General features: G+C 36.6%; 2 long non-coding RNA genes across 2 annotated transcripts in view; both read right to left on the reverse strand.

The window, feature by feature from the left end:
- The window catches only part of LOC132683280 (uncharacterized), an 11,686-nt gene extending 8,811 nt beyond the window's left edge, over positions 1-2,875 (reverse strand). Inside the window, exon 1 of the long non-coding RNA XR_009612146.2 lies at positions 2,551-2,875. This is a non-coding gene — a long non-coding RNA (uncharacterized LOC132683280). The remainder of the gene's footprint in view (positions 1-2,550) is intronic.
- A 20,932-nt stretch (positions 2,876-23,807) lies between these two features.
- On the reverse strand, positions 23,808-56,268 carry LOC132683277 (uncharacterized). Its single transcript, XR_009612143.3, has 4 exons — positions 56,172-56,268; positions 55,604-55,796; positions 44,577-44,645; positions 23,808-24,250 (listed from the first exon to the last, which is right to left on the reverse strand). It is a non-coding gene; the product is annotated as an uncharacterized LOC132683277 (long non-coding RNA).
- Positions 56,269-72,089: the final 15,821 nt, after the last annotated feature.

Below are 72,089 nucleotides of genomic sequence, written 5' to 3' on the forward strand. Positions count from 1 at the left end.
GAATAGAGAGGTTTGATACTAGGGGAGTACATCTGTGACCGGCAGACCTTGGCTGTAACTATTGCTACCAAAGGAGAATTAACAGCGTGAAAGGTATCTCATGATCAAATGAAAAATAGCATGAAAATGCCTTTTAATTTAGGAGTCATACTCCTGGGCTAATCACTGAGCATGAAGTTGTCTATAAAAGGGACACTTCCTATGAAAATGATTTGTTAACATTCATTTCATGATGGAGGTTTTACCACACGATACCTAGGTTTGCTCTGATAAGGATATCCAGTTGGAATTGCTACCTTATTTATATGTTATCTTAATAAGGGAAATGTGTCTAAATTAATTGGGAAAGATAAAGCACATGCAAAGCAGAGAATGAGAACACCAGTGATGGAAGGAAAAATCTGTAACCAGAGATAAAGAATTTCTTGATATTAAACCCAATAAAAAACACTTAAAAGGAAATGCACCATGTGCAAACCTCCGTCAGTTATCTTTCTGTCTCCTTTGCTGAATCCAGCCCCTTTTCCTCCTCTGTAATCGTCTCCCAAGGTTTCTACTCCTCCCACAGTGTGCTCTATTTATCCCATTATTCACTGAAGCCACGGCTGGAGTTTGAATGCAAGGCCATATTTGCAACTCTATGCAGATTTCTGTTTTAACATCCTATTTTCTTCTTCTTTTTTTTTTTTTTTTTAAAAAAAAAAATAAAAATAAAAAAAATAAAAAAAATAAAAAAAAAAAGAAATTATAAGCAACTAATTTGATAATAACATAGCTAAATGTCTTTCATATTAGAAATTTCCATTTTCATCATTGCCAGATTAGAATTTCTGGGTTTAAATGAATAATCATTTATTTATAATATAAATAATATAATGTAGTCTTACTGATTATGTAATTATTAATTATTAACAACTAATTACTAATATATACTGTTATATATTATAATACAATAAATTTTAATTCTCACTTACTACTTCTGCAAATATGAAAAAAAAAAAAAAGAAGAAGAAAAAAAAAAAAAACATCCTATTTTCATTTCAAATTTAAGAACAGAACATCTGAACCCACTCACTTTAAAATAACTCTTTTGCCTAACTTCCTTATTTTCTTCTTCATTTAGTCACCTATTAGGGAAACTTGATCTTCTTTTATTTGCTACAACCAAATTCCCTCTGAAGCATGTATTTTTTAAAACATGTATGGAGAATTTGTAAGAAAAGGGCACATTTACAAGGGTTTTACTCCCTCGTAGCAGTAAAGCTAACCAACAGAACTAAAAAAAGAGCAATAAAAATGATCTCTATTGACTTTTAGAAAGGTCTTAACCTCATACTACAAATCCAACAGTTATTATCAAGACACAAGTTCAATCTAATGTATACAAAACACTAGTTTCTCAACACAGTGCAGCAAGTGTCATTAAGGTGTTGCAGAAATTAAGTGAAATTCAGGTGTTGCAGAAATAAGCAAACAAACAAATATGAAAGCCACCAATAATATCCACCAGTTAGAGAGGCATGGGCTATACGCATGAATAAACTGTGGGAAAGAACCGAAATATTTTGTCTTGAGCCAATTCTTCAACTGCAGCTCAGCCACAATTGAGGAAAACCTCGAGGCTAAGCAGCTTCTTACTTGATGGGCAACAATTTGGAAGCAGGTCTACTGTGAAACAAACTGCAGACAACAAATGACCAAATACTCAAGGACCTAAAATCAGAAGCACAGAATGTCATTCTGGTTGACTTTTCATCCTGGGTGAACACACTGAAGCAAGAGAACACCTCTTCCCAGCAACACCGTATGTGCTGTTGTGGTACCAGCTGGGTCCTCAGCCAGGCTTACTGGATGTGGAGATTGAGCTCCAACAAATTTTGAGACAAACAGCAGAAAAAAATCTCTTCTGCCTAAGTCCCACCTCCCTTCCTTTGGTTCGCAGGAAAATGAATGAACATATGACAACAACACTCAAACCTCCATGTTGTTCGTGAAGAGGAAGGTCTGAGGGGGTTAGAGAGATGTCTCCCACACTAGTTTAAGGAAAATAGCAGAATAGCAGATCTGTCCCCCGCCAAAGGTAAGAAAATTATATGAGAGGAAGGATCATGTGGCTTTTGTCCATTAGTCTATGGTCAATACCTCTGGCAGTACCTGCTACAGAAGGGGCTCAATAAGGATTTGATTAAAAAAAATTATCATTGCAGAAGGTAGGAGTATGGATGTTGAAGTCAGAGATGGTTAGGAGACTTAGATTGGCAACTTTTTGGCTTTGTGTCTTTGGGTAAGTTATATAAATTCATGTAATAATAACACCTATCTCACTGTGGGAATTAAAAGACATAATATATTTAAAGTGTTTAGCACATGACTCTGCTGTTTATCCCAGCTTGGTCCTCAAGCTTGGCTTGCTAGTAACACTATTTTCTACTCTTACCATTTGAGGCCTGCAGAATGGTAAGGGTTCTCCACCATTGAGGATCTTTGGGCTCCTCAACATCCCTTACTGGTTTCTTTAATCCCAACCACAACACTGTAAGGTTTACTTACATGAAAGTTTCTTCAATCTTCTGAATTGGATTTTGCTTCCTGATAGTATTTTGAGTGATATAGGGCCTAGAAAAGAGTAATAATGAGAAAGGATGAACTTCTGGTGGTGGTGTTGGTAAGTGGCATTAGTAATGGTCTTAGCAGTAGTAATCAGAGTAGTAGAGCAATAAGAATAGTGGCAACTGTCATTGTTACTGTTGAAGGGCAGAAAGTCTCAAAGTATGACAGAAAAACTGCTACAGCAAACAAACACAAACAATCTAAAATCTATCTTGTATTCCCTAAGAAGAGAGACAACTTTAGACAATAACAATTTTGCATTATCAAGAAAATGAAAGAAAATGTGGAATTTTTTGATACAAGCTATTAAAAATATTGATATAGGGGCACCTGCGTGGCTCAGTTGGTTAAGCATCCAACTTTGGCTCAGGTTATGATCTGATGATTCGTGAATTCAAGCCCCACGTCAGGCTCTGTGCTAACAGTTAGAGCCTGGAGCCCACTTCAGATTCTGTATCTTCCTCTCTCTCTGCCCCTCCCCTGCTCATGTTCTGTCTTTCTCTCTCTCAAAAATAAATAAACATTCAAAAAATTTTTTTAAGCTTTTGATATAAAATGATTAACTGATGTATTAACTAAAAATAACAGTACTAATAAAGGAAATAATGTAGAAAATTAATGTTGTTACAAAATATTAGAATAAATTTTAAACTAGAACACGTATTAGCAATCTAAGAAATAGGATCAGTAACATACTTGAGAACTTAATTTAAAAAATTCCAAAGAAGCGGTGCCTGGGTGGCTCATTCAGCTGAGCGTCCAACTTCAGCTCAGGTCATGATCTCACAGTTCGTGGGTTTGAGCCCCCTGTTGGGCTCTGTGCTGACAGCTTGTTCAGAGCCTGGAGACTGCTTCAGATGCTGTGTCTCCTCTCTTTAACCGACCCCCCCCCCCCAACTTGTGCTCTGTCTCTTTCTGTCTCTCAAACATAAATAAAAGTTAAAATTTTTTTGTAATTCCAAGGAAAAATTTTTTAAATGAGGACTGTTAAATAGATATTAGAATCCAGTATATGGATAGTTGATTTTCTGAAAAAGAGAACAGAAAGAGTATTCAAAGAAGTATTAGAATAAAAATACTTTAATGAAATGGCATCATCCTATAATTCAGAAAGTTTCATGGCCCATGAAAAAGAGAAAGAGATGAGATAGAGACAGAGAGAAAAAGCAGATAGAAAAAGGGGGAAAGGTTATCCCGGTGAATTAGTGATCTTCGGTTATGTAAAAATATTATTCATTATGCAGGCAAATAAGTAAGTTTACTTATTGGGCTTCTCATTAGCAGTTTTGGATAAAAGAAAGCAGTAGAACAATATTATTAAAAAGTATTGAGTATAAAATTGTGAACCAAGAATTAAATATTTAATCAAGTTTTTCATATGTCAAAGCTTAGAAAAATAGACTCAATAATTTAAAAAGTCCATTTGAATATTACTCGACAATCAAAAAGAATGAAATGTTGCCATTTGCAACAATGTGGATGGAACTAGAGTGTATAGTGCTAAGTGAAATAAGTCAGTCAGAGAAAGATAAATATCATATGACTTCACTCATGTGGAACTGAAGAAACAAAACAGATGAACACAGGGGAAGGGAAGTAAAAATAAGATAAAAACAGAGAGGGAACCAAACCATAAGAGATTCATAAGTACAGAGAATAAACTGAAGTTTGTTTGAGGGGTGTTCGGTGGGGGGATGGACTAAATAGGTGATGGGCATTAAGGAGAGCACTTGTTGAGGATATCAATGACACAGTCATAGGGGTATAGAAAAACAAACATAGATTATATAGCAAATTACAGAAAACAAAAGAAATAAAAATAAGCTGGAGGATGTGAAACCAAATATGATTATTCAGGGGCACCTGGGTGGCTCAGTTGTTCAGGCATCTGACTCTTGATTTTGGCTCAGGTCATGATCTCACAGCTCGTGGGATAGAGCCCAGAGCCCCATGTTGGTTTCTGCACTGACAGTGTCGAGCCTGCTTGGAATTTTCTCTATCTCCCTCTCTTTCTATCCTTATCCTGCTTGTATGCGTATGTGCACGTGCTCTCCCGAAATAAATAAATAAAATTTTAAAAAATATGACTGTTCAGTAATAATTACAAATAAAATAGTGTTTTAGGAGGGGGCGCCTGGGTGACTCAGTTGGTGAAGCATCCGACTTCAGCTCTGAGGTCATTCATGGTCTCACAACTTGTGAGTTCGAGCCCTGCGCTGGGCTCTGTGCTGACAGTCAGAGCCTGGAGCCTGCTTCAGATTCTATGTCTCCCCCCTCTCCCTGGCCCTTCTCTGACTCATGCTCCGTCTCTATCTCTCTCAAAAATGAATAAACATTTAAAAATGTTTAAAAATAGACTTTTAGGATAAAATGATTCTTATTCAAAAAACTTAAAATGATGTGCAATCCACAAAAGAGATACTAAAAATACGTGTTTCAGAAAGTTTGAAAATAAATAATGATCCAAAGAAAAATCAACAGAAAACTAGTAGGAATAATGTCAAATTCAACAACTTACTTATGATGTGCCTTGACATAGTTTTCTTCATGTTTCTTCTTCCTGGGATTCATTGAGCTTTCTGAATCTTGGGTTTGCAGTTTTCATCAAATTTGGAATATTTTGACTATTATTTCATTAAATATTTTATTATGTTCCCCCTTTTTCCCAGGACTGAAAACATGCATCTTAGGCTGTATAATATAGACTCATACTTCATTGAGGCTCTAACTTTTGTTGTCTTTCTTTCCTCCATTTCATTTTGGTAGTTTCTATCACCTTGTCTGCAAGTTTCCCCACTTTTCTTCTGCAGTTTCTAATCTATATAATCACAGTACCATTTTTCATCTCTAGAATTTTGATTTGAATGTTTTTTATATCCCTCATTCTTCTCCTCATATGTTCATATGGGGAATTTAAAAAACATGTTTTAATGCTCTTATTGAATTGTATTACTTATGTCATTTTAGGGTCTGTTCTATTGACTTTCTCCCTCCTAATTATGGAGCATATTTTCTTGCCTCTTTGCATGCATGTTAAGTTTTGACTGTATGCTGGATATTGGTTCCTTTCTATCTCCTGTGCTGAATCTCTCCCTTTTTTGGTATGGGGGATTATTTTTCTGGGACTCACTAAGTTACTTGGAAACAATCGATCCTTTCATATTCTGCTTTTAAAGTTTGTTAGAGCAGGTCCTGGACAGCCTTTAGTCTAGAGCTAATTTGGCTGCTGAGGCAATGCTTTCCTGAGGACTGACAGATGCTCTGTGTAGAGGAGGCCTTTCCACTTGGCTGGTGGGAGCACAAATTATGTTTGGCCCTGTGTGAGCTCTGGGGATTGTTCTGCTCATTCCTTTCCAGTGGGTCTTTCCTAAGTCTTGGGCTGTTTTCTTATACACAGGTGCATACCAACACTGAGCCAAAAACTTGGGGGATCCTTCAGCAAATCTCCCAGACCATCTCTGCATCTTCCTCCTTCTGGTTCTCCACTGTGAATACTCTATTCATGTTGGCTTTCATGAACTGCATACTGTTTCTTCAACTCAGCAAGACTGCTGGGCTCTGGGTTTGTCTTCTTTCTGGTACCATCCAGAAACTTGCTATAAGCTGGAGCACTCATAGGTCTAAATTCATTTGTTTTCCTTCTCTTACAAATCACTATCCTGTGTTGTTTGTTGTTCAATGTCTGAAAACTATTGCTTCACATATTAGGTATGGTTTTATAATGGTACAATGTGGGAGATCAGTCCCCATTCCTGTTATTCTACCATGTACAGATGGATATGTCCTCATGCTAAAATCAGACAAATTTGAATTCAAGACAAAAAGCATTAAAATGGACAGTTATTTTTGTTACCATTATAATCCATATGAAAGTATAATTGCCTTATACCTTTTGCACAGAATTAATTCTTTCATCTATTCCACAAATTTTGACTATCTACCATGTGCCAACACTTTTCTGTTACTGGACAATTTAAAAGGGGAGTCAATATTCCTACTCTCAAAAAGCTTCTAATGGAACACAGAAAGATATTAATAAATAAACACCTCCAGATAAAATGATCAATAGTGAATGTTGTAGAGAGAAGTAAAGTTGGGTGATATAATAAGTATTTATCAGATCAGAGCTTCCTGAGACATTGGTAATTTCACCTAAGATCTGAGTAACAAGAAGGAAACCACAATGCACAAAACAGGAAGAGGAACATTCTGGAAAGTGGGAATAGTACACACACTCTATTTATGTGAGTGAGCTTGTCTTATCTGAGGAAGAGGGAGAAGGCCAGTGTGGCTAGAGGGTGCTGGGGAAAGGGAAGGATACGGTCACCGAGAGACAGGCTCAAGCCAAACCTATATACTTTGTGAGCATATCAAAGTGTGCATTTATTCTATGTGGAGTTTGGATGGAAAGCTGTTGGGAGATTTTAAGCAGAGGAGCAGGGGAGTTCATTATGACTTCCATGTGAGATTCAAGAATGGAATCAGAAGATTACTGGAGGGTTGATTTCAGTAATCTATGAAGGAGACAGCTGGCTTGGACTAGAGTAGTGTTAGTAGAGAGAGTGGGAAGTGGATGGATTTGCAATTTGTATGGAGGCAGATTTAACAAGTCTTACTATTGAATTGGATGAGGAAACCCTTTTAATTTTTGGTTTGAGTGACTGGGTTTGTGGTCTTACCATTTATTTATAGAGAGAAGAATGAAAGACAATCTAATTGGGGGATATAAAATAAAAACAACAACATAAAAAATGAGAAACATAGACACACACCAAAAGAAAAACTTTAAAACACTTCAATTTTCCATTGACCAAGAAGAGAAAAGTAAAAATATAAAAAAAGACCAGGTTCGGAGTAATAGAAATATGTATTTAACCTTATATCATTTTAAAAGAGAATATATCTTTTGTTCCAAGGCTCATGAGGCATTTACATAAATTATCTGTGTATTAGGCATGAAAGGAAATGTCAAAAAATTCTAACATATGGAAATAGTAGAGACCAATTTTACTATAGTACAATAAAATTAGAAATAAATTAGGAAATTCAAATAGAATTAAAATGAATACTCAAATACTTGGAAATTTAAAAGTATGATTTAGAAAATAATTCTTGGGGGGCGCCTGGGTGGCGCAGTCGGTTAAGCGTCCGACTTCAGCCAGGTCACGATCTCGCGGTCTGTGAGTTCGAGCCCCGCGTCAGGCTCTGGGCTGATGGCTCGGAGCCTGGAGCCTGTTTCTGATTCTGTGTCTCCCTCTCTCTCTGCCCCTCCCCCGTTCATGCTCTGTCTCTCTCTGTCCCAAAAATAAATAAAAAACGTTGAAAAATTTAAAAAAAAAAAAAAAAAAAGAAAATAATTCTTGGGTCAAAAAGGAGCCCAAACTACAATGTAAAAAGAAAAAAATATTGTTAAAAATCTACATAATACATATAATGAATCCAAAGATGTGCTCAGGAAAACTGATAGCTTTAAACTTTTTCATTACTAAATAAGAAAAATAAATAAATCAGTACTCAACCCCCAAAACAGAAAATGGCCAACCAAATAGATACATGAAAAACACTGTAGGGAAGTAACCATACCAGAAAGAAAGACCTAAAATGAATGAAATGATAAATCCAAGGGTAGTTTATTAGAAATGGCAAAAATACATGAATTATGAGCCAGAAGAAAAATAAGAAAACAAACTTATACCATATTAGAAAAGGTATTAACAAATGAAAACATACGCTATACACAACATTATAATGAGTGAGAAAATTTGGTCTAAACATACCCATTTCTAGGAAAATATAAAATATGAAACTTGAGCCAAGAAGAAAAATAAAAGGAGAAATTTATAGAATAACTTTCTTTTATGTCTCCAAGCCACAGATAAGTTCTAGGTGATTTATACTGTTCCAGAGCATAAGGAAAGAAAACAAACTTCATAATGTTTTAAATGAATTCAGAAAAACTCAAAAACATTATTTTTCAATGGAAACAAAAAAAGTACAATTTCAGTCTAGCCCCATTTGTAAATATTCACATGAGTATCCTAAATAAAATGTTAGCAATTAGAATCCAGGAAAACACAGAAAGTCTTATAAATTCATGATCATAAAGATTCCTTCCAAGAATGCTATAAATGATGATTATTTTAACGAGTAAAAGGGGAAATATTATCATCCCTAATGATTTCTCAAGAAGTATTTGGTAAAGTCACTATTTCTGATTTTTTTTAAAGTATTATGTGGGTTGTACCACAAACACACATACACACACACACACACACACACACACATACATACATACACACACTCATGGTATATATTTTATACATAACACTAAAAGTCTGTGTTGAACTTAACTGTGTATCAAACAGACTAATTCTGGGAAATATAGTCAAATAAACTTAGGAATTTCTCCATTAAAATGTCTTTATTACAGGTTTATAAAATGTAAAAAGCACAATAAAAGCCTTACGACACTGTGTAAAAGAAACTTGTTTAACTGTAATGGATAAACCAACAAAAAACCTTTTTTTTTCAGTGCACTATTAACATGTCCTGAAAGACTTTTCATCATGATCAGTTTTGAATTTATATACTAGAAAAGTTCCATTAAGATCAAGAGCGTCATTGTCATGTTAGCCATTGCCACTAGACAATAGAATGAAACACAATATTTTGATATTGGAAATAAATAGGTGAAATTATAATTTTTGTAGATAATATAATTATGTGGAATTTTCCAGAGAATACTAAAAAAATATGAAGTACATTAAGAGTTTATAAAAGTGGCCAATAACAAAATTAACATACAAAACTATACTTTTCTTTATAAACAGTAATTAATTAGAAAATAAAGGTCATAAGCTACAATATTAAAAACAAAATATTAAATTATCTAGATAATAATAAACTTAGAAATAAATATGTAGAACTTTACTTTGAGGAAAACTCTGAAACTACCAAGCACCATAAGGAAGACTTAAATAAAAAGACAGTTCTTAGTCCTATAGTTAACGCTAAATATTTTTAAAATGTAAATTCTCCTGGAAAGCATTTATAAATGTATATAATTCCATTTAAAACACCAACTGGATTTTTTGTAATTTAATAGAAAATGATTTTAAATTTTAACTGGCAGTATAAATTCTGGAAAATGTTTAAGAAATTCTGATGAAAGAGAGAGTAAGGAGATATATGCTTTCAAATAGAAAAAATATATTATAAAATAGCAGTCATAAAAATAACTGTATGCTGTAGGAACAAACTGACATTAATGGAAAGGACCAGAGAAACCATGAGTAAGCACATCAGTGTGAGAGTTTAGTGTGATAAATATGACATCTGATGTCAGGTGGAAGGGTGCAGGATTAGTTATGCAAAAAAGGTGGTGAAATAATTGAGGAGCCCATTGAAGAAATGAAACATCTCCAACAAATTGTAGGTTGATTAAATGTTTGTAGAAAATTAAATTATTAGATAACGCATAAATCAAAATTTTTATAATGTTGAGGAAGTTCCTTCTAAATTTTCTTTTTTTTTCTTTTTTTTAAATTTTTTTATTTTTTGCACTGTTGGTGGGAATCCTTCTAAATTTTCAAGCATATTGTACACATGCACAAGAGAAGAGAGAGACAGAGAGATAGAGAAACAGAGAGAGAGAGAGAGAGAGAGAGAGAGAAAGAAGAAAAACATAAAAGCAAGGATGAATAGATCTTGATAAAATAAGAGAGAACTTGTGACCTGCAGAAATATAGTAAATGAGTTTAAAAATAACCTCAGGAACCAGGAAAAATACTTGCAACATGTATAATAGATGAAGAGCTAATTTCTCTAATATTAATAAATACATTAAAAATAAATTTAGGGGTGCCTGGGTGGCTCAGTCGGTAAGCATCCGACTTCAGCTCAGGTCATAATCTCACGGATCATGGATTCCAGCCCCACATCAGGCTCTGTGCTGACAGCTCAGAGCCTGGAGTCTGCTTCCTACTCTCTGTCTCCCTCTCTCTCTGCTCCTCCCCTGCTCATGCTCTGTCTCTCTCTTCTCTCAAAAAAAAAAAAAAAAAAAAAAAAAAAACCAAAAAAACAATAAAACATTAAAAAAACTTTTTTAAAACAAATTTAAAAACATACATACCATGATAGGAAAACAGGCAAAGGAGATGAAAGGCATTTCAGAAAGGAAAAGCATAAATGACCAATGAATATTTGGAAGGATATTCCACTTTATCAGTAATCAAAGAAATGAAACTATCAATGAGTATTTTGAAGAGAAGCACATAACAAAACTCATTATTTTGGAAACATGGGGACATTCTTACTTGAAATACACATTTGAGCAACTTTTCTAACAGTGTTTAAAATGCTTATCAAATGTAAAACATATATTTTTTAGTCTAGCGATCCAACTGCTATATTAATTAAACCAAGAAAATAATCCTGCAAGTATGTCAACACTCATAAATGAGGACGATGATGTGTGGTTTTACTTTGGTGTGCTCTGTCAGCGTTCACATCGGTGTTCTGATATCTTCAACCAAAGAATTCCGATTTCCTTCTTTATGTTTAATATAAAAGTAGAAACAACTGCATGTTTGTCAAGGGAAGCAAAGAAGTAAGTATAGTACTGTAAATGAAACAGGGGAGGTCGATAAAGGGGATTAAGAGGACACGTGTGACGTGCCCTGAGTAATGTACAGAATTGTTGAATTACTATACTGTATACCCGAAACTAACATAACATTGTATATTAATTATAGTTCAGTTTAAAAAAGAGAGAGAAGTAAATGAAATCTATACTATCATTGAGATCAGTGAGACAAATCTTTTACTGACATTGTTTAATAAAAAAAAAAAGATTAGAAAAACAGTATGTACAGTGCATTTACTTAAAACTCTTGACTGTATATCCATGAAAAGAAAACTGTCCAGAAACAGGTTCAGCTAATCATTTAGAGGGTTTTTTTTTTTTTTTACCTGAACTGTGGAATTTGGAGTGATTTTTTCATTTCATCTCTGTATTATTTGATTTTTTTAAACAAATACTATCTATTACTTTTACAATTATTAACACTACAAAATATGTAAATTTAGAGAAAAAGGGATATGTCTAAGTAACATAATTTTAAAGTGGAACAGAAAGAAAGTAATTATGGAAAAGGCCTTCATATCGAGACCAAAGTCTACAATAGTTTTAGAATGGAGAGAAGCTAGATTGTAGGATTTTAAAAAAAGAAAAAGAAGAGCTATAAGAGATACATTTGGAACTTAGACTGGTTTTTCTTTTCCCCGTATTCCATTACCTCTTTTGTACTGCTCCAGCTTTCTCATCTCTTTTCTGCATTTTCTGCATTTCAATATTTAAAAAAAATTTTAATGTTTATTTTTCAGAGAGAGAGACAGACACAGAGTGTGAGCGGGGGAGGGGTAGTGAGAGGGGGAGACACAGAATCTGAAGCAGGCTGCAGGCTCTGAGCTGTCAGCACAGACCCTGATGTGGGGCTCCAACCCATGAGATCATGACCTGAGCCGAAGTCCAAGGCTTAACTGACTGAGCCACCCAGGCGCCCCTCTGCATTTCAATATTAATCTCCTCTCCTTCTTTACCTTAGAGATGACACCTGGTGGTATGCTATCTAGCTCCCCATTTCTTCTCTCACATTCCACTAAATGATCCATACCACCCCCTCACAAAGAGGTGTGCAAGCATAGGAAATGTTTTATGTAGGTTAAAAATGCACAAACAGGGTCTTGGATAGAAATACCATGCATTGGAGCAAGAAATATATTGATTTAAACGCTGCTTTGTTAGGGGTTTTTTCTTCAAAACCTATCCCTACCTTTTTAACACTTTATGTTATCCTTCTTCTTTGCTTCTGTCCAATTTCTTCTCTATTGCTTGCTATTTTCTCTATGGCCTGCAGACTTTCATCCATCTTTCACACTTACCCTCTGCCCCTGCTTTCATTCTTTCTTTCGATAGCTGTTTCCTTCCATTTTGAACCTATGTAACATGTTAAAACTGGAGGCCTAGAGTTGTTCTTCTGAGTGTAAAAGGTAGTAGGTAGAACACAGTAATTAGTTTTTGTTTATAGTAAAGACAGCACATCAAAAAGAATAACAATGGGTGAACTAAAGAAAAAAGACCACACAGAGTCAATACCACCTGATAAACTGCACACACTGGGAAGTTAACCTCGTAATGAAGGAGTTGTGTTTATGCTTTCATGTTTTCTAAAGATACTGCTGTAAGAATGACCGTTTTGCAGGGAAGAGAATGCGTCTTATTATATAGCAGTACAGTTAACCTTTAAATGCTGGGGTGGGGTTAGGAGGGTTGACCTCCCCCTCCCCCTGCACAGTGGAAAATCCATGAGTAACTTTTGACTTTCCCAAAACATAACGCTAATAGTCTACTGTTGACTAGAAGCCTTACTGATATCATAAACAGTTCATTAACACATATTTTGTATGCTACATGTATTATATACTATATTCTCACAATAAAGTAAGTTAGAAAAGAAAATGTTATTATGAAAATCATAAGAGGGAGAAAGTACATTTACATAACCATGCTGTACTTACTGGGGAAAAACCCCCAAGAAACAAAAACTGTGTGTAAGTGGACCTGTGCAGTTCAAACCGGTGGTGTTCAGGGATCAACTGTAATTAGTTCTTATTCATAGTAAGTCCTAGTACACTGCCTCCTCCCTCCCTTATTTCCTCCAAGCCCTGTGATTCTCTCCCTCCAGGTGATGCTTTGGATCATTTCACTTCTTTCCATCTCCCATCCCCACTCACAGCAGATGCCTCCCAACAGGCCTCCCCATCTTCTATCTGGACCCTCTAAAACCCATTCTACACATAGCAGCCAGGGTTATCTTTAAAAATATTTATATGATCATAGTAATCCTTACCTTAACACCCTTAAATGACTTCCAATGCTACTTAGAAGAGAATTTAAAGTTGTTAAAATTTAAAAATTTAAATTAACATGTTGTATGATGTCCTGCATGACCTTGCCTGGGCCAGCTTCCATGACTTCCTCCCAACACTGAGCCCCTCATTCACTGACCTCCAAACTCACTGGTCTTCTTTTAAGGTCTAGATGGGCCAACTACTTCCTACCTCAGGGCCCACATGCAAGCTGATCTCCCTCGGTGATTCTTTCCTTCCCACTCTTCACCTGGCCAACACTTTTCCCTCAAGCCTCACTTGCGGCAGATTTTGTGGTTCTCTTGCTCATTACCTCTTCCAATCTCTTCTGGTATAGCATCCTGACTGCATTACTCATACAGCTTTGCTGTCTGAGTTCTGAATGTGATTTATGTTTACCAAACAGAAGCTCTCATGGAAGGCTTGAATCCAGAACTGAGTTAACTGGAGAGAAAAGCAGGGTTTGAGGCGACCATTTTTATGAAGCAGAGCTTAGCCTAGGGGATGTGGTTCTGGGGTCAGCAGTAAGAATTATCAGCTCTCTGATTCTGGCAGAAGTAGTAGCTCCTTTCATGGTCCATCTGTGGTATGGCTTTGGGGACCATTTATGGCAGCTCATTCTAGGGACTATAGCTGAACCACTCCTTCTGAAAGCCATTTAATACCCTGCAATGAATACTTTTGCATTTAAGGCTACCTAACACAGATTCTGTTATCTATGGCTGAACCTTGACTGTCCCTCCTCAATCTTCAATCAGACTCCTCAGTTGTACTCTTTAATTATATTTGACATTTCTTTCAGAGCACTTGTTCTAATTTGTAATTACATATTTACTCATGTGTTGGTCTGTCTCAGTTGTTAGATTATCAGCTTCATGAGAACATAGTAAGTGCTTAACACACAACTGTTGAAGAAATTAATAAAGCAAAACTATGTTAAGATTCTTCTTTACTTACTGCTTGATTACCTGCTTTCCTTAGGTTCTAGAACGGTAGATATATTGGTTGTTTGGATATAACTGCTGTTAGTGATTGTCATTATTCATTCTGCATTCACCCAAAGTCATCTTGTATTGTTTTACCCTGGCAATACAGACTCCATTAGAAGTTCCTTCTTGAATCTGATCTCGCTACAATGACTAGGGTTAAACTAAGTTTCCCTAACATCCACTCTTGGATATGAAAGAATGTATATTTTGCAGAGAAAGTGTGTAAATAGTGGAGCACAATAAATCTGATATGAGATTTGGACAATTAGGCTAATGTGTTCCTGCTATACAAAGTCTTATTTGGGTTTTTTTTTTTTTTTTTTAGTTTATTCTGAGAGAAAGAGAAACAGAGAGAGAGAGAGTAGGGAGGGGCAGAGAGAGAGAGAGAGAGAGAGAGAGAATCCCAAGTGGGCTCCACACTGCAGCATGGACCCCGATGTGGGGGTCGAACTCACAAATGTGTGAGATCATAACCTAGGCTGAAATCAAGAGTTGGACGCTTAACCAACTGAGCCGTCCAGGTGCCCCTTTGGGTTTTTGATATCCAACTAGAAGAAGAAAAAAAAGGTTAGTGACAGGAAAGAGCAGAACATTATTGAAACTTGGTTTCCTCAGTTGTATCCTATGTCTTTCACATTAGACAAATTTTTACAGGTGTTTCATGTTAAAGGATGAAACATAGTTAGACCTAGAAAATCATCCATTATGCTATATTTCATATGAAGGAGGTCAGTGGGTAGATAGCACAAGATGAAACAGAAGGAAATAAGACAGCTAAATCATGCAAAGAATGAGCTAGCAGACTCAGAAAGCTTACCTTTTATGAATGGCATGTACAAGTGTTCATGTGCAGATCTAGGTCATCTTTTGGTGACCTTTGAAGAGAGCAAGCCTGCTCCTCTTCCTGGATTCCTTATATCAGTGAATGAAATTACCAACCTAGGAACCCAGACATTAACCTTGATTCTTCCTTCTTTCTTATGGATTCAACTGCTTCATCCAATTTGATCAATAACCACATTCTTTAAATTTCCCTTTTCTTAACCTTTTTTTTGGCTCTAATTTGACAGTATTATTAAAACAGCCTCCTAATTGGTTTTCCATCACTTCAATTTAGAATGATATGCCTAAAATCCAAATATTATCATATTACTCCCTGCTTAAAATCCTTTAGTGGCCTCCCTTTTTAGTCAGGCAAGACACTTTATGACCCCTTCTCATGCCTTACCACTCCCCCACCCATGCCCTCTTTCTACTATCTTTACTGAAATACTTTAAATTCCCAGAAGGCATTGGATCCTCTCCCCATCCCCCCAGGTTTTTGCACTCACTGCTCCATATCCCTGTTTCCCATACTCTTTGTTTGGCTGACTTCAACTCAGTTTACAGGATTCCGTTTAGATATCACTTCTCTAAGAAACCTTTCCCAAACCCCAGTGCTTGGGTTACACTTAAACTTCATGGTTCTCTAAAAAATTCTATCCCTATCATAATTCATCATCCTTCTGAATTTGCCTCTTGACTTGTCTTCTTGTCCATTAGGATTAGGTTTTGTTTAATATTAAAAAATAATAACAGTGACTTAAACAAGTTGGAGGCTTATTTTTATTTATACAAAGGAAATCAATAAATGGGCAGTCCTGTGCTGGTGTGTCAACTTCAAAGTCATCATGTTTCTAGGACCCTTCTATTTTTCTAAACTTCCACAACACATGGTTTCCATCCCTAGGTTGCCGCATGTCCAGGAGAACTCCAGCAATTATGTCTCCCTATCAGACAGTAGGAAGGAAGAGAAAGCAATGGATAAAAGATGGATTTACTGTTTAGTTTCCTTCTATAGCGCTTTCCTGGAAGTCTCACCCAATACCTTACCTTACTTTTTATTGTCTACCCCTAGCTACAGGGGTGACTGGGAAGTGTTACTTTTTCATTGGGCACATCGATGCTTGCCTTTACATGGTAAGGAAGAAGGGAAGGAGGGATTTTGAGTAGACAGCCAGCAATCACTGCTACGCTGGGCTATTTCTTCTTCAAGGGCAGGACTATTTGTTTTGTTTTGTTTTGTTTTTTGCATTGTCCTCAGACCTGAGCAGCACACCACACACTGAGTAGATGTTCAATAAGTATTTGCTGAGCCAAATGCATAAATGGTTTAAAAATAAATAGTATAATATTGGCATGCTAACAGACTAGATTGTGCTTCCTCATATATGAAATAGAGAGTCTCCAAAGTTTTTCTTTTTCAAGTTGTGTAATTATTTTTTATTTTCTAAATAAAATCTTATCTAGAATCCGATATGGAGCAATAAAAGTGGAATGCTGGGCTTGGAGCCAAGCAGCCTGCATCTTGATTTGCTCTCCCCTTCTAGATTCCCCAGGAAGAGCCCTGTAATATCTTTTTAGTACTCCAGGCCTTCACAAATCACAATTTGAAGACAACTGGACTCATGATCCCACCAGCGCAGGAATCTCTGAATTAAGGTACTATCGTATCATCAGGAAATAATCAACCCAGCTTGTTATCGACAAAAATTAAGCCAACTCTTTTGTCCCTGACAATGATGTCATCCATTCTTGGAATACTGAAATGCTATACCAAAATGCTGAAGTAAGAAAAGATGCAATTATAATGGCAAATGCAAAACATAACTTGGTGGTCTATATGGAATATCAGAAAGAAAACATACAGTCCTCTTCAGTTTCAATTTTGCCTGTCCTCAAGGTGTAACTCATATCCTAGTTCATCCATAAAGTCTTCACAGATATTCCCCGACTACCCACTTCTAAAGTAGATGTAGGGACTGGATGGAACTTGCCCATTAGATGCAGATCATGGAGTCAAGGGGAGATATAGTATAGAACACTGAGGAGTAAAGCTGGGATGAAAAAGTCAAGCAGACAGTGGGGCACAATTAATCTTCAGATGGTCAGAGAGGTAAAAATAAGTATGAGGCAAAAAGTTAAATACTAGCATAGAGTCAATGGATTTAAAAGAAAAGGTAGAAGAAAGTACGCAAAGTAGTTAGCATATAAGGCTTTTTATCGGTTAGCTCTGACCACCATTGTAATAGCTACGATTCACTTTAACTTTAATATATGCTAGCATTTTAAAATTTTTTTTTAATGTTTATTTATTTTTGAGACAGAGACAGAGTGTAAACAGGGAAGGGGCAGAGAGAGAGGGAGACACAGAATCTGAAACAGGCTCTAGGCTCTGAGCTGTCAGCACAGAGCCTGACGCGGGGCTCGAACCCACGAACTGTGAGATCATGACCTGAGCTGAAGTCCGACTCTTAACCGACTGAGCCACCCAGGCGCCCGAATGCTAGCATTTTGATGGGAATTTTACACATGTTCTTCTTAGTCTTCATACCAACCTTGAAAAACTGCTATTACTATCCCCATTTTTATCAACAAAGTAGCTGTGGCTTTAAAAAGATCAATTCTTCGTATCTTTGATGGGAAAGAAGGAACTATGAACTTGTGGTTCAGTATGTCTTAATCCAGTGCTGCTCTATGTTCTTTCCAACACCAAGATGTTGCTGTGATTGCTGAATTATAGTGCTCTCAGAAAGGATCTTCCTCTTTCATCAGTTTGGCTAATGGCTCTTCAGAGAGGTGTTTAAGACTGCTTCTGTAAATACAGCCTTTAGGGTGAGAACTGAAAAACTTGGTATTTAATGGTAATTATTTCTATTTACTCTTACCTTATGAACTCAGAAGTCTGCACAAACATTGACTCATAAATTGTGAGGTAATGGGTGCTAAACAACATTGACATTTATTATTTTCATAGTACAGTCTATCTCCGTCTTTGATCATCTCCAAAATATACCATCACATTCCTATTGGAAGAATCTCCTTTCATGGTTCAGAAAGGGTCCTGTTTCAGTGGGCAAGGACCTTCTACTGGGACCCCCTCCTGGGGGTTAAATTATGAATTTAAATAGTAGTTAATCAAGGAAACAAGATGCTACAGTTGTCCTGCCCCCACTGACCTATATAGTTACATCTTTCTCATCTTACATTTTCCTTTTTCCTCACTGCCTGGATCTCCACCCCCATCCATCACTGGAAACCAGGTTGAACCCAGCAGTGACTAAATCTCTGAACCATCTCACTCCAACTAGTTCATTGGTTGCTGATTGACTGAAAGGCCAACTTTTCCCTTTTAGACTATTTCTGTAAAGTTCACCAGTGAATCATGTGTCATCAAATGGCCATTGAGTCTCCTTAACAGAGAGACAAATGTTACCAAAGTAGAAGCAGTTGTACCTTTTCCTGGAGAAGTTGTTAGAAAGTGTACAAAGCTTTCCACAGCTGTACAGGACTGCACCTGGAGTGGTTCAAGGCTCTATTATATCCATTTTCTGAAATATTCTTCTGGTTTGGCCTCCTTTTCAGAGGAGGAATGTCTTGGGCTCCTTCCCACCAGCATCTCTTTCCTTCCTTCTGGCTGAGAACCATCCCCAGCCTTCTGGGCACTGATGCCTTCAAGAACAAGGTGGCATGTGAAATAAGAAATAATTAGATTAATTAATCATGTAATTTAAAGTGAATAATTTACTTTCATCTGAATTATTCAAATGTTTTAAATTTGATGGATTTTTTTGGTAACTTCAATTATATGAATCATTGGCTCGAGTTATTCTGGGTGAATAGAGATTGCCTACATTTTTAAATACAATAGGTCCAACATGTAAGAATTTGATTTTGAAATCCTATGCTACATGAATTTCAAGCTCCTCTCAGGAATATATGGAGCAAGGAGAAAAAAAGGACTTATTGTGATTTTGAATAGTTCAGCCAGTCTTCACTGGATTGTTAGTATTTTTCATTTTTTTGACATATGATTAGCTAATTTTCTTCCATGCCTGTAATGATTTATGTTTTTATATGCGATCATTTCTTTGGTTATCCTTACACTCTTAGCATAGTGTTGGGCACATCCATGGCACTAGTAAAAATGTACTTTGAAACTGATTTTTTTAAATAAAATATTCTAGGGGCACCTGGGTGGCTCAGTTGGTTAAGCATCTGACTTTGGCTCATGTTATGATCTCGCAGTTCATGGGTACAAGCCCCGCATTGGGCTCTGTGCTGACAGCTCAGAGCCTGGAGCCTGCTTCGGATTCTGTGTCTCCCTTTCTCTCTGCCCTCCCACCACTCATGCTCTGTCTCTCTCTGAAAAATAAATAAAAAACATAAAAAATATTTAAGGTTTAAAAATAAAATATTCTAGTGTGTGGATTATGATAAATACCAACTTCTCCTACTGGCCACTAGTGATAATAGTAGGATATATTCTCATGGAACACTTAGAGTAGGATTTTGTTTTGTGATGGACTTTCTTAAAGATAAGCAAATAATGGGCTATTTTAAAAGCTTCAAACACTTATGTTAAAATACATCTGTTTCTTAATTGCCCTGAAAATCTTTCCCAGTCTGGGTGTTGTAAGTGGGGCTTCCCTAAAAATAAGCAAGAGTTCAAAATTGGCCACAAATAAGCCCAAAGAGAATAAATTTAAAATGTGGCTCCCTGCCATCTTGCAATGTTCTTACAGTAAATGGGAAGTGCTATGCCCCCTCCCTTAACTATTCTTTGGCTGATGGCTTTTCTTGGGAATATATTTTCCTAGAGAAATCCTACGAATGGTTGTTTCCTTGAAAGGGCGTGTGCTTTTGCTGGTGAATGTTGATATAGGAAGAAGATGAAAGAAATGTGAAGGGCTAGAAAGGCCCCACAGTTGGTGTAGGGGAAGGGGCAGGGAGAGATTCGTGTTTGTTGAGTCCCTATTTTAGCTAAGTGCTAACATCTAACATAATTTTTACTCTGTTAGATGATATTATTGCCCATTTTATTGATGAATCACTGAAAATTAATGAAATTGCCTAAATTCACTTTTCTTTCAGAAAAAAGGGAAGAATTTGAAGTTAATAGATTGAAAACAGAATAGTAGGTCTGTTAAGAAGGAACACCTATGCTGCTTCTCTTCGTCAGCCTAGAAGCAGGTCACACAGGATTGGATCTCACTCGGGCAGACATGAGCCCTACACACCAGCTTCATCTCCTCCTGATGGGAGATGTCTGATGTCTAATTAACAAAGGACTATGCTTTTAGTACCATAATCAGAAAGGAAGGTTCAGATGTAAATACCCTGAAGAAAGGCAGCACATAGCTTTCAATTAACACTCAAGTGTTAATAACAATTATGCTACTATACTTACCAAGCATATGGTGAGCACTTGACATATAATTTCTATTTGATTCATAATCACCTTAAAAGTGTTATTTACATGGTAAATATGAAGCAATTATAACTTAGAGTAAATTATTATCACAAGGAATGAAAAGGCCAGTATTGGACACCAAATCTTTTTTTTTCCTTAACTCCCTATAATTTATTTTTTTATAATTTATATCCAAGTTAGCACATGGTACAACAATGATTTTAGGAGTAGATTCCTTAAGCCCCTTTCCCATCAAATCTCTACTCTTAAATGCAGTAGTAATCACGTTTCAGTGTCGCATGTGAAATTAAAAGTGATTATTATCTGGACATTTACTGGTTTTTTTGACCACCTGACCCCAAAGGGGTATTGTTTTTTTGGTAACCTTACCCTCATTTTCCTACTCTCAGTACAAGTGCTTTTTAGTGGTTGACTCCATTTTCAGAAACAGAAGTTGCCCCAGATGAGTCTAAAACTGGTCAGCTCGCACCATCTTCTTGGCCATAGTTATTGGTTCAAGATGGGCATGTATGGAAATGAGAACTGATAAAACACAGAACTAACATTTGGGCTTCTGAGAAAGAGAGACTTTATCTATTTCTTGCAGATTTGATAGTATGAGTGTGAAGTCGGGTGCTGCAGTTATTTTGTGATGATCAGGATGAGTCTAAAGCTGCCAATGCCTACCACCTGGAACATGGGAATGGAGAATGGCACAACTAGTCCTTATGAGTCAGAATAGAGAGATGAATCCTGATGGTCATTTGTCCCTGATTCAGACTCTACCAGAAGATATCATTATTGAAATACTCTACAATTATATGAGACAATGCTTTCCTTTTTTTGTTTATGGCAATTTGAGTTTCCTATTATTTGGGAGTGAACAAATCCTGATATTTTAATTTTACTCAAAAGCACTAACCATAAAAGCAATTATTACACTAGTTAACTAGACTACACTAAAATTAAGCCCTTATCCATGTGAAAAGTCATCATAATTTGGAAGACAAGATCCCACACAGTAAAAAATATATAACACATAAAATTGAAGGATTAGTATCCCAACTATGTAAAGAATCTTACAAATCACACCATAATGACAGAAAAAGTAACACATTCATTTTTATAATAAAACTGGCATATATGCACAAAAATTATTTTAAATGATTTAAATGAAACATGATTTCCTGTTAATACCACACCTCCATTCTCCCTGCCCAAAGATATACATTTTTGATCTTTTCTCTTTGCAATAGTCTCTTTGTTAAACCAAAATATATACTAACATGTATACTTTATATCAGTAAAACTGTATCATGGTATGGGTATGCATATGAGGAAGGACCCCTCAGCCTGGCTGTTCCACACACAGTACATACCCCCTAGCCAATCTCTCTCTAAAAATGTTGACTTAGAGGGGCACCTGGGTGGCTCAGTTGGTTAAACTTCTGACTCCTGGTTTTGGCTCAGGTCACAATTTCATGGTTGGTGAGCTTGAGCCCTGCATTGGGCTCTGCGCTGACACTGAAGCCTGCTTGGGATTCTCTCTTTCCCTCTCTCTCTGACCCTCTGGCAGGGCTCTCTCTCTTTCTCTCTTGCTTTCTCTCTCTCTCTCTCAAAATAAATTAATAAAATTAAAAAAATTTATTTAAACATGTTGACTTACAGATGATGGGCTTTCCCCTCAGCTGCAGGAATCCTGTGTGCTCTGAGAGTAGCCTGTTTTCTCAATTCAGTCTTCAGCCTTTCAATGTGATCTCCGGAACCTCGTCAAAATAATCAGTGCAATAATTTCACCCTTTTCAATTGTCAGTGTTGCTATCAATTCAATGTCAGTGGTACACCTCTATTTTTATTTCCATGGGATCTAAGGAAGAGAGGTAAACATATTTCCCCAGTCTTTAATTTGGAAGCTATGGTAAGCAGATTTCTCAGATGGCCCCCAAATTCTCATCTCCTGGTATACGTGCTCCTCCTGGTTATCAGGCAACACTAATCTAGGTGTTGTTGGAAGTGATTTTGCAGATGTAAAGTCCCAAATCAGCTCATGTCAGATTGTCTGGATGGGTCTCATCTAATCACACTAGCTCCTAAAATTTGAGTCAAGAGGTCAGAAATGGAGTAGGCCAGAGATCTGAAGCACAGGAAGGAGTCGATGCACCATCACTGGCTTGAAAATGGAGGGGGCCATGTAGCAAGGAGTGCAGGTGATCTCCAGGAGTGGAGAGTGGTCCCCAGCTGACAGTCCACAGGGATACAGTGCCCCCAGTCCTACAATCACAAATAATGAAATTCTGCAAACAACCTGAATGAACTTAGAAGCGGATTCTTCCTCAGAGCTTCCGGAGGGCAAATCAGCCCAACTGATCTTGATATCAATTTTTAAGCCATGAGCAGAAAGCCTAGCCACATCATGCCTGGACTTCAGAACTGTGAAACTAATAAATGGATGTTGTTCTAAGCCACTGAGTTTGTGGCAACTTTTACACAGCATAGAAAATGAATAAAAAGTCTAACTTCAAATACCAATCTCAGAAGTTCTGTCCTTTTAAAAAGTTCCACAGGTATTAACCTCTCAGGTTAAGTGCTGGAATTTTACTCTACTGTCTGAAAGCAAGTCTCCTGCGGTAGATTGATTAGTGAAGAAGCACCACGGTACTGGATCAGGGTCATGATCTTTTCTCACAAGAGGAAATTTCTCAGGAGTTTTAGAAGCCTTGAAGGTTGAGAAAAACTGAGAGTCCTGCCTGGATGGTGAACTTTTTGTCAGGTTGAATTCTAGACATTCATTCATTCAATAAGCATTTGTGAGCATTGACAACACTCCAGGTACAATAGTCTATTGGATAAAACTTGTGCAAACAACATGCAGTAAATACTGTAATAACCTTGCTAGTCAAAGTGTGAGGCACTTGGGAGTATCCTAAAAGTACTGAATCTCAGACCTCACAAGAGACCTACTGAATCAGAATCTGCATTTTAACAACACCCAGAAGATTTGTTGTTTTTCTTTTAATGTTTATTTATTTTTGAGAGAGAGAGAAACAGAGTAGGGAAGGGACAGAGAGAGAGAGGGAGACACAGAATCTGAAACAGGTTCCATGCTCCGAGCTGTCAGCACAGAGCCCGATGCAGGGCTTGAACTCACGAACCGTGAGATCATGACCTGAGCCAAAGTTGGAGGCTTAACCAACTGAGCCATCCAGGCACCCCAAGTCAGCTTCAGTCTTATAACGATAATATTAAACATAGTCTAAGGAAGAGATATTTTCTGTCTCTTAGAAATTAAGGTGATATAACTGATTACTAATAGCATAATAATCATTGCCTTTGGCCAGTAGGTTAACTCTGAACTTTATCCACAATTAAGAAAAAAAAAATGTTTTTCTTGACATTTCTATTGTCCCGTCCAGCTTGCATCACATTTCATCTATTACATTCTTCATATAGCTCAGCTTATCTTCAGACTAAGAAATTATTTTGATTTATCCTAAAGAAAAGAATAGAGAGGATTTTGTGGAGATGGAACGGAGAGAGAGGACATATGTGAACAATAATGGGATAGAGCATCAGAAAGTCAAATCAAGTAAGACTGAGGGCATTATTGCAATAGATAGATGGGTTGGTCTGAGTGATTTATACATCACTTCTACACCAAAATTACTTGGAAGTTATTAAGATGGTGGGATAAACACTTGTTGAATCTGAACTATCAAATTAAATGAACTTTCATTAATTGCTTCTACCTGTAGTACCTGACTCCGCCTTTCCAGAAACGCTTCTCAAATCAAACATAATTGTAGATACATGAAGATATAATTCATTTAGTATACCGCTAATCTGAAAGATTACTGTTCTATATCCAGGATGATCATAAATCTCTGGGGGAGAGATGTTTATATTTCTTTTGTATTCCAAATAACTATTTACCATATGAAAGGCATGCTTCCAATAAATGCTTATTGATTAATGAGTAAATAATTAAATACTATGGAAAAGATATATAGCTGATAATTTTAGCCTCTTAATAGGTGCTTTGGCCCTAGGTCTTTACATCCTGACTTGCCCTTGAGTCACACACATCTGCCAATCTATGAAATTAAGCCTTGAGTTTCCAATGGATTATGGTAATTATTTGAAGCTCTTTTTCCCCAGCTATTTCCACATTGATGAAGCACATTCTCAGAGGTTTCAGAATTGTGCTGCTGGATGTTCAGATAGTTTTGATCAGAACACCCTCCTTCAGGTGGTCCCCAGAAACTGAACTTCTAGTCCTGGCTTTCCAGTTGACACCTAACTGAACCTATGAATTTCATGTGTGGGAAGGGGATTGTTTGACTTTGGCAAACTCTTTTCAAGCATTTTAGCTTTAATGTGCCTATCAATGTTGATTTTAAAGAAGCATTATTATTAAGGATCAATAGCTTTGGAGGAATAAGTAATGGGTAAATCTTTCCCCGTCTACATGCCTCTAGATACATGAATATTCTTAGAAGCTAGAAAAAATTTGCCTTTGCTAGCCTTGTAATATATTGATTTCATTGCCTGTAGTCAGATAGGCCTGACTTAGCCTTCCATTATTTTTTTCTCAGTAGCTGACATATCAAAATCCATACTATTTTATTTTGTTTTGTGGAAAGGTAATATAGTAGAAATATGACAACTGAAGGCTTCTTCTGAATAGATGGGAATGATTTCTACCAAGCATACAGACATTTGGTGGTTTCCTGCCATTTGTAACTCCATAGTCTCTGTACCTCACTGAATTTGGTTTGAGTCAATGATTGTATTAAGAGTGTAGTAATACAAGTTAAACACTCTCTAAGAGGAATATTGTATTTCATGATACTATTTGCACCTGGGAATTAACTGTTGCTCAGACCAGTAAAGCAGATAATCACATAACAGCTTCTTTAGAGTATAATATTGATCTTTCCCTATCTCTGCTACCATTTTAATATGAGACACATTTAACTTTGAGTTTCACATTGAGTCATAAAAGTTACCAGAAAAAGGTACCTAGCATAATTAAAAAGTCATCTTGTACTTTATTGCAATATAAGCACAAGGTTCCAGTACATTACAAATTCAGCTTAAATTTTATACTAATATTGGCTGAGTTTTGTGTCTTCTGTTTTATGTATATTGGGCTCCCCTCAGTCTGAAAGAAATGGTTTTCTTGTAGGATAATAATGAACACCATGACATAATGGCTTCATGACTTCCTGTCAGAAACCTTGCTGCTGGAGCTTGATGTAATGAAAATCGGATTTTTATGCAACTTAATTAACTGTTATCTCCCATTCTCTCCATGTAGTAAAATTAAATGAAATTTCTTCCTTAAATGATGGAAATACAATCTCTTTAATGGAAAAGTTTAATAAATAAATGTTAATTAATAAATGTAAAACAGCATACTAATTTCTTATTTTTTAAAAAAGTATTTTATTAAATAAAAGATGCATTTAATTTGGAAAGAAAGATGTATTTAATTTAGAAAGAAAAAAGTTAATTTCAGGGGGAAAAAGTCTGCCTTTGGATATATGATTTGGTAGCTCATGAAAAATATTGGGTTTTTTTCCCCCTGAAACCTGATCTCTCAAACTACATTATCCTTACCTCAGAGTCCAATTGTTTTGTATACTGAATAAATTAATAAAAGAGATGTAAGTTTTCTTTAAAAGAATCTTTGACACACCTTAATTCAAGAAAAGAAGCAACTTAAAGAGAATTTTTTTTTTTTTTTAGGTAATTTTAATGATTAACAATTGTTTGGGCAAAGAATTCATTTCTCAAATGCTACTACTTCGGTTGGTTTAATAAAACAAGGAAATTCGTAAGACATCATTTTTACAGTTTTGTTTAAGTTTATTTATTTATTTTGAGAGAGAAAGAGAACACGTGTGTGCAAGAGTGAGCAAGTGCAAGCAGGGAGGGGCAGAGAGAGAGGAGAGAGAGAATGCTAAGCAGGTTCTATATTGATACCTCAAGAACCTGAGCAGAAATCAAGAGTTGGTTGCTTACCCAGTTGAGCTATCCAGGCACCTGCAGCATGCCTCAATAGGTTAAGTGTCCACCTTTTGATTTTGGCTCAGAACGCAGTCCCAGGATCCTGGGATCAGGCCCCTCTTTGGGCTCCACCCTGTACATGGAGCCTACATGGAGCTTGCTTGAGATTCTCTCTCTCTCTCCATCCCTCTCCCCCACTCATGTTCTTTCTCTCTCAAATAAAAAAATTTTTTAAATAAATACTATGTTTGAACATCACATGTTTTAGAGCTACTGATGAGTGCAATAGGTAGGGAAATAAAATAACCAATGTAAATATTTGAAAAGATTAAATGGCATTATCTTGTTTTGCAAATTACATGATATAAATCTGAGGGATTCTAGTAACACTAACTTATAGAATGATAAAGAAGACTAAGTACACTGCTGTATACCAATTGATTGTATACAAGATTGATAGTTTTTCTGTATACTAGTAATAAATACATAGAAATTAAAACTTAAAATACCTCCTTTTGTGTCTAGTTTCTTGCACTTCCATAATGTTTCCAAAGTTCATCAGTGTTGTAGCATGTATCAAGTTCATTCTTTTTAAGTAAAATTCTATTGTATGAATAGTCCTATACTTTGTTCATCTATTATATTTTGATGGACACTTAGGTTCTTCCTAGAATTCATTCCTTTTTATAGCTTAATATTTCACTGAATGGATATACCACATTTTGTTTATCTATTTTTCAGTTGATGGACATTTGTATTGTTTTTACTTTTTGGATATTATGAATAATGCTACTATGTACATCTACAAACAATTTTTTTTTGTGAACATGTTTTCAGTTATTTTGGGTATATACAGAGGACTGTAATTTCTGGGTCATGTGGTAAATTCTATTTAACTTTTTGAGGAAATGCTGAACTTCTCTACAGTGGCTACACCATTTTACATCTCCAGCAGTAATGTATGATGGTTCCAATTTCTCCATACCCTCATTAATACTTGTTCTCTTTCTTTCTTCTTTCTTTCTTTCTTTCTTTTGTCAACCTAATGTATATTAAATAGTATCTCATTGTGGTTTTGATTTGTATTCTCCCAATGATTAATGATGTTGAACATATCTTTCCATATGCATGTATCTTCTTTGGGAAAATGTCTGTTCAAATTCTTTCCCTGTATTCAAGTTGGGTTATTTGTCTTTTTATTATTGAGCTCTAAGTGATCTTTATATATTCTAGATATTAGACTCTAATCAGATATATTATCTCCCATTGCAGGGGTTATCTTTTTACTTTCTTGATACTATCTTTTCATGTACAAAAGCTTTTTTTTTTTTTTTTTTTTTTTAATTTTTTTTTCAACGTTTTTTATTTATTTTTGGGACAGAGAGAGACAGAGCATGAACGGGGGAGGGGCAGAGAGAGAGGGAGACACAGAATCGGAAACAGGCTCCAGGCTCCGAGCCATCAGCCCAGAGCCTGACGCGGGGCTCGAACTCACGGACCGCGAGATCGTGACCTGGCTGAAGTCGGACGCTTAACCGACTGCGCCACCCAGGCGCCCCTGTACAAAAGCTTTTAATTTGATGAAGTCTAATGAACGATTTAATTTTTAAGAAACTAAATAAGGGGGCACCTGGCTCAGTCGGTTAAGTGGTCAACTCTTGATTTTGGCTCAGGTTCATGAAGTTCGTGAGATGGAGCCCCTCAATGGGCTTTACACTGAGCTGTGGGGTCTGCTTAAGATTCTCATTCTCTCTCTCTCTCTCTCTCTCTCTCTCTCTCTCTCTCTGTCTCTCCCTCCCCCCCCCCCCCCCGCCCGGTCCCTCCCATATTTGTGCTCTCTCTCAAAAAAAAAAAAGAAAGAAATTTAATAATGAAGAGCATTTCATTTTTACACACATATTAAACATTATAGGTCTCTTCATTTCTGTGAGTACACAATTGCTATCTGTTAAACATTTTCCTCCAGCTCTGAGATCTTCCTAACATTTTGTGTGTGTGTGTGTGTGTGTGTGTGTGTGTGTGTGTGTGCGTGCGCGCACGCACGCGCGTAGTTCTGCTAGTGACAAGGTCCTTCAGGTTTTATTTATCTAATAATGTAATGGAGGGAGGTGAGATAATTAGCTTTGCTATTTAAAATCTCTGTACTGTAATGTTTTACTTTTTACAACAAGCTTCTTTTAGTACTATCAAATAATAAGAGTTTAAAAAGAAAAACATTCAATTTCAACAAGGGTTGAATTTATTCATTAAGACAATCTTCTTATATTAACAAGTTACTCATTACAAAGAAAAGAGATAACAAAATTTTGTTTGATCTCTTATTTTTTTCCAGCTTACTGAGTTTTTTGTCCCTCTATGCACTAATGTTAGCTATTCCTCAAAAACTCACTTATTGAATATATTCTAAATAATACATCTACTAAGGCATTTCTGAGAGGGGCAAATAAAGTCAAGATGGGAAAAAGATTCAAAGAAAATTAGGTCAACCAGTTCTATTATTATGATTACATGAGTGGAAAGGTTTCAAAATGGAACTTATTTTCTAACTTACTATTCTTTAATGTCAAATTTTCTTACATATATTCAATGATAATGGTAAGAGCATGGAATGATGTTGATAATATAAAGTAACTTTTCATTCACAAACGCGTAACTTTAAAGAGTAAGAGAAGTTCTACAGAGAAAAAGGTTGAAAGCAAAATAAAAGTATTCTAGTCTCCCAGACACTTGAGAATTATTCATAATGCTACTTTTCATGATGCTATCATGATGCTAATTATTCATGATGCTATCATAGACATTTCCTGTATGCAGTCTGGAGGAAGAAGTAGAAAAGTAATTCAGTTTTATTATTTAGGCTATTTATAGTCTTAGGTGAGCAACTGGTATTTCACAAAGTGAGTTATGTTTTGACAGATTGAGGTTCTTCATGTAGGTGATGAAAAAAGATAATTAATTTCTAAAAGTGAATTTAATCCACATAGGCAACTTATCCGTACGTTGCAATTTGGAGGAGGAATGGTACTGTGAAGTGAAAGATTTGTTATTTCTATCCTCTGTAACTGGATGATTTATTTTGTAAGTGCGTGTGTATTACCTGTAGTGTAGCAACACTGGACATAAAATTAGAATACATAATTTTGAGTCTTGGATTTTTTCTTAATTAGCGGGATAAGCATGAGTAAGTCATTTAAACATTTCTAAACTGAGGAGAACCTGGGTGCCTCAGTCGTTTAAGTGTCCAACTTCGGCTCAAGTCATGATCTCACAGTTCATGGGTTTGAGCCCTGTGACAGGCTCTGTGCTGTGTGCTGACAGCTGACCTATCATGTAAGATTAATGAGAGATCAAAATAAGATAATGTTTATCAAGGCAGTTCATAAAACTCTATACAAATAAATGTATCATTATCCCCTCACTCATCATTGTACCATTCTCTATCCATGGGCTTATTCTTTAATGATTATCCTTATGATAGTTTTCTGAATATAAAAGTCATATTTTCTGTAAGCAAAAATACAAATAATTAAATACCTCCACCAAATAATAAATGTTTGGCTACCTTTCCATCTAATTATTACTGGTAATTATAGACAGCTTTTAAAAATGTGTATTATTAAATATATGATCTTCATAGCATTTCATTATGTTTTATTTGGCATTACACTATGAATATTTTCCCATGTCCTTAACTATACTTTAAGCAATCTAATGACTGTATAGTATGTCATCATATAGTATACAACCTATTTCATTGGTTCTCTCGGGTCAAACATTTATAGTTTAAGACTTTTGTGACATACTCCCAAACTATTCTTACTTACTATTTCATCATCAACATTTCACAATAAAAGAGGTCTATTTCTTAATGGAAACCCCACCCCAAACTGGGTATTATATAGTTTTTCTTACTACATTGTTATCTTAAATTGATTTTAATAATTTATGTGAACTATTGCAATAGCTTCATAAATTATCTTCTCTTTCTACCCTTACTATCAATAAATTCTCATAACAGTAACCTTTAAATTTTGAATTATGAAATATTTTTACCAGATTTTAATTTAGATATAACTTACATATAAAATTTGCAATTTAAAATATATGATTCAATGGTTTTTAGCCTATTCACAAGATTATGTAACCATTACCACAGTCTAATTGAAGAATTTTTTTATCAAAAGTACTTCATACCTATTAGCAGTCACTTCCCATTCCTTTTTCTTCCATTCTCTGTCAATGACTAATCTAATTTTCATCTCTATGATTTTGCCTGTTCTGGATATTTCATACAAATGGAATCCTAGAGAATGTGGCTGTGCAGGAAAAAGCACATCAGGCTTAGGTTACTCAAACTGTGCACATGACCAAGAAAGGTCTATTTTCAGAATTGCCCCTTGGCCAGCTCCTGGGACCTGAGTTCTGAGCCCTTGCAGTGTTCAACCTGGTAACTCTTTGTATGCCAGCAGACTTGGACCATGCTGTATCATTTGCCTGTATACTTTATGTTAACTGTATGATTAGTGTGAAACCTATTTTTTTGCTCTGCAGATCTGGAGTCTGAGTAGCTGAATGTGAGTACATGAGTAGCTGAATCTGAGTAGCCTATGTGACTGACCCTGAGTAAATATCCTGGATATCAAGGCTCATGTCAGCCTCCCTAATGGACAACACTTTGCATCTGTTGTCACACACATCTGTTGCTGTGAGAATTAAGTGCATCCTATGTGACTTCACCAGAGGCGTTCACTTGGAAACTTACACATGGTTTCTCCTCAACTTCCTCATATGCACTTTTTCCTTTTGCTTTTCATTGGCATCCTTTTCTGTAGTAAATCAAAACCATGAATAATATAACGACATCTGGTTCTTTTGAGTTTTTCTAGTGAGCCATCAAGTCTGAGGATGGTCTTGGGAACCACTGACAGAGGGAATTTAGTGTTTGGTTTCTTTAATTTAGTATAATGTTTTCAAGGTTTATCCATACCATATGTATGAGTACTTTGTATCTTTTTTATTTCTGAATAATATTTCATTGTATGGATATACCATATTTTGTTTATGAATTTATCTGTTAATGGACACTTGGGTTATTTCTACTTTGGGGATATTATGAACAGTACTGCTATGAAAATGCATGAACAAGTTTTTTCTGTGAACTTATGTTTTCAATTTTCTTTTGTATATAACTAGGAGTTGAATTGCTGGGTCATATGGTAACTCTATATTTAACTTTTTGAGGACCTGCCAAATTGTTTTTCACAGCAATGCATCATTTTACACTCCTACCAGCAATGTATGAGAGCTCCAATTTCTCCACATCCTCACCAACCCTCGTTTTCTTTCTTTTTTTATTATGACCACCCTAGGGGGTGTGAAAAGGTATCTTGTGGTTTTGATTTGCATTTCCCTAGTAAATACTGATGTTGAGCATCTTTTCACATGATTATTGGTTGCTGTATATCTTCTTTGAAGAAACACCTACTCAGATCCTTTGCTCATCTTTAAATTGGGTTATTTGTCTTTTTATTGTTGAGTTGTAAGAGTTCTTTATATATTCTGGATACCAGACCTTTTTATATATATGACTTACAAATATTTTCTCCCATTGTGTGGGTTCTCTTTTCATTTACTTGATGGTATCCTTTGAAGCACAAACAGTTTTAATTTTGATGAATTTATTTTTTCTTTTGTTTCTTGGGCTTTTGATGTCATATACACACTATATTAAACATTCAGAAAAAAATAATATGGCATGTAATTATGTACTCACAACAGTTAACATTTTTCTGCAGTATTTGTGTTTTTTTTTAGAAAGTAACATGTGACTTAACATCTATCTTTTCCTGTTTTTGTTTTCACTCAGAGTATATAAAAATCCTGAAGCTGATATGTACCATTTCCTCCTAAATTATTTTCAATAATTTTATGATATGGGTAAAAATCTTCAGTTAATTATAGCATTATTTTATTGTATAAAACATTTACATAAATGGCATCATGTGCCTAGCTTTTTATAATGTTTTTCTCTATATTAATGTTTTAAAAATTTATTCACATTCCCATGTAGATCTTATTTTCACCTCTGTATTGTGTTCAATTATGTAAATAAATTAGTTTATTTTTTTTTCATTTTCTACAAATGTAAGATTAGGTTGCTTTCAATTTTTTTCTTCTATAAATAATGCTTTCATGTGCATTTTTGTACGTGTCTCTAAGCGCACAAGGGGAAACTTTTGGGGCGGGGGAGAGGGCAAGCGGGGGACAGGCTCTGCACTGACAGGCTGAAGCAAGGAGCCTGATGCAGGGCTTGAGCTCATGAACTGCGAGATTATGACCTGAGCTGAAGTCGGGTGTTCAACTGACTAAGCCACCCAGGTGCCCCACAAGGGGGAACATTTTTAATGCTATCTACCTAAAAGTAAAATTATTAGATTAAAAATATACTTATGATAATTTTACTATAAATTGCCAAACTGCTCTGTATAATAATTTATATCCAACTAGCAAAGTATGAGTCAAGATATTTCTACTTGTTCATCGACATTTTGTTAGACTTGTAAATGTTTACTAATGAGATAGTTATAACTTCATATCTCATCAAATTATAACTTTAATTAATCTGGGGGCACCTGGGAGGCTCAGTCAGTTAAACCTCTGACTCTTGATTTCAGTTTAGGTCATGATCTCATTGTTGTGAGGTCAAGCCCTACACAGACTCTGTGCTGACAGTATGGAGCCTGCTTGGGATTCTCTCTCTCCCCCTCTCTCTCTACACTTCCCATGCTCATGTTCTCTCTCTTTCTCAAAATAAATAAATAAACCTTAAAAATAATTGGAATTCCTAAATGTCCATCAACTGATGAATGGATAAAGAAATTGTGGTTTATATACACAATGGAGTACTACATGGCAATGAGAAAGAATGAAATATGGCCCTTTGTAGCAACGTGGATGGAACTGGAGAGTGTGATGCTAAGTGAAATAAGCCATACAGAGAAAGACAGATACCATACGTTTTCACTCTTATGTGGATCCTGAGAAACTTAACAGAAACCCATGGGGGAGGGGAAGGAAAAAAAAAAAAAGAGGTTAGAGTGGGAGAGAGCCAAAGCATAAGAGACTCTTAAAAACTGAGAACAAACTGAGCGTTGATGGGGGGTGAGAGGGAGGGGAGAGTGGGTGATGGGTATTGAGGAGGGCACCTTTTGGGATGAGCACTGGGTGTTGTATGGAAACCAATTTGACAATAAATTTCATATATTGAAAAAAAATAATTGGAATTAATCTGTTTATTAGTAAGATTGGTCCTCATATTTACTGGCTATTGAATTTCCTTTCTTATAAAATTTTTGTTCATATTATTTGACCATTCTACTACTGCTTTTGCTCCTGAGAGCTTCTTATAGATTTGTTACAGTTTTTAATATATTCTGGATATTAATGCATCACCAGTTGCATGCATTGCTCGTACCTGCATTTTTATTTTTATGCTATTCTTTCCAAAGAGAAGCTTTAAATTTTAGTTTATTAGTCTTTTTCTTTATGATTTGTTTTCTGTGTATTTTGAAACACTTATTATGAAACCCTTCCATACCCCACCTTCATGAAAATATTATCTTATATTTCCCTAAAATTTTGAAAGATTTTATTTTATGTTGGGGTTATTAATCCATCTTGATTTGAATTTCGCATACAGTATGCACCAGGTAATTAATTTTATTTTTCCATAGAGACAGTCAAGCATTACAGCAGTATTAATAAAGTAGTTTACCATTATACATCTTGGCTGATAGGTTATTTCATTTGTATAAGAAATTCTCAAGTATAAATTATGTTTCTCCATTAAGTTATTGAATACCTTACACTAAATCTATCCTTTGATTATATATTTTATTGTTCTTGTAAATGGCATCTTATTACTATTTTAATTTTAATGGGATTTGCTATTTATATTTTTTGTGCTTCATTTGCATTCAGAAAGCTATCAGTGCTATTAAAAATTTCTTCCTGAAGTACATTCTATAATAATACAGTGAGGATCTGTGAGTGGCAAATTATCTTAATTTTTGACTGAAAATGCCCTAATTTCATCCTTATTCTTGCATTGTATTTTATCCATGTATAGAAGTCTTGGTTGATAAGATTTTTACCTTCAGCACTGTTGGGATATCATTCTATAATTTTTTGGGTTTTATTTTGGTTATTGAGAGGCTGCTGCCAATCAAATTTGTTTTCTTTGTTGGTTATGTGACCTTTCTTTCTGGTAGCATTTATGTTTTTCTTTTACTCTTTATCTTCTTGATATATGTAATTTCATTAAAATATGGTCAAAGTTAAATTTCTTTTTAATTATTATGCCCAGGAATTTTTAGCTCCTTTATTTTTAGGATTCATACCTTTTATTAATAGTGGAAAAGTCTGTCATTATTTTGAAAATTATGATCTTTGCCCATTCTGTCATTCTCTCCTTCTGAAATTTCTATTTTGATATGGTAGGTCTTTTCATCCTTTCTTCAATGTTTTGAATCCCTTTTTCATATTTTTCATCTCTTCAACTTCTTATGTTGTAGTCTGAGTAATTTCCTCAGATATTTCTTCTAATACATTGATTATCTCTTCAGCTATATTTAATCTTTTAAACCAATCTACATAGTGTGCTAAGGTTTTTATTTCTGCAACTACTTGTTGGATTTCTGGAATTTCTCTTTATATTTTCTTAGAATCTGTCGACTATTTTAAAAATTTATATTTTATTTATTTATTTACACTATTTATGTATTATTGTGGCTTGTATTACTTTATTTATCTTCAGTTATTTTAAACATTCTTCCTTTTGAGGTTCTCATAATATTGTTTGATGATATCAAGCTCAAGGGATGCTAACCCTCCTATTTGTTGTTGTTGTTTCTGCTGACTCTTGCTCATGAGAAACTTTGTGCATTTTTGATCACACGCTTACCTTCAGTAGAGAGTTTTTCCTCTAGCAAATCCATAAAATTTGAACTGTAAATTTCTCTGCAGAGAATAGTTTGCATTTACTTCACTGGGAAATAAGCTAAGAAGAGTCTATATATTGATTTCTCAGTTTGAGGATTCCTCAACATTCAGCTGATATAAATTTCAATTCCATACCCACTGGTAGTACAGTAAATTTTACTTTTTATTCTACCTAGAATCCTATAGCTTCCATGTTCCAGGGGTTGGAGGTTTAAAAACATCACCCTTGGTGAAAAGTCTTTAGAAAAAAATCTCATCACTATCATTTTACTATTTGGAAACACAAAGCCATAGCTCTTGTTCCTACTGGGCTTATTACTTATTACTTCAGGTTTTAGCATTAGGTCTTATATCCATGTCCACATTTTTCCTAAGTCTACTCTGGTGACAACCCCTGAGCTTATATTAACTAATTTTCTGTTTACTTGACTTCTGTCACTTGAGGTTACTCTTTTCTTTCCTTTAGACTCTTCCATATATTTCAAATTTTGCAGCATTTCTATATGATGTTATCAGAGAGGTTCAGTATTAAGCCAGTGTTAATGCATTCTATTAATGCATACTATTCTAAACAGAATAGTACTCAGAGCAAAGCATGTGTAATTTCTATATTTAGAAAGCTACCGACTGCTCCTTTGTGGGCTACTATGGTCAATTTTTGTAAATTATACCTGGATTATTTAAAACAAAGAGAAAATCTCTTACATTAATAGTTTATTTAATCAAGTTTGGTATGCTTCTCCAATTCAATTTTGTAACTTTATACTTGATTTGCTGGGCTAAGTATTATGTAAAATTCACTTACCAATATTACCATACTGATGTTTATTTCTCCTTGTATTTTCAACAGCTTTTGTTTTATACTTTATTAGTATGTCTTATTGAATGTTTTCTTAGTAAAAAGTTACCTATATGTGCCATTTCTTCTTAAAACCTTATATTCAAATTTGACTCATTCTAATATTCTGATCCCTTCTTTCTTTGTGCTTGCATTTGTTGGGTAGATCTTTAAATACCTTAAAGATCCCAAGTCAAAACTGTGTCTCTTATAGACATCATATGATTCCATCTGTTTTTTGGACCCTAACTGATACGAACATATATTATTTGCATGTTTGCTATTGTTATGGCAGATGTTTGGGTCTTTTGTCATTTACTTTATGCTTAATGGCTTGGCTTCTAAAATTTTTCACTGCTATTTCCTTTGATATATAATTGTTATTTATTTGATTTCTTCACTCTGATAATTTAGAAGAAATATGTGCTATATTTTTATATATTTCAATAATAAATGTATACCAATATTTCTGAATTAGTAAATTTAAAAACCTAAACAATATGTGATGTCTCCCTGTATATATATTTATAGAGGTTATAGATTAACAACTTTTATATATCCTTGACTATTTTTCTAGTCAGATACAATTCTTTTTCAATTAATGCTGATAACTTATATTTTCCCTCAAATTAAATAATTTCTTAATATTTCCTTTTGTATTTTATGTATCGGTAGGGTTTTGTCTTCTTGATTAGACTTGCATAGGGATCTATTTTGTTGCCTTTACTATTGTTTCACCATAAAACTCCAATTCCTAGGTTTATCATTTAAGTTTACAGCTTTTCCTTTAAAAATGTATTATATTATTTTCTCCTTCTATTTATGTATTTTATTCTTCTTGCTTTCCTTATGTTTGTATGCTTGTTCTTTCAACTTCTTCAGTTCTTACGCATATTTCATTAAAGGCTATAAATGCACTTCAGAACAGCTTTGTCCTCAGTCTCCCGATTTTGATACATATTGATCTTATTGTTGGCACAGATATTTTGTTTTATTTATTTTATTTCTTTAATATAATTTATTGTCAGATTGGTTTCCATACAATACCCAGTGCTCATCCCAACAAGTGCCCTCCTCCCCGTCCATCACCCACTTCCCCTCTCTCCCACCCCTCATCTACCCTTAGTTTGTTCTCAGTCCTTGAGAGTCTTTTATGGTTTGCCTCCCTCCCTCTCTGTAACTTTTTTTCCCCTCCCCCATGAGAGGGGGAGACCTTCCCCTCCCCCATGGTCTTCTGTTAAGTTTCTCAAGATTCACATATGAGTGAAAACATATGGTATCTGTCTTTCTCTGCCTGACTTATTTCACTTAACATAATACCCTCCAGTTCCATCCACATTGCAGCAAATGGCCATATTTCATTCTTTCTCATTGCCAAGTAGTATTCCATTGTATATATAACCCACATCTTCTTTACCCATTCGTCAGTTGATGGACATTTAGGCTCTTTCCATAATTTGACTATTGTTTAAAGTGCTGCTACACACATTGGGGTACATGTGCCCCTATGCATCAGCACTCCTGTATCCTTTGGGTAGATACCTAGCAGTCGCACAGATATTTTAAATATCCTCTTTGGCCAAAGAGTTATTAAAAATAATCTTTTGAGGGGTGACTGGGTGGCTCAGTTGGTTATGCGTCCGACTTTGGCTCAGGTCATGATCTCACAGTTAGAGCCCTGAGTGGGGTTCCGTGCTGACAGCTCAGATATGGGAGCCTGCTTCAGATTCTGTGTCTCCCTCTCTCTGCTCCTCCCCTGCTCACGCTCTATCTCTTTCTTAAAAACAAATAAACATTTCAAAAAATTAAAAAATACTATGTTTACCTTTCATTAAATTTGCTTATTAAAAACATCTTCTTGGGAACCTGGGTGGCTCAGTCAGTTAAGCCTCCAACTTCAGCTCAGGTTTTGATCTCACAGTTCCTGAGTTCGAGCCCTGCATCTAGGAATCCTCTGTCTCCCTCTGTCTCTGCCCCTTCCCCGCTCATGCACATGAGTGCACATATGTGCGTGCGCTCTCTCTCAAAAATAAATAAGCATATTTTTAAAAGTTAAAAAGAATTAAAAACATCCTGTTCTTAAGTACAATTTATTGTTTATGGTTAGAATATACAATCTACTCACAATTTTTGTTTTGTGGAATTCGTAAAAGTTTGTCAACATTTTAAGATCATCTGAAAACATTGTCTATTCTGTTTGTAGGTTAGAGTCTTTTTTCTTTCTAGCAATCTACATTAACGAAGATTGTGTAAGTGCTTTAAAAAATCTGTATTGGCATGGGGCTCAGTTGGTTAAGGTCATGATCTCATGGTTTGTGGATTCAAGTCCCGCATCGGGCTCTGTGCTGAACTCTTGCTCAGAGCCTGGAGACTGCTTCAGATTCTGTGTCTCCTTCTCTCTCTGCCCCTCCTCCGTTCACACTCTGTCTCACCCTGTCTCTCAAAAATAAATAAATAAATGTAAAAAAGATTAAATATTAAAAAATCTGTATTGGCTTAACTGAAATAATAAACTTCGTTTCTTGTTCCTGCAATAGTCTAAGGTGGCTATAACTGGTCTGGTGATCTGCTCCGATGATTTAGGGATCCAGTCTCCTTTTGCCTTCCTAGGGCACTACTACTCAAAGTGTAGCAATGTACAAATTGTTATCTGTCAGCAATAAAATAAGGAGCTCATAGCAGAATATAAATCAACCGCATTACTTATCACGGTGTTTAATTCAGTTGATATATTGTTCATAGCCAAACTTTTCTCCATGAAGGATGCAGTGCCTGCTTTAGGGCCTGAGAGTGCTCTACTGTATCTTCTATATCTTATTAGTAGGCCAGGAAAAGAGACAGCAGAGAGAATTGTTAGGAGACTGCTTTTGGTAGTAGCCATGCCTAGAAGTGGCATATATCATTCTGCCCACATCTCACTGATCACAATTCACATGACTTCGTGCAACTATAAGAGAAGCTGGAAAAATATAGGATGGCTAAGTGCCCAAGAAGAAGAAAAAATGGTTTTGTGAACACAGTAGTCTCTGCTACAACTTTTTCTGTATTTTCCATTCTCCGTGCTCATCATAGGAATATCTGCAACACTTTTTGTTCTCAATCCATTACTAACAACCACATATATATGCATTTCTTCTTACCCAAGACATAAGGATGACTTTCAATCAATACTTATTTTAAGACACAATATTGGGCTTTGTTTTTCTATTTTCTTCATCTGACCTATAAATAAGCTTTTTCCCTCAGTTTATGCATACTTTTTAACAGACATCATTAGGTTGGTTCTCTGCCAACAGTAAATAACAGAACTAGCTGTGTCCATCCTGCCTTGAAGACTTTTTCCAGTTCTGATCACATGTCACACTATTGCTGTTGGTACATTTTAGAAACATACATGAATCAGATGCTTGGCCAGTATTATTTTCTAAACTCTTCAACTTGTCAGAGGCTTCTGAATGGCACAAATAAAATTGTTAAATTCTAATCTCACCATGACTTGTGTTGTTAGTCCCACTTTACACAAAATTGTGTAGTTTTCTCTACATATTCAGAACTTGGGGGTTATAAAAGATTTCTTGATTTTTTTATTATAGGGCTAACTTTTCTGGAAGAGAAAATTTTGTTCACTCTTTCAGACAAATGGTTTAATTTTTTTCCCTTTTAATGACCCAATATGGATCTTCCACAGCAACTTGAAGAATGTATTTTAAAACTCATGATTCTTGAAGAACCACCCTAAATCTTAAAGCACAAAGACAAACCAGAGATTTCTGGAATCTCTGTGATAACTCAGCTTAAATCCAGGAAATATAAATGTAAAAACTAATGGGCCATAAAGATCTGAGGAAGTAAGTTTATTACAATCAGACTTGCAAGAGTGACTAATTTATCTCTCAGTTCAGTTCAAGCAATTGTATGTTTACTTTATGCTTGGTAGCCTATTTTGAAAAATAATTGTAATAATTTGTCCAACTTGCTTTGCTGCAATGTAGTGTGTTTTAACTTGGTATGCTTTGTTTGAGCAGCTTTGTCAATAATGCAAATTTCTGATTTGTGGCAGAATGTGTGTGGTAACAGCAAAACCCAGACCTGATTTCTATAGAAGGTGGGGTGAAGTTCATATACTTACCTATTTGGAAAGCTATAAAAAAGACAAAGTAATTACTCTATTGCATCTGAAAGGCTGAAACTTGAGTGCTATATATTGCACATTTTAAAAAGTGTGGATCATTTCTATTATTTTTTTCTGTAAAACTTGACTAGGATATCTGTATTTGGGTACCAATCATTGGTCCTTTGCTGTCATTACTTAGTAATCTTAACATCATGTTTTTAAATGTCAGATTCATCCTATCCAATAGTATGGGTTTTTCCTTTTTTTGCAGTACTTGGGACTATTTCAGAGTTATTATAAGAACTCATTTTTCACTGGATTAGCACTGTGGCTCTCTGATGATCAATGTACGTTTTACAACCTTGTATTCATTTTATTGTCCATATCACTTTTAAAACGTAGCGATGATGGATTAGTTAGTGTCATGAACTTGAGTTCATTTTGTTCAGCAAGAATTTTCCAACTTTTTAGCCCTCCTCTTTATTAAAAAAAATTAACGTTTACTTACTATTGCGAGACAGAGAGAGAGAGAGACAGAGCATGAGCAGGGGAGGGGCAGAGAGAGAGGGAGACACAGAATCTAAAGCAGGCTCCAGGCTCTGAGCTGCCAGCACAGACCCCGACACAGGGCTTGAACCCATGATCTGTGAGATTGTGACCTGAGCCAAAGTCAGAAGCTTAACCAACTGAGCCACCCTGGCACCCCTAGCCCTCTTCTTTAAAAAGCAACACCTTCTTTCCCATAAATAGCAATCTTTGGTAGCCATGCCTTTTCATGCTCACCTCAGAAACTTGATTGGAAGGCAATTCTGTATAGTTGGTCAAATTTCTGGATCACTAAGGGATGAACAGAACTTAGTCCTGTGCTACCATGGTACAGACTGTGATGACAATACTTTGGTACCTAGCACATTTAATCTCAGAAATATTTTCATATTTTTGTTTATATTTGGTATTAGTACATGGACAAATGTTTTATTCTTTTGTTGGCTTTCTCTTTAGATTTTCATAATCTATGTTTGAAAGGGGCTGAGAAAACTCTGCAAGACAACTTTGATACTAAAAAACAATGGAGCACTGTAATATTTGTCATTGTCATTTCTAATTGGTTTCATTTATACTATAGCAAGACCTAGTTTGATTTTAAGAGAGCTTATTTTCTCTATGTAGAGCATTGTATAGCAGCTAGCATACCATTTGTTATGTAGTAGATATAAAATTAAATATATTTCTAACCTTACTTGTGGGCGAAGGATAGTCTTATTTTAGACAGCAGTCAGTAAGTTCTGATGCCTTCATTCAGAAGTGATGACAGAATTTCCATACCGCATAAAGAATGCTCAGGAATGCTAAGAGATAGCCTCAAGGGCACTGGGGTATGTGTGTGTATAGGGAGGCTCTGTACAGCTCAGTGACATATGGCCACAGGGTATAATAGAAACAATGTTGAGTCAGCAGGACTGGGTGGCAATGCGAGGATTCTGTCTCAGCCCCTTGAGTTCAACTCTGACCTGGGGAGGCAGGACTAGGTTGTCACTGAGAGTACTTTCTATCTCTACAATCATTCAATTTATGACAGGCCCCTGAAATGTGTCATTTCTAAAGCTAGATATATCTCAGTCCAGTTCTAAATTATGCCAAACGCTCTAAATTAAAACATTTAATTAACAAAATCACTAGGTGTTGCATGCATTCGTTATTAAATATCTGATCTACTCATAATCACTGAGTATCCTCTGATGAAGAGTCAGCCTTTCTAAACTGCCTCACTCACAAAGGCTGATAATCTTTCCCTTATAGAGGCAGTTGGCACCATTGGGTACTTTTGATTTTCTATTCTGACTTTACTAATGTTTCTGTGATACTGATGAACATCCTGAATTTCTATCTCCTTAAAGAGCTACACTGGATATTAGTTGCATTTTTCTTGAGACTTGTAGCTTATTCTTATATTAAAGCTAATCATTGGGGTATAAATAATATACAAACATACATCCCTTCAGATGTTTCTATAATGTCCATTCCTCCTTTCTCTCATTGCTGACCTCATCCTTAAGTCTGAAAACCTTTTCTGATCTATTTCCTGCCTTTGAGAAACTTAAAGTCATGCAGTCATTTGTAGGTGCCTATCCTATTCTTAAAACATAACTCTGAAATTGCTGGTGAAATTGCTGGTTCATACCAAAAAAGGAGACTTTAATTCATTTCCCTGAAAAGTTGCCATATCCTTTTCTCTCCCCTTCTTACCTTACAGAGATATCTCTCTCCTCTGACTTTTTCCTCATCCCAACCACCTGAGCGACCCCCCTTCAACTTCCCCTCCCCCTCTGCCACACATAATCTTTCAGGTACCAATGCGACAAAGAGCTCCCGTGTGTTAACTGACAACTGTGATGAATTCATAGTGACCGACCATCAGACATATGTGGTAAGGGATGAAAAGTTTGCATCCAGTCTCCTTGGAAAGGTGTTCTTAGGTCAGTAGTTGTTTGCTGCGGGCATGGGATGACTAACTGAAGGGAAAGAGATGTGTATTCAGAGTCTCCTTATTCTGTTTGAGGACCACTCACTGTGGACAGTCCAGTCTGAGCGCCTTAGAAGCAATGAAGTATTACGTGATGTAATATATTATTTTCATTATCCTTCCTCTTTTATAATATGCAAGGTCTATTTATAGGTGAACTGAAAGATTTTACTGATGATACTTCACAGTATAGGTATTGTACCTTTCATCTTGTTTTCAGTTGTGTAAGAAACACAACGAGTAACTTGAACAGCATCTGTCCATTTGTGAGGAGGATGCATCTGACTAATGAATGAGTCAATTACTCTGAAGATACTTCCTCACGTTGAGATGCTGTGACTCTAGGACAAATTTGGAGATACATTTCAACCATTATCTAAACGCAATGCTACTTGCAGAACAAGGGTCTGCAAACATTCTTTTGTGCAGGGGCTGATAATAAGTATTTTCAGCTTTGTGGGCCATTTAAGAGATCTTGGTTGCACATTATTCTTTTTTTAAAAATCCTTTAAAAATGGAAAAAGTGCTAGCACACGGTTCTTACAAAGTTTACCAACTTTTTGTTTAGATTGCAAACATCAGAGAAACTGCGGTACATAGAACTTTATGAGCTTGCCCCCTTAGACAACAATATTCTCAGTAAAGTGGACTAAACTTCAATATAACAATTATAAAATTAAAATGCAATCCTAAGACAACGAGATGTATTTTCCATTATCACATATCTTATGGTTAACAAAGTTTTGATTTTTGTCCTCTATATAAGTAATATAAGGAGAATATATAACAATAAAAAATGAAAAAAAAACTACTTAAAAATATTCCTATCTGGACAAGTTCCAGAAGGCTAGGAGTTTTAAATCACAAAGTAAAAATGATCATCTTCAGTGTAACCCAACTTACTCTTTACTTGAAACTCATCATTGTCTTCATGCCTATGCCATCTCACTATATACGTCCATTTGCGACCAAAAGAAATTTATTAAAAATTCCATTCTGAGCATAAAAACATCTAGCACATATCAGATCAACATTCAAAATGCTGATGGTTAGTGATGAGAATCAGACACCATATAGAAGTATTCCCTTTGTAGACATCAAAGAGAGTCTTTTTATCTAGGGAAGGACACACAACAGACGCTTTCAGAAGCACTATGATTAGTTGGTAGAGCCTGAGTATTCATTACATGTGACCTAAACAAATAGAAATGGCTTGGCTTTTAGCTGATTTTGTCATGATGTCCAATCATTCATAATTGTGAATAAAGAGGATGCACTACTGTAAATCATACATTAACTGAATACAGGTGACCAATTGGAAAATAACTCACTTTTTGTCTTTTCTGAAATTCTGCTTCCTCATATATGGTGCTGATATACTGGTAAATAATTTAGTGATTCTGAAACAAACAAAAAATTATTGGGTTAAGCCTTCTCAATGCTAAGAAAGAAGGTCTTTTTTAGATTAGCAGAATGTTCATAGAGGACAACTATAATTTTTCTGTGTAGCATAAGTAAGGCTAAGAAACATTTATCACTGAATTTCTCAAACCATTTTGTGCTGGAAAGCCTTATCAATCATTTGAGTATATGGCATTATTTTTGTTTTACTTCTTTTTTCCATATATATATATATATAAAACAACCTATAAGTAACCTGAGTGAAGATTCAACATGAGTCACAAATACACATTCTATAACAGGAACTGCACAATATCATTTAAAAGCTTCTGAACAGAAAGTTTCTATTACATTTTTGTGCTCCAAAGGAAACCCAATGTCCTCATATCTCAAAAATCTTTTGGAGAGAACTTGTGGTTTAAGCAAGTGGAAAAAAATCAATTGCATATTCTCTCTTCTAAGGGAGTATTTTACTTAATGCTTTCAATATTATTAATTTCTTCTCAACTATGAATTGCTCTATTTGTGAAAATTACTTTGGGCCAAATAGTAAAGTAAGTGCTTAATATGGAAAGGCAAATAAATGGGTTTCAGTCTCATTAATTTTTTGTTTTCTTTTATTTCATAAAATGTATTTCCATTCAGCAAATTTTAATTACTCACCAATTGTATGTAAAGTCCTAGGTTATAATAGGTATATTATGGGATACCAAGATGGATCAAGGATGGTCCTTGTTCTGAAAGTGCTTAGCTTTAGTGATTATGACAATCAAGACATCCAAAACAATATTAAAATAGGGAGACACAGCGGCGCCTGGGTGGCTCAGTTGGTTAAGTGTCCAACTTTGGCTCAGGTCATGATCTCATGGTTCGTGGGTTCGAGCCACGCATCGGGCTCTGTGCTGACAGCTCAGAGTCTGGAGCCTGCTTCAGATTCTGTGTCTCCCTCTCTTTCTTACCCTCCCCTGTCCCCCCTCTCTCTCTCTCTCAAAAGTAATGAAACATTAAAAAATAAAAGACAGGGGCGCCTGGGTGGCGCAGTCGGTTAAGCGTCCGACTTCATCCAGGTCACGATCTCGCAGTCTGTGAGTTCGAGCCCCGCGTCAGGCTCTGAGCTGATGGCTCGGAGCCTGGAGCCTGTTTCCGATTCTGTGTCTCCATCTCTCTCTGCCCTTCCCCCGTTCATGCTCTGTCTCTCTCTGTCCCAAAAATAAATAAAAAACGTTGAAAAAAAAATTAAAAAAAAATAAATAAATAAAAGACAGAGACCTATTATATGAAATGTCATAAACGAAATAAAGCTGCTTTTACCCTGATTGTTCACACGGATATCTTGGTCTGTACAATGACTTGTCTAAATGTGTCCTTCATAGCTTTCTTGTTACATATGTGATGATAAGAAAGCTTACTCTTAAAATTAGTTGCTGATGTATGAAGAAGAGGCAGGCACACAGATACATACAGAACAAGAAAGCTGAAAACTATAAATAGATTGTCAACAACTCTGAAGCTAATTATGAAAATGGAAAGTTAATAGAAATGCTTTGAACACATGCTAAATTTTTATGGTAAGTCATTCAATCTCTTTAAATATTTGCTAATGCTATAGTGCTTTTGTACAAGTTATTTTTATAGATCAAGAAATCTGTGATTCTCTTTTATTTAGAAATGATTTTCTATTCTGTAGCATGTGTAAGGTATGATTATACATTTTGAGAGCAATTGAAGCTCTACCTCATCATTACAGTGAATCCTTCCAGACAGAACCATAAACAAACAGCCTAGTCCTCTGTGGGAGACAAGGATGTACACGTTTGATTAATGGTTGGCACGGATGACACCTGGAATCCAAACAGTTGGAGTCATACCTCAGGAAATGCTTCAAGGACATAAGGAAGCACCATCTGAAGCAACACAGATGCTGATAACAGAGAAATAGTTATATCCAGGATGAAAACTGTGAATAAAGGAAGCAACTGAACTTAAATAGAAACCAGAGGGCAGAATGCAGAGCAGGAAAGGGACGATGAAAGAACAAAAGCAGTGGGCCTGACAAGTGGCACCTGCTCTCATGAATCATACACCTTTTCCCCTCCTTTCGAGTCACTCTTGAGCTAGCTCCTCTTCAGTCTTCCCTCCTCCAGATAGGGTCGCTGAGCCATTCTCTCCTTTAACATTTGTTCTTCCCTTATTTTAACTCTATCTCCGTGTCTTGCTCATTTAAACTTTCATTCTTCCTCCTTGCTTGCTTTCCCCCTCTACCCCTGTTCTTTTTTCCTGAAGGATAAGGTCCATCTTTCTAAGATTGAAAAATTACGGCTTCATTAAAAACTCTATATTTATTTCTGGACAATGGTATTTATACGGATAACATTTTAGTGAGTGAAGACTCACTTACGGAAAGGATCTATTACTGCAAGTCCCACGTGGCCACACTGGTCACAGTGGGATTTCCGAGGAAATAGAAGTCACAGTTGATCATCAAGTCTTATAAGTTCAGGTGTTTTTCTGAGGCTCAGTTGATTTATATCTAAAGTGGAGCTGATATTGCATTTTTGAGGGTGGAAATTTATCTCGCTGAGAGCTGAGATTCTGAAATGACTACTTATGAAGAAATTGCCTTATATCTATGTTCCTTAAAAAGTTTCTGTTCTTTTGATATGTTCTCAAAATTATGCTCTGATGTAGCCTGGACATGTATTTCCCAGTCCTGAAAGAAGATTTATATCAAAAGAAATAAAGGCACATGACCCTACTAATGATGGGTACTGAGAAAACAGACAATATAGTTATTTTATGTCTCTCAGCTAAGCTAGTGATTTAAAGGTAAAAGAAAAGCTTAAAGCAATTTTCTTTAGAACATAAAGACAGAGAAAAGTCCAGATGGACATAAACTATGCTCTTGGTGAAAGACACACAACTACAAATATTCATATTGCTGGTGAGTGGATGTACAGTATAGGTATTATCTCTTGTCGATCTCATGAGTAAAAAATGTAGCTTCTCTTTACAATAAAGTTACGGAGAGACAGGACAATTCATGTTAGTAAGGTGAAAAATCCTTTGCCAGTCAAAGGCTTTTTGGTAAGAGTTAAAGCTCATAGTAAATAAAGAATTCTGGAATCAACAGTGTGGACAGGCTTCAGGAAGACCCTACACTTAGCTTACTTTAGACTAGGGTCACTCTATTGTTGCATTGATAATAGTGAAGCGTTTATGATTTTAACAACTACTTTTTCAAAAGTTATGTCATCTATACTTTAACATACAAATCATTGAGTTTAAGTCATGGTTCATTTTCTTAGTTAACCATCAGAGGTCATGCTCACTCATTGGATTATTATCCCTGGTGACAACATACTTTATAGTTACTGTACCAAGGGGAAACCAATTCACCTCCTAACTCCCCAAGCATTGGCTGTGCAAAACATAATTTATTTGTTCATCCTGATATTAACTTAACAAAAATTTTAGTTTATGCCCTCGGTGTTGGAGATGCAATAATAAACAAGAAAGACACAGTTTCTTCCCTTATAGAAAGGGAGACAGAAAATTAAATTTTAATGGATTCAAAGAAGGGTAATTCATAAAGAATACATAATTCTTCTTAGGATGGCCAGAGAAAGGGCTGGTGTTTTGGCAAAGCGTTGTGAAAAGATGCAATTAAAACTTTTTAAACAAGGGAGAAGAGTGGCCAGATTTGTGATTTAGAAAGACCTTATTGGCTACAATGTAAATAATTGAATAGAGGATGACAAGAGTAAAAGCCAAGAATATCTTTTGAAGTTTGTCAGGTCTTTGATGACAATAACCTGGTTGAGGGAGGTGACATTAGGTAAGGAGAGAAAAGAAGAGATTCAAGACCATTTGAGAATAAATTAAGAAGCTTTGATAATTTATTAGATGTGAGGAGTCAGGGAAAGGACAGGACTCAAGAATGACATTCAGATTTGAGCATTTGAGTAGATGGCCAATCAAGGACATTCAGTAAGTATTTGGATCTATATCATCTGAATGCACAAATATAGACAGTGGAGTAGCCAGCATAGACACGGTGGTATGTAGTCCCGTCTGTGATGGGGATTAATAGTTTAGAAAGCAACACAAGTGCTTTTTTAATGGTTGCTAATGGGAAGAATGTGGCAAATTAATAAGAATTCCCCAGGCTTTAAAATTAGCTTTTCACTTTTGTTGGTTTCCAAGAAAGTCCTTCATAGAAGAATTAATTAATTTCATGAATTTATTTAAAAAGTAATTACTTAAGAATAATTGTGGAATTATAAAAACTATTAACCTGTTTGCATGTATATCCTAAATGGGAATATCAATTATACTTAAAAAGCACATTTTTCTTATATTTTTTCATTTTTAATTTATTTAAACACCACATTTTAAAACAATGCATATTTTCAATCTTAGATAATTTGACTATAACAGGAATTCTAAATAGGAAATCACCAAGTATTCATACAAAAACCACTTATAGCCTCTACTAATTTAGGCTCAGGGTTGGGGGAAGTTCAGTAATAACCAACTATAAGCAGTTCATTTGATTCACTGAAGGCAACCATGAATAGTTATTGTAACTTGCCTGATTAAAAAGTTTCCTGGGCTATGGATGAATAAACTATAGTCAATGAACTTTCAGATAAGATGACTTAATTAATTTTAGCTTATGTTATTTATAATAAACCTTTTCTTAACATTTACTCTAACTCATCATTAGTTTGCTCATGATTTCCCAATGTTTACCTTCAACTCACATTTATCTTTTGAACTCTAAACAAATTGGGTAAAACAATATTTTGAGATATGATTTAAGGTTTCCTCCTCAACATTTTCTTATAATTTTTGCTCTGCCACCAATTCAGTCATAGTAATTCATTACCTCAGGGGAGGGATGATGCAATAGAAAGCAGAAGTAAATTTTGGGGCTTTTCGATTTCAACAGCCTATCCCTCAAGAGAATATGGGGAAGAATTCAGAACATAAAAATGGATTTGGAAGGATATATGATAGTCAAAGGGCACAGGTTTTCCATTCTGGAGACGATTCAGTGTCTCTTGGCTGGGAAAGAAAATGAATCAGAGAAGCAAAGAAAGCTGAGATACTGATGCATCCCTGAGAAGGTTTTTTGTGTCTGCCTCTCTCTCATTCACCTCGCCACATTCAAGCCAGGACCAGGTCCCAAGGCAGTGGCTGGAATCCTAGTGTAGACAGAAGTTGTTTTTCCCCAGACCCTCTCCAGACTTACAGTACTACACATCAAGACTTACTAAAAAGCAACATTAATTAAAACAATGAAATTTTAGGGTGCCTGGGTAGCTCAATGTATTGAACATCTGACTCTTGGTGTCAGCTCAGGTCATGATCTCATGGATCATGGGTTCAAGCCCAAGGTGGGCTCCATACCGACAGCATGGAGGATGCTTGGGATTCTCTCTCTTTCCCTCCTCTCTGCCCTTCACCTGCTCAAGCTTGCTCTCTCTCTCTCTCTCTCTCTCTCTCTCTCTGCAATTAAACTACTGGCTCAATTAAAATATCAATATTGGGAAAATTGGGATTTTGCTCCTACCTCAAACCAAAATATCAAGTCCAGGTGGATCATTTATCTAGATGTGAAAGTTAAAACAATAAAGTTTTAAAATGTTTATTTATTTTTGAGAGAGATAGAGACAGAGAGACAGAGACAGAAGGAGGGAGAGAGAGAGGGAGACAGAGAATCCCGAGCAGGCCCCGCACCATCAGCGCAAAGCCGGACATGGGGCTTTAACTCATGAATGGTGAGAACATGCCCTGAGCTGAAATCAAGAGGTGCTTAATCGACTGAGCCACCCAGGTGCCCCAAAACAATAAAGCTTTTAGAAGATAATATAGGAGAATATCTACACAACCTTAAACTTAGAACAAAGAAAGACTTCTTAAACAACGTATAAAAAGCACAAAACCTAAAGTAAAATGGTACAGTCCTGATCCTCAAATGGCTTTGGCACAGTCTACAAAGATGCTTTAGCTTCCTTTCAGGTTTTTCCAATTCACGTGGCACACAAATAGCAATCACGGTGGCTAACACATCTCCCAGAAACAACACTACAGCAGTTATTGATACAGATTCTTCAAAGATCTCCTTATCTCATCATTTGCTATAGCAAAGGCTGATTTTGTAGGTTCAAGGACAAAGGTAATTATTTCAAATCTTTAAGGGAAAAATTTTAAAGCCATATCAAAGGAGAATTGGGGAAAGGGAAGGCTAATTTTCTGAGATCCAGGAATCCTGTGTTCCATGCTGCCTCTTCTGCTAGCTTAGAAAATATCAGTGTTTCTGGGCTTCATATTCATCCCCAAATGGAGAATGATAATGTCAATTTGTGATCGACTATTCAAAGGATGTGATAAACATAAATGCAGTATTAAAGCTTTGTGAATTCTTCACAGAAAATAAACGCAATGTAAAGCCAGCAATGCCATGATTAAAACATGCTTTATCTTCTCTATATTTCTAGACATAACGGTTATTTACATAATCCTTCCAGTACCTAGAAGAGCTTATGCCCACATCATTTCACTTAAATCGATTGCTCTATAGAACCCACAGATACCTGTACTTGGATTTCTTGAGTAATAACCACTGCAGCTAATTATAACTTTTTGAGAAAGAAATTTTAAAAAGAGTGTCTTCCTCAAATGGGCTACATTTAAAATTCAGTGAATGAAATTTGACAAAAATCCATTAAATTAAGTCAGGGTTATCCAATATTGTATCAGAAAACCTCATCAGTATAGTAAAGTAAGAAAAAGAAATAAAGATGTTTGGAATTTCAGATGGTAGGATTGTATCTATAGAAAATCCAAACAAATGTATAACTAAATTATTAAAGCTGATAAGTGAGTTTTACAAGGTTAGTGGATATAAAGTCAATATTGGCAAAAATTAATTGTAATGTTAATACCAGCAGGAAAACATTTAGTTAAATTTGAAATGCAATGCTTTCACAAGAGCATAAAAGCATGAATATGTAGGAATAAATCTCACAAATGATGTTTAAGACCTCTATCCGAAAACCATAATTATCGCTGAAATGAATTAACAAAGGCCAAAGTAAATAAGGTAATATATATCTGAAGAAAATAAATCACTGTCTCAAGAAGATATCTGCACTCCCATGTTCACTGCAGCATTATTAACAATAACCAAGACATGGATACAACCTGAGTCCACTGAGAAATAAGAGGATAAAGAAGTTGTGACACACACTCAAACTCTAAGATGAATCAGTTCTGGGCATACAGCATGGTGACTATAGTTGAAAATACTGTGTTGTATATTTGAAAGTTGCTAACAAAGCAGGTCTTAAAAGTTCTTACCACACACGCACGCGTACACACACATATGTAACTGTAGGGTGATGGGTGTGTTAGCTAACCTTAGTTTGGTAACGATTTTGCAATGTATATGTGTATCAAAATGCCACCATGTACACTTTAAATGTAATGTTATAAGTTAAATTATATCTGAATAAACCCGGGCGGGGGGGGGGGGGGCGGGCGGAATTCTGTCCCTTAAAGATTTGAAATAGTTACTTCTGTCCCTGAAACTTCAAAGTCAACCTTCACTACAGGGACTAATTAGATCCAGAGGTTTTCAAAGAATCTGTATCACAGCAGCTACAGTGTTGCTTACTATAAGATGTCTTTACCCACAGTGATTGCTACATGCGTGCCCAGTGCAATGGAAAAGTCTGAGAAACAGCTAAAAGCCAAGGCCATTTGAGGATTTGTGGTTGTATCATTAGTTGCTAGACATGTTTGAATCTCTATCACACTCACAGTTAGCTTTAAGCATTTCCTTCAGAAAGTTCTTCTCCGTCGCTCACTGATTCCAAGCACATTTGGCTGCTGCCTGTGTAATGAATGCTATTGTTTCTTAATTTTTTCTGCTTGTTTGGTGAAACTGCTTCAAGGTTGCTGTAAAACGTTTTCTGACACTCCATTTCTGCTCTTGGCACATGACACACAGAGTCCTGTCGTAAAATTGTAAAATATTTGGTATCTGTAAGTTTTGAGGAAGCTCATGGCAGGAATTATACTGACAGCTTCAAATGTGAATTTCGAGCCCAATTCTAATTATAAATTTGACATTTTGCTGTTTTTTAAAAACTTCCTTTCTTTTGGTTTTATATTTTCATTTGACCTCTTTTTTTTTTTTTTTAACTCAAAGCAAATTAGTGCTGTGGTGATGTCTTCCCAGGAAGGAGACTCCCCACAGAATGCATACTGCAGCTACATCAAGCACGGCATATGAAACCACAGAAACTAGGGATACCGTTAATCTGGGTGGGAGGTCTGGCTCTAAAAAGCCAAAGAAGTCTTCTACTCTCACTTATGGTTTTATGTATCAGCATGAACCAAGAGCCAAGGTGACTTGGGTTTCTATTTTCAGTGTATAATTTGGTTCCTTGAGATGATATTGAACTACTTATATAACAAACATACAGACATTGAATCAATACAACTTTGCTATAGCTGTTGTTGCTGTGTTACTATGTTGAAAACAAAAAGTTGTATGTTGGAATCTTTTTTTTTAAGTTTATTTATTTATTTTGAGAGAGACAGAGAGAGACAGAGAGAGAGAGAATGGGCAGCAGAGGGGCAAAGAGAGGGAGAGAGAGAAATGCAAGCAGGCTCCGTGCTGTCAGCGCAGAGCCCGAGGTGGGGCTCAATCACAGGAACCAAAACATGAGAACATGACCTGAGCCAAAATCAAGAGTTAGACACTTAACTGACTGAGCCACCCAGGCACCCCAGATTGGAATTTTCAAAAATGTAATTCTAGGGCAACAACCAGGTGACAACATCAGGCAATATTTATCAACCTCTTATTTTTATCATTGTGTTATATTGTGATTGTTATCAGTACAAAATGCTTTCCCTCCGGGGTTCACACCTGACAGTGATTTCTAGGGAACCCAACAGGATTGTGTTCCACTGGCCAACTCGCAGGAGAGACCAGAAGACATCTGAAGGAAAGAATCTGAAGTATTAATTTCTAGACTAGGGAGTCTGGCAATTTGGAATACAGTGGAGTGTCTGTCTTGCTAGGGAGGAGCAGGACAGAGCGGGGAAAGGGCAGCCAGTGAAAAGGACTGCCAACCATATAAGAAAAGGTAACTTTTAAGAAATTTACCTCCTTTCCCCACTGAAATCAATTATCTGGGTGTTGATGTGAGAGACACAAAGAAGGGTCCTTTACTCACTTATGGTCCCTGAGAAGAGAGGACAGCATGGAGCAAAGCGGAACAGCAGAACATGGACGAGCCTTAGAGGTCAGGGGTGGGGGGTGCAAGACCAACTGAGTCTTGGGCAGAGCACTGCAGCTCCTGGGCACTACCTCAGCAGTTAGGGCAGAAAAGGGAAGAGATCTGCTCCCTTATGCATGTGAAGTGTCTGGTGCATGGTAAAGAAAGTCGACCCAGAAAATTACTGTTTGTTGCTGTTCTTCTGTTCCTATTTTCAGTCCCAGGCCAATACGACCTGCGAAATGCAGATTACATAAAAATTGAAATACTCTCTTGAGAAAAAGAAAGGCACACCCTTCAACTTTCCCTTGGCCCATATTCCTTCCTAATTTTCCATCTTCTTAGATAATGTTTCTTATACCTGAAACATCTCTCTACTTCTCTGCTGCCCCCCACCCCATTTAATCGTATCAGTCATGGTGTAGAAGCCATGTTAAACTGAATTCTAACTCATATCCTACATCATAGTGTGGATGGTTTGAATTTATACTTTCATCTGCTTCCCTTATTTGTGTTTCTTTTCCTGGTCAATTTTATCCGTCTGTCAGGTCACCTAATGTAAGGCCTTTGGAGCCACCCCAACTCCTCTTTCAGCCTCACTCTCATTCTGCACATTGCACATTTCCTCTGCTCTCTCACTGGGCTGTACTCCACTCTCAGGCCCTCACAGCCAGCCACACACAGCTCTGCCCTAAACTGCGAACACAGCTTCCTAACTGCAGCCACTATCCCCTCTTCTGTCCTCTGGAAGCTACCAGAATTATGTCTGCAAAATTCAAATCAGATTATGTCATTTCTTTATTTTTTTTTAAAGTTTATTTATTTACTTTGAGAGAGAGAGAGAGAGAGAGAGAGAGAGAGAGAAAACATGAGCAGGGGAGGGGCAGAAAGAGAGGGAGAGACAGAGACTCCCAAGCATGCTCCGTGCTGTCAATGCAAAGCCCCACACAGGGCTTGAATCCACAAACCATGAAATCATGACCTGATCCAAAATCAAGAGTCAGATGCTTAACTGACCGAGCCACCCAGGCGCCCCAAATTATGTCATTTCTTTAACTTAAAATTGCCCGTGCTTCTACAAAGAACACACTAGATGTTTTTTAAACTGGGAGTGGGGGGATAAAGAGATGCATGATGGCTTTCAAGGAGGTCTAAGAACCCTCTGATACTGCACTCAAGGACTTGTTTTATGAGCATGACGTATGCTTGTCACTAAGTGTCAGCAGATTTCAACAGACCCTCAAAAGTGTCTGTGCTGTGACACGGCCTGTGCTCGCCACCAAGTCAACCAAAGCAGTGCAGGGCAATGCAAGGGGAAGGAGCACACAGTGCTGAGGGTACCATTGAGTTCCAGAGTCAGACAGTCCTGGGTTCAGCCACCTTGCTGGCTGATCTGGCACATGGGGTAATATCCCTCTTCTCATAGGACTGTTTTAGATATTAACTTTAATAACAATGTAAGGTAACTGGGAAATAATAGACACTCAGCAAATTGTTGCTTCTTCACCGTAAATCTTCGGACGTCCAAAGACAAAATATTTGTAAGAACACTACTTTCAACCTCCCTAGCAATAAATCCCTCCTTTATCAGTTGGTGATTTTTGCTTCAAGTCATAAAAGTCCATATCAAATTGGCTACATCATTTAAGGGAATATATTACCTCATGTGGCTCAAAAAGGCTCAGAGAGAGAGAGTATGCTTCAGGTGCACTTTGTACGAGACTCCACCTCCAGTGTTCTCTTCTACTTGGCTCTGTTCTTCCCTGTGCATCAGATTCTTCTTCGGGCCAGTTTTCCTCGTGGTGACAAAGTGACTACAGCAACTCCAGCCCTCACAACTGCACTTCACACCATCTAGAACAATTAACAGTATTTGCATCCGGGAATTCCCAGCCAAAGTCCGAGATTCCTTCTACTCGGACTGAGATGCCCTCACTGGCCCACCCCTGAGTCCACCTCTACCCCTGAGGTTACATCTTTTGCCATAAGCATCTCTTGAGCCAGCTGAATCCACAAAGGGAATGCAGGGCCATTGTGAAGAACAATATTTACAAAATTTAACAATCCATATGACGCAAACAACTAATCTGAACACATACCAGCCCATTCAGAACAGATGTCAGTTGGAAAACAACTGGTATTTCTGGACTGGTGCTGAGAACTGAGTCTCAACTCTGCCTTGGGGGAGGAAAAAGATGTTGGCACCTCTCAGGGATCCACTGTGCATACCTACTCAAGAATGAGCTAATCTTCATCATTCTTCACATCGTGCTTTGCAGCTAGAAAATCAGGATTCAGCTTGTGCTACCTGCTAATGGGCTTCGCCTAGAAAACAAGGTAGGAAGAGAGAAGAAAGGCAGTTATGACATCTCCTATTCTCTATAAAGAAATAAATCCACTGGAGAGGAAAAAAAACCCTCTTAACTCTAAAAATGTTTCTAAAAAGTTCTACTTTAACACTTTCGGTTGGTAATTTATACCACTCTCATACACAGAAACACTTAGAAATGCATTACTTCCTTTTAATCATTTCAAGTCATTTTCAAAAGTTTAGCAATCCCGAATCAATTTTTAGTCTATGATAGGGAGACTAATTAACACTGTTTGCTATTGTTTAGTTTCATTTCATATGAAATTATTCACAAGTCATTTCTCGAATCCAACCCAGGAATTCAAACTGTGAACACAGAACAGAGCCTCACATTATGGAGAAAGCAACTCTGCTTCTCCTTTGCCTCTAAGTTCTGCTTTTCTCAGCTATGGGTCTGGAAACTTTCCAGATGCCAACAGGGCGGGGGAGTTGTAACACCGGCTTGGCATGTGAACCACACCACAGATTCTTCAGCAAAACGTCAGAGTAATAATGTGAATGTGCTGGAATGTGGGGGGGAGAGTGGCAGCTGGTCTTTAATCTTAGGTAGTATTTTCTTTTGAAAAATCAAATTAAAAAGAGAATGTGTGTCCAGATTAGCTGGTTTGAAAACCCTTGGTTTATCTGAAGGTAGGAAGTAGCTTTAATATGTCTCAGAGGCAAGGATAAATCTGTTACTATTCTGTTTGTTGTAGTCAAAGGATGCAGTTACCGTGGAGGACTTCCACAAGAATAACTTATTTTAGAACTTCACATGAAATATATGAGGAACACATGTCATGGTCCCGTTTCACTCATTCATTTATTTGCTCATTCATTCCATTCAAGAAATGGCTGCTGAACCAAGAACACTTGGTTGTCAGGCAATGTTCTAACTCCTTCGAGGACAGAATACAACCAAATCGGCTAAGTCCTTGCTCTCTTGGAGCCTGTATCCCAGCGCAAGGTGGACGAAAGAACAAATAAATTTTAAAATAGCAAACAAATAAGCACAAAATATATAGAATGGTGATAAATGATATGAAAAAGATCAATAGAGTTACTGAATGGAGAGAGGGGTCAGTGGTGAGGTGATACGTGTAGGAGGTCAGGGAAGACCTTGCCTTTGGGTAGAGAATCCTGAATGAGTAGGAGAACAAGCCTGCAATATCTGGGCTAGAGTGTTCCAGGCCACAAGAACAGACAGCATGCACAAACCACACAGAGAAGCCTCTCAACACCCCTGTGACATGGGTAGGGCAGGTAATTGAGCCTTGGAGACCCGAGGAAACTGGGATTCAGAGCACTACATAGCAGACCCAGGAATGGAGCTCATCAGTTCAAACTCCCAATCTTTTGTTCTAGAAAGATCAAGTGCTACTTAAGTGCTTTCCAAGCTTTTCAGAGTCGCTTTTTAACTGAGACACTTCCCTCGAATAAAAATTTAAGTGGAATCTTAATTTGTGAAATGGATAAAAATGTAACCCCTAGGGAAGAAGTGAGCAGGAAGTGTTTGCTCATGCCTCATGCCCAGCCCTGGCCCCAGCCCGGGAGGCCTTTCCTCTGAGGATCCCGGGCATCTCCTGCAGGCTCCTTGCACCTCCCTCGGTGCTCCTGACACAACCGTCCGTGCCTAGGGGAAAGAATGCGTGAGAGTGGCTAGTGAAGGATACAGAAGGAAAAACAAATAAACAAGGCATATTACGCCAAGACCAATCGTCTCCATCTGCTTGCAGACCTGCAGAAAATGGCCTTTTATTTTTTTCAAGATCCAATACAAAGTTTCCTCAGTTTTGCAGGGAGGCAGCATTCGATATCTATTTCTCCACCACAAATTACTCCCAAACTTAGTGATTTAATACATCAAATAGTTATTATGTCTCAGTTTCTGTGGGTCAGGAATCTGGGCACAGTTTATCTGGATCCTCTGACTAACGCCTTCCATGAAGCTAGGATTAATGTGTTGTCATGTCATTTGGGCAGCAGGGATCTCAGGGCTCTGCTGGAGGAGGATCCGCTTCCAGACTCATTCGTGTGCTTGTGCTAAGGTTGAATTTTGTGCAGGTTGTTGGACTGAGGGCCTTAGTGTCTTGCTAGCTATTGGCTGGGAGCCCTTAGTATCTCGTCACCTGGGTCACTGCACAGGATAGCTCACTCCATACGGCAAGCAGCTGGTTTCGCTCAGAGCAAGAGAGCAGACAGAGAGAGAGTAGACAAAAGGAAGTCAGAGTGTTTGTGTAGCCTCACTTCCAAGGGGACATCCCACCACTTCTGCTTATTTTACTCATTGAAAGGGGATCACTGGGCCCAGGCCTCACTCAAGAAGAAAGATTACACAAAGGCGTGAATTCCAGGAGGCAGGGATCTTTGGGGGACATTTTTGAGGCTCCCTACTACAAGAAGGAAAACATAAATTCACATAATCATTAAATGGTTAATATATGCAATAAACTTTTAGTCTTTTTATAGATTATTTTACCTTGCTTTACAACAACCTAAAATATGTATGTTGGTGTTTCTTTCATCAGTCGTTTTTAATATGGTATCCTTGTTCTGTATGCCTTTTTTTTTTTTTTTACTCTATGCTAGGAAATAAAACTTCTTTTTGAAAAGACCCTATTCAGAAATTTCTTGCTTACATGATTAGTTATAATTCCACTTCAGTACAGATAGAAACCTTCATTATAGATATTATTAAAATTCTTGACATCTTTTCTAGAAGTACAAGGAAAACCTCAGTAAGTGCCCTCAAAAGTACTCACAAGCAAGTTTTGTGGGCGAGCTAAAAAATATCCTGGACTATTTCTGTGTTTAATTATCTATGTCATCAATTAGTCTTTCTAAAGTTACCTATAGAATGATGAAGTTGAGTGTATTGAAGAAGTTTGTCCACCTGTCTGCATTCTTCAACAAACCGTAAAGCATCTTTTTTTAAATTTTTCTTAATGTTTATTTATTTTGAGGGAGAGGCAGAGTGTGAGCAGGGGAGGGGTGGAGAGAGAGAGGGGACACAGAATCTGAAGCAGGCTATAAGCTCTGAGCTGTCAGCACAGAGACTGATGCAGGGCTCAAACTCACAAACCACAAGATCGTGACCTGAGCCGAAGTCGGACGCTTAACCAACTGAGCCACCCAGGCACCCCACCAAACTTCTGGAGGGACCACTCTTTATATACACAGTGCCTGGCACACACAAGTGCTCTGCAAACATATGCTGAATGAGTGACCAGCAGTGACTTCACAGGGAATCACAAGAAAACTCTGCCAAAATAGCCATATCTAACTAATTAAAATAATTAACAGTCTTTATGTGATAACATTCTTCAGGGAAGAATTCAAGAATTTATATAGCAGATAACAGTTCTAAAGGATCCTAGACATCAGATATCAGCTCCTCCAGTTGGTCCAAAAATATAGGTGAAGAGCTCAGTCAATATAGTCCAGAAGTTACTCTAATGAGTGACATGTATTCTGTGACTCGGCACTTAAAATAGATTGTGAAGACATCAAGAAGGCAGAGTAGAGAGCCTTCCATCCAACTGCAGCAGAAGCATTTTTAAACAATTTTGCGTACTTTATTTACTATTCATGTTATGGGGATTGAGTGGGATTGGGTGGAGATCCAAGATTAGGTTCCATCTAGATGGCAGTGCTCTTAAAATGTGAGAGGTGGTCAAGGAAGAGGAAATCAAGGGTGGGGAGGTTTAAGGAACTAAAAGAGATGCTGGAGCCAGTGTATCAGTCCAATCAGCAGCAAATTTTCTGGTTCTTTCCTTCTCTCTTTCCTGGTTCATTAGAGAGGGTTGGGTAAGGGAACCATACCTGGTTTTCAGCCTCCCAAGTCTCCGATCCTATTTATTATCCTGAGATGCCACTAGCTTCTCTCCGGTTCTTGCTAGGTATTCCCTCTGCCTTTACTTTACATTAAACAAATTGTGAGGAGGTGGATTTTTGAACTAGCATAGATGACCATCAATGGCTAAGCTTGGCTTTGCCCTCCAACCACCACTGGCCTCCTTGCTCCTGCTGTGACCCACCTGCCACACACAGGATTTACCCTGAGGCACACCAGTAGTTAAGTTAGGGCTACAAGATTTTTTCTTTTGTTTTGTTTTGCTTTGTTTTTGCTTTTGTTTTTTAGCAGCGATTTTTTACAAAAATAATTTTGAAGCAATCAAATGCAATACACTGCAATGACCTCTGTTTCACAAAGCTTTATCTAACAAACCCCCAGCTGATTTAAATGACCTTCTTCTTTATGCCTTTCCTGCCCTGCCCTGTATCTCTATCCCAGTACTCACCATATTGTACTGTCATCCCTGATTTACTTGTTCCTCTCCCGACTAGGCTGGGACCTTTAGGATCATGGCATATTAGACATGCTGGATGCCACAAGCTCTTAATATTATTTGACTAAAATAGTAAAATAAGAGAGTGAAAGAAATGAGGATTTAATTAGAGGCATCTTTCTTTCTCATTCTAAATCTGTCTATCAACTAAGCTGACTGGGAAAGAGGTAGATGAGAACTTCTGGATGGTCTCTTACTTTAACAAAGTGTTAAGAAGCAACTTCTTCCAACCCCAGCACCACTACCACCAGGCAGGTTTTATAGGAAGGTTCAAACCCATCACTTTGGAAGCTGTGTGCATTTTGATGAACTGTTATTTGGGCTGAGATTGAATGCAAACTGACCTCCCTGAGCCAACGTAACTGTCACTGTTTATTATCTTATAGAGGGGATTGCATAGTATTTACATTATATAGTATTTACAGTATTACATTCATAGCACTTACGAAGACTTTGGTGCAAGGCATGGTTTCTCCACTTGGAGTCATGTAATCTTGGTCAGACTATTTAACTGCCTGAGTTTCTCCATTTGTGCAATGGAGGTAACAATAACAATAAGAAGAAATATTATCAACAAACACAGCAACACTTGCCTCTCCCTTGTGATGCAGTTGTGAGGACCAAGGTGATGATGATTGTGCAACTACTTCCTAAACTATAAAGTACAATTTCTGCCAAGAGCCTCTCTGAGAAGCAAACGTAGAAAGCAAGAATTGACTGATCAGAGTGAGTCTGAGATGTTAACACTCTGTTTGAGGAGAAGGATTTTCCAAAATCATAATGCCTTTATGAGTCAGCACAGGGCTCAACTTCAAACTCTCCTTTCACATATGAATATGCTTTAACTTTATTTCATATTTCATGATGTTGGTGAGGAACAAATTCTGAGTAAACACACCAAGCGCACTCTTATCTCTGGGGCCATTAATGAGTTTTAGCTTCTGGGTGTCTCTTAAGATCTTACAAAGACTGAAAGCTCTTGAGTAGAGAAGAATGATTTTAAACAAATAACCCAAAATTACTGCCAACATTCCTAGGTAGAACACTGCGTATTTCTACATCAGTAGATGTTATCTTCTTTAGCATGCTATATGCTAGACTTTCACGGCAAAACTTCACAGCTCAGTGTAGGCACATTCTACTGGACCACGAAGACCTACTCTAGCTGGGGTACACCCCATCCCCAAGAGGCCAGCTGTTTCTCAGAAAGGAACCAGAAATCCTGCACCTTCTTAAGATCTTTTTTTTTTTTTTTTTTCTATTGTTTTTCCATAGACTCATTGCAAACAGCTCCTCTGGAAAGAAAAAGTAGAGTGAGATTTCCAGAAGGGAAACTTGTACTTAAGAGAGGGGATTTATGCTGTAATAAGTATGTCTTGAACATACATAGGCAATTTAAGCACCACCTTTCTTTGACTTCGTCTCTCTGAAATGGGCAAAACAATAAGAAACGAGTTTTACTTACGAACACCCCATTGTTAAAAATCAGAACTTAGGAGAATGGGGGAGGTCGGAAAAATGGGTGAAGGGGGTCAAAAGTTACAAACTTCCAGTTATAACATGAGTAAGTCATGAGGATGTAATATATAGCATTGTGACTATAGTTAATAATACTGTATTGCATTTTTGAAAGTTGCTAAGAAAGTAGATGTTATAAGTGCTCCTCCCAAGAAAAGAATTTGTAACTATGTATGGTGATGGATGGTAACTAGACTTATTGTGATGATCATTTTGCAAAATACACAAATATCTAATCATTATGTTGTACACCTGAAACTAACATAAGGTAATATGTCAATCATTCCTTGGTTATAAAGAAAATGAGAAACTGGTTAACTTTAGCTCATTCTCAAGATATCAGCAGCCACTGACCAGGTTTCTCATTTTTCCAAATCAATCATTATATGTTCTTGTAGTACTATATCTCTCTCCTTCATAATGATTAGCATAGTGGTGATTTTATAGCTCTGTGTGTGACTCCTTTGTTTAAAAGTGCAGGCTCTGGACCCAAATTACATGGGTTAAAATTCTGACTCCGCCACCTACAAGGCTGGGTGAATAAGCACCTTCCTTTCAGCTCTAATCTGCTACTTCTTCATCTGTAGATTGGGGACCATGATGGTCCCTATGTCATAGAGTTGTGAGAATTAAACATACAGAGATAACATATAGAGCCCTTATAACAATGCCCTCCACAGAGTAAGTGCTTCATAGATGTTAACAATTTGTTTTGTTGAAGCTCTGACAGCTTCAAGTTTTATGAGAGCAGGCATATCATTGCCTAATATCCATCATAATGTCATATGAAAGAGCCCTTTTAAGTAAACATTTGTTGAATAAATGAATAAACAACCTATTCTGTAAGATTTCATCCAGGTTTACAAGTATTCTGTTTTTGTAGTAACTTCAGAAAATAAAGTAGAAAGCAAAATCAATTGTGGTGGAAAGTGATTCATGAACACTTGACATTTGACCTCAATTACTTCTTAGATTAATACAAGGTAAAATTAATAAAACATTAAACACTGTAGACTAAGGATAGTATTTCTAAAAAACTCATACATACTTGTTAAATTTCCTGTTATAGCTAAACAAACCATTTGCTTTTGGGGGAGGAATGAAAACCATTAGAATACATTTAAAATATTGATACATGATAGCTCCAGAATCTAGTGCTAAAAATTTATGAAAACTTTTAAGATCTATGCTCTCCGTAACTTTCAAATATATAACACAGTATTATTAACTACAGTTAAAGCGTTAAAAATATATCAGCACATGGTTCAGATTGGCCTTGCCTAAAACTGGCTTTGATGACTTCCCTACAAAGAGTTTTCTAGGATAACTACTGAAAAGACCATATTTATTATCATTGAATAAAAAAATATGAGGTGATTTTTAAAAATCCTTGGTTATAACATCATCTCGAAGAGCAATAACTCAGATGTAAAAGCTGAGAGAAAATACATCAATATACTAAGGCCATTGTATACAATCCAAAATAAGTGATTAAAAAGAAGTGTGCCTTCAAAAAACCTCCCAAAGGATAATATAATTTTTAAAGCTTTTCCTGAAAGCATCTCCTTTACATGTTGCCATTTCTGTCAGCAAAGATTAACTGTATAAGCACCATCTTGCTATACTGGAGGAAAGTAGTAGGCAGTTGGGAGATCTGTCTTTCTTGTGACATAATATTAGGAGCTCTGGGAGCACTTCCTTGAAAATAGTTCCTTTCCTTTCTGATTGACAGTCCTAACATTTCTTTAAGGAGTTAAAGTCTATTTACTCAATGATTAGAATGAAGACTTAAAACGCAAATACTCTCACTGACTTCAAGTTAAAATGAAGTGTTGATGACTGATCTGGGCACTTTCTAAATGGGAGTTGATAGGAGACAAAAGAATGGGGAAGAATTTTAGTGCAATAAATAAATTAAATAAGAAAGGGGAGGTTGTTGACCTCAAAGACAAATGTCAACATAATAATTTTGGCCAACCAAACCTCTGATTAAATCTGAAGTTAAAGCCATAAATGCTCCCTGGAAATAAACTTTTTGTTGGAAAAGATCCTTTTTCCTTGGATTTTCTTAGGGTTTCCTTCTACTCTATTATTTTTAATCTACATTATGGAAAATAAAACACAATATTGTTATGGCTTGTCAAAGAAAGTTCACCTCTTTTGCTTCTACTGTTTTTGGCAGAGATGACAGAGCCTCAATAACATAAATATTTTCATTGCATTATTGAAAGCAACAGACAGAAATGACAAGTCATAAATGTTTATTTACTCAATTAATGAATAAATGAATGGATGGATGAATAAAAGAATGATGAGGGAGGAAGCAGAGATACAGTTTTTGGAATGGGTGCAGCTTTCTACATGGGCAGTCACAGAAAGAAAGGCACTAATTTGCAGAAAGGAATTGGCACACAAAGACTATATGTAAGCATTTCTTATTTCATAGTTTTTTTTGGACCGGTGGTAGTTTATACTGGCAAAAAGGGTTTCACTTGTACTGAAACTTTTCCAGTTTACGGTTTAAGTCTAGAAATAATTTTCTATTTAAGCCATTGGACTAAACAGTGGATAATTAAGAGGATGTCAAAGCTTAGGCATACTGCTAAAGCCACATTCTCAAAGGTCACTGATTATTTCCTGATTTACAAGTTCATTCATCTTTTCTTTATTCCTATCCTCACTGATCTTTCACAAGAATTGACATTCTTGACTACCCCATCATTGAAGACATCTGTAGTCTGCATCACTTCCCTCTCTTGCTCCTACTGATGGCTTCTCTTTCTAGGCTGCCCCCAGTGGTATGTATTGCTTTAGTTTCAGTCTTCTATCCTGCTCTTTTCTATCTTCTCTATTGGAGCTCCCATTTGGCTTCAACTCCATCAATAAATTCCTCTAGATTAAAGCCTGTATTTTGCAGTTTTGATCTGCCTCTTGAACTCTTATCCCACATTTTCAATATTGGGATGAATAGTTCCTCCTGGAGATTGCATTGGTGATTCACAATTAACAATGAAATTCATTATTCTCTGTGAATTGGCTGCTCCATTTCACTTCCTTTGTTTTTTTGAACCTGCTTCCAGAAGATACACTTTTGAGCAATAGAACAAACTACACTGGGAGTGACCAGAAAGTGGAAGCTAAACGTTGTGCTTGGGATAGGAGGGAAAAGCCAAAAACAAGTAGAGACAAGAAGTTTGGCCAAACCATATCCTATATCATAATGATACTGAAAGTTCTAGAAGACGGTCTCAGCTTTATAGTTTTGTTTTGTTTAAGTTTTTTAGCTTTGATTTTAAAAGTTTTGAGGTATTTTGGTTCTGAGAAGATGATCACATCCAGGGATAGGCAGTAAGATAAGGATTTTGTCATGAGAACTAAAGTAAAAGATCAGGGTCTAAGTTAAGGCAAGTTACTTAGTTTCCCTGAATGCCATCTTCTTATCATTAAAAAAAATGGGGCAACAGTTAACTTGAAGTTTTTTTGTAGAGATTAGAAATGATACACATCAAAATGTGATTCTTAGTGTGTTCAATATATACTAGTCATTATTACCTCTATCACTTGATTTTCCCAATTTGAACCTGAGTTGTTTTTAGTTGTTTTCTTTAACCAGCAGCCCTGTGTCGAATTGAACACTAACACTAAGACTGCTCCACAGCCTTCCTTATACATTTCTACTAACTCCACCTTACAGCAAGTCCTGAAATGCACCAGCAGGAGCCTTCCAGTGGTATCGACATTGAAATATTTTCTTTCAATGGCACAACTCTTATTACATTTCCCTATCCAAATGTATTGTCATGGCTTACCCCTGCTTTCCAGATATGATCTGTAATTATTGACAGATCACAAAGAGCCATGCACAATGTGGCCACATCCTCATTTTCCAGTATAGCATAATTTGTCAACTCACTGTTTTATGAACTCTACTCACTTCTGTCTCTATGCCTTTCATCACATTTCCCCCCTTTCCCCAATACCTTCTCCCTTCCTCTTTAGCTCTCAAATCCTAGATACTTTTTCCATCTTGGCTTAAATCACTCCTTCAAAAACCTTTGCCAAATCACTCTAGCTCACCAAACAGTCTCTGCCCCCGAATTTGTAGCACATGCTGTATAAACATTTAGTTGGCCATTAGTTATATACATAAGCCTTGTCAGTTTGTGGCCCATATTGTTAATTAATGCTCCCACATCATTTGTGTCTTTCATGTCAACTATTTTAAGTCACCAACATTGTTGACTCTAACTTTGATTTAGGGACCAGTGAAGAACATACTCAATAAACTTTGGGGTCAATATTAAACTTTTGCATTTGTTATTCATTCAATATATGTCTATTTTATAACTTAACGTATGAGGCATATTGTTGGCTGTGGGATAGAAAATGAATCAGATATAGGCTAAAGATCTCACAGTCCAATGAGCTATATGGACAGGTAAATAACTGATTAAGGTGCAGCAGAAATCCTATAGAAGACACATGCACAAAACCAACAATATCACAGTGATAGGCTACTTAACTCTGCTCTGCCAGAAGGGAAGGCCAGAGGGATCTTCACAGAGTAACTAATACTTGAGTTGTGAATGGATGAGTATGGGTTCTCCATAGTGGGAGGCAGTCAGGGAGAGCTGTACAGAAATAGCAAACAAGAAAAACATGCACAAAGACATGGATCCCTAAGTACAATTTTGTATGACTGATTCATGCATAAGGTATATAGTAGTGGGGCTCAGAAATAAGATTGAAGAGAAGGACCCTAGAACAAAATCATGAAGAAACTATATGCTAAGAGGTCAGGTCATTATCTAGAAGGTAAAACAAACAAACAAACGGAATAGTGAAAGTTTTTTTTAAGACCCTTCAGAGGGAAATGATTAATTTGTGTTTTAGGAAGATCACTTAGAAAAGGATGGTGTGAGACAGCCTGGTGACAAGAGGCCTGATAGAAATCAATTTCAATAGTCCAACAAGAGATTATGACATTGGTAGTACACAGAAGCCATCAGATTCAAGGGATGTTTTAGTGGTAGATAAAATTTGGGAATATTGGGGCATGGGTGAGATCATGGAATTGAGAAAATTCCGAGTGATCCAAGTTTTCCAAACTGCAGGTAAACGATGATGCCATTAGCCAAGAAAAGGAAGAGAGCATTATAGTCCAGAGTTCATTTTATAATATATTTCTCTACCACTTCTTTTAAAAGGCTCGATGTAAACAGAGAAGCCAAAAACATCCAGTTGAAAAAGATAATACTTTATGTTTTATTCACATTAATTCTTTGGAACAACAGAAAGCAATTATTAGTTGGAAAGAATGTATTAAGCATAAAAATTTTATGAGAGTGACTTAGTATATACAGTAATTTATGATAACATTACATTCTGGCAGTTTAGCTTTTAGGTCTCCATTTTTAATTGAGACAAAATAATTTTATGGAATAGAAAGTAAACTCAAAAACTTCATGAATTGCTTTAATATCATTATATCACATGATTACATATTCTTACACCACTATTTTGAGGTTCATCCAGCTATTCTTAGGAAAAGGCCATTTAAGCAATAATCAATGATTAAAGAAGAATCTATGCATGTGTAATTCTTCATGATAAATAAGGAAAATATGTCAGCCTTAATATTTCAGATGAGATGGAGTTGGGAGAGTCTTAATTTACTTAGTATTAGAACTATATAACCAAATATTTTAAAACCTGGAAAGGGACTAAATTGTTTGGTTCTACCTTTTTATTTAATGGATGAAGAAACTGAGAATTATTAATGTAAGTGATATAAACAGGGCCAAAATTGGGTTTAAAACTACTGTCTAAACCAGTAAAAGTTTCTTAAATGTCAATGTGGTACAATTGAAAGGGAAAACTATTTCAAATCAAAAGAAACATATTTCAGTCCCAACTCTGACACTAGCTATGTGATCAACCGCAAACCATTTAATCATTGTGACACCCAGTTTCCTTATCTGTAAGACAGGAATCATACTTTTTGTTTCACAGGATCATCATGAGGAACAAATACAATGATATATATATAAACTCTTTGTGTGAACTATAAAACACTCAAAATGTAATAGATTATATTTGTAGAGTGAATATTTAGCTATGATTTAATGAAACAACCTGGCATTTGTTGAGTAGCTGCTCTATGCCAGAATCTTTTTTTTTGTATGCTATTTTATTTTATCCTTACATCAACCATTGAAGTAAATGCTATTCTCCAATTTTATAGATGAAAAAGATAAAGGAAGCTCAGCGAGAGTAAATAACCTTCTCCAGATCACACAGCAGATACATAGAGGAACCAGGATTCGAAGCTTCATCTGCTTGGTAACAAATTTACCAATAGACTTTCCACTACTATATAATTCTGGCAGTCATGAAAAAGAAAACCGTTTCCTGAATTTGGCCTAGCATGGATAAAAAAAGAATGAGGATTGGGGGACAGAAAGAGAGCCTGATGGACTGGAATATAAGCATGAATTCTACTCCAGGCAATGAGAAATAATCCAGGTTTTGTAATTCGTGGTCAGAAGCATGGCTAGATGAAGATGTAAAAGCACCCAAGAAGGATGATAAATTGGGCTCTTGGGTGGATTCATAATTGGTCCCTTCAAACTTTTATTCTTTAAGTAAGTGTTCAACAATTTAAAGTCCTCCAGCTGAGACCTGTGTGCAGAAGGGAGAAGGAACACCCTAGAGTGGATCAATCTCTCCTCTTTTCTCAAGAAAAATTGAGAATTTGCCCCAAATTAACACATTTCCTTTAGCAAAAGAAAAACACTGAAATTAGCCGGAGCTATTTGGATTGATAGTGTGTGTGGGTGTGTGGTGTGGTATGATGTGGTGCGATGTGGTGTGGGAGTATGTGCACAAGCATGTGTGCACATGTGGTGGGAGGGAACATCGGGATGAAATTCTTTCCTTTGCCTTATTCTAAAGATATTTTAATGTACCTCATTTTAACTTCCAGGAGAGGAGTTTGGATAAACACATTTTATTTTAGTATGCAATTGATAATTCACCATCCCTCATAGATGAATGCTCCAACAATTTTTTCTTTTACCCTTAATCTGGCTCTTGACAAAAATGTGATCCAAACTAGGTATAGGAAATATCGTGAGGGTCTGCAAACAGAATGGAGTGGAAGTTTATTCTATTCTATTTTATTTATTTGTTTGTTTGTTTATTTATTTATTTAAAAAAATTTTTTTGCGTAAACTCCATGCCAGATGTGGGAACTCTCAAGATTAAGAGTTGCATGCTCTGCCAACTGAGCCAGCCAGGCACCTACAGAAGATGATTTTTTTAAATGTTTTCTTTACTTTTGTGACAGAGAGAGACAGTGTGCAAGTGGGGCAGGGGCAGAGAGAGAGAGGGAGACACAGAATCTATAGCAGACTCCAGGCTCTGAGCTGTCAACATAGAGAGTTGACCTGGGCTTAAACTTATGAACTATGAGATCATAACCTGAGCCAAAGTCAGATGCTTAACTGATTGAGACACCCAGGCACCCCTGGAAGATGATTTTAAAGTGAAACACTGGGCAGGTTAGGACAGAGAGGAATCGAAGCTAAGAGCCATCCATAGACAATTGATCAGGGCCAATAACTAGCAAAATTTAAGTTGAAAAAATAAACAATGTTCCCAAAGTGTAGATCTAGTTCTTTTCTTACAATGTGATGTTAGGCAAAACTCTTAAATCAGTTTCATCATCTGAAACCTGGGGTATTTACTTAGCACTTTTTCATATAGATATATATATATACACACATATATATACACACACATATATATACACATATATATATGTGCATATAATATCTATATGAGAAAGATATACACAGATATAGATGTGTATATATATATATATATTCTTTTTCATGTATGTGCTTACATATAAACATATGCCTAGTCCTTGTCATATATATTTGGCGCACACACACACACACACACACACACGTATGTATATTTAAGTTTTTCAGGGGAGAGCTTTGAGAACAAAAGCTAACAAACAAGATGGGTTCCCTCATGTCAAGGGAGAGAAACCAAAATTTTAATCAGGTCGAATGATCATGAGACTGAATGGCCGTCAGCACAACCTGAGGTGACAAGCTTGCACAAATTTCAACAAAATTCGCAGAAAGATTCTTGCAACACATCTTACCATGCTTTTCAGAGATTGCCACATCCTAAAGTTGCTATCAGAAATAATGAAGTGTATCCCTGCTTGTCACTGCTCCTAAAGTTGCTTTTTGGAACATGGGTCTCACCAACTTCCATAAGTGTACAAAACTTGCAGCTTTTGCCTATTTAACCTCAGGCTTAAACCTTCCCCTTTGAAGCATACTTTCAGTTTGTAGCCAAAGGTTATGTCTCTCTGGTTTGCAAACTATATGGCAATAAAGCTTTCCCTTGCCTCTGACAAATCTTTGCATCCCAGGAATTTTTGTTGACATTCCTTAATGTCAGAAGTGGGATGTACAATGACTCCCAGACCCCTCTCCACATCCTCTCAGACCAACTCCATCAGGCTCATTTGCTCCTCAGTGGTGTCGGGAGACATTCAGGAGCACCCTGTCACATCCAAGTTCTCCCACTTTTTCTGGTTCAGGTCTCAGAAGTTTTCTGCCTTGGTAAGAATCCTACCCTCCAGGAGGGTCTTCTCTCATTAAGGTTGTGAGATCTCACACTCCAGAAGGGTTGCTCCCTCATTCAGGTTTGACCACTGCAACACGAAAGGATGTTGTTGTTTGGGACCTGAGCCTGACCAACCTCAATGAGGACACAGAACTTGCAGTTTTTCCTATTTAATCCAAAGCCTAAACCTTCCCCTTTGGAGCATACTTTCAGTTTGTAGCCAAAGCCTATGTCTCCCTGGTTTGCAAACTGTACGGCAATAAAGTTTTCCCTTGCCTCTGACCAAATCTTTGCATCCCAGGGATTTTTGTTGACAGCTTTTAATAAATATATGTATCATTTAGTAAGGACTAAACATTTTATAAATACTCATTCATTCCTCAGAGCCACCCTATGATGTAGGTGCTGTTACACTGCATTTTGCAGAAGTATAGAAGGTTAGGATATAAAGCTAATGAGTGACAGAGATGGGATTGGAACGCTGGCTGTCTGTTTTCAGAATCTGTATTAACCTTTCCACTATGATACTTAGCCAATTTATAGAATTACTGGGACAATTAAGTGGAAAAGTTACCTTTCCATAAGATAATTATCTTAATAGACTTACCTATCACTTTCAATGTTTTTAGTTTCATGGACTGCTTTGAGAATCTGGTGAAATCATTGATATCATACCAGCAGAATACATAGATACACTAAGCATAAAAACTATTGTGCCATTTCCAAGATTTTATAGACTTCAAAAGTCTATTAATGGACATGAGGCTAACAAAAAGACTGATAGACCTGGTTGGATTCCCTAAACTTCAGTCTCTTCCCACAAGAAATAAGACTGAAAATATAGCAATCCACTTCCCAGCTACCAGGTTCAGGGATGAGAGATATACATGTAATTTAGGGATAAATTCCATACTACTTTAAATTGCTTAACTGTGTATTATTCAGGAGTCTTGGTTTAAATTTCCTTTGCTAGTTTATATTCAGGGTTAAACATGGAGTGGGGAGAAAGAGTTTGGCCAAAGTGTTTGGTCTTTGTGGAATCCAAAATACAGTATTTGAAAACTAGTGTGGAGGAGATGGTGGCATTTAGCCATCCTGAGTTGCAAGAATCACATCTTGTCAGCTTTCGCAGATTTGCTTTTTTTTTTAAATATGAAATTTATTGTCAAGTTGGTTTCCATACAACACCCAGTGCTCATCCCAACAGGTGCCTTCCTCAATGCCCATCACCCACTTTCCCCTCCCTCCCACCCCCCATCAACCCTCAGTTTATTCTCA

The sequence above is a fragment of the Panthera onca genome, chromosome C2 (genome assembly GCF_046562875.1).
Source record: "Panthera onca isolate mPanOnc1 chromosome C2, mPanOnc1 haplotype 2, whole genome shotgun sequence".
Classification (NCBI taxonomy): Eukaryota; Metazoa; Chordata; class Mammalia; order Carnivora; family Felidae; genus Panthera; species Panthera onca.